This window comes from Apium graveolens, chromosome 5, assembly GCF_009905375.1.
Source record: "Apium graveolens cultivar Ventura chromosome 5, ASM990537v1, whole genome shotgun sequence".
Taxonomy (NCBI): Eukaryota; Viridiplantae; Streptophyta; class Magnoliopsida; order Apiales; family Apiaceae; genus Apium; species Apium graveolens.
In genome coordinates this window covers 60,921,132-60,993,220 of record NC_133651.1, presented here as the reverse complement: position 1 = coordinate 60,993,220, position 72,089 = coordinate 60,921,132, and the positions used below count along the sequence as shown (strand labels likewise).

Genomic DNA, 72,089 nt, shown 5'->3' with positions numbered 1-72,089 from the left:
TGTATAGACATTCTTCTTGAGTTGCTCTCCTTGTTTGAACTCTAGAAGATATATCACCAATGATGAGCTCAAATGGATGATCCTTTGTCCATTCCTTTGTTGAGGTAGATTAGCTCTAGATGAAGAGGCCTCATTGTTGTCTTGATGTGTGATTGAGTTTAGATTTTTAGAAACTCCCCCTGAGTTAATGGAACTTTGATTTGAGAAAGGGGAACTTTCTGAAAGTGATCTATTCTGACCTTCAGCTTCTTTTGATGACCCGACGGATGGTGAATTTTGAGTACCGACGGATGAAGCTAGTTGTCTCCCGACAGATAAAGCAGACGTCTCCCGACGGATGAAGCATTATGCAATTCGACAGATGTTGAATTTTATGCTTCATTGGTAGTGGATTTTTCTACATTATCCTTTGATATTGTTTCTTGATCACTTTCATCATCACTGTCATCACTAATCATCTCCACATTGTCAAATTTGAGGCTCTCATGGTAATCTCCATCTTGCAGTCCTTCAATCTTTTTATCATCAAACACAACATGTATTGATTTCACAACAATGTTGGTTCTTAGATTGTAGACTCTATATGCTTTACCAATAACATATCCAACAAAAATTCCTTCATCTACTTTAGCATCAAACTTCCCATTCTGATCAGTTTAATTTCTCAAGATATAACATTTGCAGCCAAAGACATGAAGAAAATTTAGAGTTGGCTTCTTGTTCTTGAACAATTGATAGGGAGTCATGCATTTTGCTTGATTAACCAGAGAAATATTCTGAGTGTAGCATGCAGTATTTACAGCTTCAGCCCAGAAATATGTTGGTAACTTAGACTCTTCAAGCATTGTCCTTGCAGCTTCAATAAGTGATCTGTTCTTCCTTTCTACTACTCCATTTTGTTGTGGAGTTCTTGTTGCTGAAAACTCATGCAAAATCCCATTTTCTTCACAAAATGCTCTCATGACAGAATTCTTGAACTCAGTTCCATTTTCACTCCTGATTCTTCTAACTTTGAAATCAGGATGATTATTGACTTGCCTTATGTGATTGATGATGATTTCACTAGCCTCATCTTTAGACTTTAGGAAATATGTCCAAGAGAATTTTGAGAAATCATCTACAATTACTAGGCAAAATATTTTCCTTGAGATGGACAACACATTGACTGGTCCAAACAAATCCATGTGTAGCAGTTGCAAAGGTTCTTCAATTGTTGAATCAAGCTTCTTTCTGAATGATGCTTTGATCTGCTTTCCTTTTTGGCAGGCATCACACAATCCATCCTTAGAAAACTCCACTTGAGGAATACCTCTAACCAGTTCTTTATTTACAAGTTCATTCATGGTCTTGAAGTTTAAATGGGATAGCTTCTTGTTCCATAACCAACTTTCATCCTGACTTGCTTTGCTGAGAAGACAAGTAATAGATTCTGCATTTGATGAGTTGATGTCAGCTAGGTACACATTTCCTTTTCTCACTCCAGTGAGAACCACTTTGTTGCTCCTTTTGTTTGTCACAACACGGGCTTCAGAGTTGAAGTTTACTGAATTGCCTTTATCACATAGCTGGCTGATACTCAACAAATTGTGCTTGAGACCATCCTCTAAGGCAACCTCCTCAATGATGACATTGTCTTTTGAAATCAAGCCATATCCCACAGTATAACCCTTGCTGTCATCTCCAAAAGTAATACTTGGGCCAGCTCTCTCCTTGAACTCTGTGAGCAGGGTAGAATCACCAGTCATGTGTCTTGAACAACCATTATCCAAGTACCATAGATTCTTTCTGTTTCCCTGCACACATCAAAATCAAATCAAGTTAATTTTGTTACCCAAGTTTCCTTGGGTCCTGCCTTGTTAGCTTTCTTTTTCTGTTTCTTAGGTTTGATCTCATTGGACTTGGGGATATCAGATTCATCCTTAGTCATTTGAGTTGGACCTTTGAAACCATTCATTACAGCAAAATTATCATGCATATTTTGATTAACAGGAAATGGCATGCTACTAGTAAACATATTATTCCAGTAAGGCATGCTAAATGGTATTTGTGGCATACTAAATGCAGCATAATAAGGATTAGGTGCAAATGGCATATTAGCAAATTGTGCATTCATATTCTGTGTAGACATAGCATTTATAGGCATAGAAGGCATGACATTTATGTTGGGAAAATGAGGTGGCACAAATATGGAAGTAGGCGTGGCAGTTTTGCAATTAACAGACAAATGATTTACACTACCACACTTGACAAAGATTTTTCTAGGAGCATATTTATCAGGTGTGTAGTTGTTATGCTTGTTAATTCCTACTTTACCATTTCTATTATTTTTCTTTTTAGCCTCTGTTTTAACCTCAATCTTTTCCAGTCTGTCACTCAATTGCTTGACAGTCATATGACCAACCATGACCGCAAACTTCATTCGAAAACCTCCAGTGCAACTGATGCAGCCAACAAAGAGAAGTCCAACCAGCAGCCGTCAGCTCCTAACTCGAATGCCTCTAGGAAAAAATCTGCACAAGGTCACAAAGAGGAAAAGCTCCCCCACGTCAAGTCTACAGGCCAACGGGCAACACCGTCCAATCATCCTTTTGATAATACATATTCTCTTCCAAACAATACTGCGGACAATCAGACGGAGTGAAATCTTTTTTGAACAAGATATTGAGGAATTGTCCATACGTAAAATTATAATTATTGATACGGGCCTTTTCCACATAAAAAGGGAATATTCCTTGGGCTACTCTTAGTTTTTTTAATGAATAGTATAGCATGAACAACCAGAAGCCTTTTTCTCCTTCTTCACTTGACTGGATTCTCCTGGAACAAAATTCTTGGAAACTGATCCATATTTCTTATTTAACTTGGCAAGTTTGGCTTTACTCACAGGTTTGCTCACAGTCGACAGATGATGATTTATATCAGTCGATGGATGACCCTTTTTGTTATCCGACCGATGACCCTCATCATCCGTCGAGTCTACATCTGTTAACAATCCTTCAACCAAATTGGATTCCAGCTTCTCCTTATTCTTCTTCCAAGCTGCATCACAAAAGGATTCAATACCTTGAACTTTGGTGATTTGAGCATGAACATCTCTAGATGTTTTCCATGCCTTAATCACCTCCTGTTCTCGTTCAAGCTGCTTCTTCAAGATCTCTTCTTTCTTCAAGGACTCAGTTAATTCATCCTTAGCAATTTTACACTCAATTCTCAATTTTTCAAATTCAATGAACTGAGACTCTAGCACATTATTCCTCTCACTTAAAAAGAAATTGTTTTCTTTGATTTTAGCATTTTCCTTAGTAAGAGACTTAAGTGTAACACGCAAATGATATAATTCTGTAGACATGTCATTAATTACATCATTACACTCAGCTCTAGATAAATGTGCAAGGTTAGTGGTGATTACCTGGTTACTTGAAGAACTTGTCTCTGTTTTATCAGACTTGGCCCTTAGGGCTAGATTGACATAGCTGACATCCTCATACTCATCCAGACCATCTGCTGCCCAGTCATTTTCTTGTGTAATGAAAGCCCTTTCCTTTTGTTTGAGCAACTCAAAGTATTTCTGTTTATAATCCACATGCTCAAACTTCTTTTTGCGGGAATCTGACTTTCTACACTCACTGGAAAAGTGCCCTGCTAAGCCACATTTGAAACATTTGAATTTTGATTTATCCACCATGTTTCTATTTGGCTTAGCTGCTCCAAAGTTCTTCTTGAACTTGAGCTTGGAAAATCTTCTGGAAAGAAATGCAAGATGTTCATTAATATCCTCCATATCATCTTGGCTCAAAGAATCTTCATTTTCTGCTACCAGCCCCTTGTCCTTGTTTTCACAGACCTTTGAAGTTGATTCAACAGCTTCCATCTTCATCTCCTTCTCTTTCTCTAACTCAGCAACTTGTGCAATGGATCCTTCTTTCTTCTTTCCTCTCTCCATCCTCTCATCTTGCTCTATTTCAAGCTCATAAGTTTTCAGGATGCCATACAGTCTCTCCAAAGTAAACTCCTTGTAATCTTGAGAGTTTCTCAATGAGACTGTCATAGGTTTCCATTCCTTTGGAAAAGATCTAAGGAACTTAAGATTGGAGTCTTTTGTCTGATAAACCCTTCCATGCAACTTCAGAGCATTTAGTAGTTTTTGAAATCTACTAAAAATGACAGTGAGAGACTCACTATCTTCACTATGAAAGTGCTCATATTGCTGAATTAGCAGTTGCATCTTATTTTCCCTGACTTGTTCAGTGCCATCAAAGATAATCTGTATTGTATCCCAAACTTCCTTGGCAGTTTTGCAATTGATGATGTTGTCAAACATGTCACCATCAACTCCATTGAACAGAATATTCATGGCCTTCTTATCCTTCCTGGCTTGTTCAATATCAGGATCTGACCATTCATGCCTTGGCTTGGGAACTGATGGCTCATTTCCAGTTGCAGCTCTCATTGGTACATGAGGGCCTCTCTCTATGCAATCTACATAAGCCTCATCTTGAGAAAGTAAGTGAAGATGCATTTTTACCTTCCAGTGATGGTAATTATCTTTGTCCAGAAAAGGAATCTTGACTCCTACATCCTTCTTGTTCATCTTGCTGTTTGTTGTGATCTTTAAACTCTTTATTCTTTAAGAACTTGCTCTGATACCAATTGTTAGTCCCTAACAATGCAACAAGAATTACAGAAGGGGGGTTGAATGGAATTCTTAAACATTTTAAAAAAATATATAAAATGTTCTATCTTAATAATATATAAGTGTTTGATTTGCAAAGTGCGGAATAAGAAGTTATTAAAATCAAAACACAAGTAATTAAAAACACAAGTCTTTAAAAACTTTCTGGTGGATTTGAATGTATCCACCAGAGATATATATTATATCAAGAGAACTTTATGTTGCAATATTAGCTCACAGCTGCTTACAAATATGAACAACTAAGTTTACAGAGAAATGCTAAGGATGCAGCTTACAATTATTTCTCTGAGATAATGTTCTTAGTCTTGTTCTTGTTGTTCTATTTGCTACTTCTTGGTTTATATATCACCAAGATTACAAAGTAATAAGACAAGATAATAAAACAAAACCTATCAAGTCTAATACTATGCTGCTTCATTACTTTATTCCAGCATCTTTGAATATCTTCATAATAACATGGAAATGGCAATGCTTCTTTATTCTATAAAACCTAGTTGAATAGGCTTCCACATTCCTTTTGCATACACTCGACGCATGTGACTGTGTTGTCACTGTCAACAGATGTTTGAATTGATTATCCGCCGGGTACATGATCATCCGTCGGGTTGCCTTGTTGATCATCCGTCGAGTGGCATTGTTGTTTATCCATCGGGTAGCTATCTGGCACTTGACTTCATTTTTTATGCAGAATTATAAGATATCATCTATGTACAATTAATCAACCTATTCTGCATATCTAATTAAAGTTAACATGACTTGAGTGCTACTACAGAATCTAAACAAGGTGTATGTAGAAATGTGCTACAGACTCATTATTACACAAGCTACTCACTCGATGGATAATAAATCATTATCCGTCAGGACTATATTGAGTCATCCGTCGGGACTATATTCCTTATCCATCGATTGCTACATTTTTCACTAAGTAAAATCTACTAAGGTGTTTGTTAATGAAATCATCAAGTTCACAACATATCCGCAACATCTTCCACTAGTGTTTTCCTGTCTATTTTGCATCCTGTAAAATCTGCATCTGAGTAACCTATTAGCTTAAAATCTGATTCTCTAGGATACCACAATCCTAGATCATCTGTACCCTTGAGGTACTTGAAAATTCTTTTCACAGCTATTAGATGAGGTTCTCTTGGATCAGCCTGAAATCTTGCACAAAGACAGGTAGCATACATGATATCAGGTCTACTTGCAGTTAAATAGAGTAAAGAGCCAATCATACCTCTGTAGTTAGTAATATCTACTGATGAACCAGTATTTGTATCTAACTTGGTTGTAGTGGCCATGAGAGTGGAAGTAGTTGAACTGTCTTGCATTCTAAATTTCTTCAGTAAATTTCTGGTATACTTGGATTGACAGATAAAAGTACCTTCTTCATTTTGCTTGACTTGAAGTCCCAGAAAATAACTAAGTTCTCCCATCATACTCATTTGGTATTTTGACTGCATTAGCTTTGCAAATCTTTCACAGAGCTTGGCATTTGTAGAACCAAATATGATATCATCAATATATATCTATACCAAAAGTAAGTCCTTTCCATGGTAGAGGTAGAACAAAGTTTTATCAGTTGTACCTCTGTGAAATCCACTTTCCGGAAGGAATTGAGCTAAAGTCTCATACCATGCTCTTGGAGCTTACTTAAGGCCATAAAGTGCTTTGTCTAATCTGTAGACATGATTTGGAAATTTTGGATCTTCAAATCCCGGAGGTTGTTCAACATATACCTCTTCTTCCAATTCTCCATAGAGAAAATCACTTTTCACATCCATTTGAAAGACTTTAAACTTTTTGTGAGAAGCATAAGCCAAAAAGATTCTTATAGCTTCCAATCTAGCAACTGGTGTAAATGTTTCATCATAATCAATACCCTCCTGTTGAGAGTAACCCTTAGCAACCAACCTTGCTTTGTTCCTTGTAATTATGCCATCACTGTCAGTTTTATTTCTGAACATCCACTTTGTGCCAACAACTGATCTGTTTTTTGGTCTTGGCATTAGGGTCCAGACTTTATTTCTTTCAAATTCATTTAACTCTTCCTGCATTGATTGCACCCAATCAGCATCTTAAAGAGTTTCTTCCACTTTCTTTAGTTCAGTCTAAGATATAAAAGAATGATAGGGATATTCATTTGATGTTGCAGTTCTATTTCTGACACCTGCTTCAGGATCTCCAATTATTAAGTCAGGTGTATATGATTTGGTCTACTTCCTTGCAGATGGAAGTTGATTTCTAGAACTGGATCCTCCCCCATGATCCATGCTATCTCCAGCAGTATTTTCTGATGCTCCCCCTGTAGTTATGCTCTCTGAAACTTCAGAATTTGAGTTGGTTCCTTCAGGATTTGAAGAATTAGAGTTTCCAAAATTATCAGAACTTGGCTCATCAGAACTTGAAGAGCCAGTGACAGGTTCTGATGCTTCTTGAGAGTCTTGAGTTGTGGTAGGATCTTCAGCTTGATCCCCCTGGACAGGTGCATGTTCCTTTGGAGTTGTTACCACAGTTTCAATGACATCAGAACTTAACCCGTCAGAACTTACAGGATCAGAGTTTAAATCTTCATTTTCAAATCTCAGCTGATCATGATCATTGAAATCTTCAAGTCCAGTAATCTTCTTATCATCAAAATATACATTGATAGATTTCATGACATCCCTTGTTCTTAAATTGTAGACTCTGAAGATTTTTGTGGAAAGTAGATATCTAACAAAAATTCCTTCATCAGCTTTTAGATCAAATTTTGACAGCTGTTTAGGATGAGTCTTAAAAATAAAACACTTACAACCAAATGCATGAAAGTATTTCAGATTTGGCTTCTTTTTCTTCACCATCTCATATGGTGTTTTTCCATGCTTGTTTATAAGTGTAGCATTCTGTGTAAAATAAGCAGTCTACACAGCTTCAACCCAAAAGTAGGTTGGTAGCTTTGCTTCTTCAAGCATAGTTCATGCAGCTTCAATGAGAGTCCTGTTCTTTATTTCTACAACTCCATTTTGCTGTGAAGTTCCAGGTGCAGAAAATTCATGTTTGATTCCATGCTCTTTGCAGAACTCTTTCATGATTGAATTCTTGAACTCAGTGCCATTATCACTTCTTATAATTTTAACAGAATCTTTGACCAACTTATCCAGCTGTCTAACATGATCAGTTAGAGTAGATGCAGTTTCATTCTTTTTATGCAAGGAAATACACCCAAATGTACCTTGTGAACTCATTCACTATAACCATAACATATTTTTTCTTTGCAATAGACATGACATTGACTGGACCAAATAGATCAACATGCAGTAGGTGATAAGGCTTAAGAATTGAGGATTCAGTTTTGCTCTTGAATGAAGATTTTCTTTGTTTTGCCTTTTGACATGAATCACAAAGGCCATCAGGAGAAAATACTGATTTTGGAAGTCCTCTCACAAGATCTTTCTTTACAAGCTCATTTATGTTGTTGAAATTTAAATGAGAGAGTCTTTTGTGCCAATTCCAGCTTTCTTTAATTGATGCTCTACTCAACAGACAGATTACAGAACCATCAGAACTTGTTAAAAGGTTGTCTTCATAAATGTTACCATGCCTGTAACCTTTCAGAACCACTTTGCCTATAGAATTGCTTATAACTTCACAGTGTTCTTCAAAGAAATCCACATGATAACCTCTGTCACAGATTTGACTCACACTTAGCAGATTGTATTTAAGTCCTGAGACAAGAGCTACTATTTCATTGATGACATTCCCAAGATTGATATTGTCATATCCCAGAGTTTTTCCCATGTTGTTATCTCCATAAGAAACTCCTGGGCCAGCTTTCTCCATAAAGTCTGATAGCAGGGCTTTATTTCCAGTCATATGTCCTGAACATCCACTGTCCAGGACTAGGATATTTTTCCTATTGCTCTGCAATCACAAAGACCACTAATGGTTAGTTTTAAGGACCCAGACTTGCTTGGATCCTTTGGCCTTTTTAAGTTTGTTAGTATTTGCAGCGGATTTAATTTCAGAGTTTATGCTAACATGTTGTTTATCAGAACTTAAATCAGACTTTGCATCAGACTTTACACTAGAATGAATAATACTAACTTTCTTTAAAGAAGGTTTTATTTGATAATAATCATAGTACAAACTATGATATTCCTTACAAGTATAAATGGAATGTCATAAACTACCACAATGAAAACAAGGATTTTGTGGCTTAAACCTAACAGACTGACTCTTAACTCCTGATCTAGGAGGTAAAGAGTTTATATCTTTATTTTTCTTGCAAAAAGAAGCAAGATGGTTAGAATTTCCACAGTTATAACATTTTTTTCTAGGAGCATTAAGAACACGCATATAATTATTGCTTTTATTCACACCTTCCTTTCCATTCCTATTTTTCCTAGTTTCCTTTACCTTGTTGACATTCCTAATCTCTTTCAGTTTATGCTTAAGCTGCTTCTTTGTCATTAAGCCTATGTTTACTTCAGCTGGTTTATCCTGTTCTAATTTGTCAGAAGTTGACTTTTCCTTAACTTCTGTCATAGACTCTTTCATCTTTTCAGAATCAGATTTTACAGTTTTTGCTACAAATTTACCAGGATTTACCTTTGGCTTAGCAGTCTGTTTAACAACAATTGGCTCAATTTGTTCAGTTCTTTTTTTCACTTTTATCATCTCCATAACCTAAGCCCTCTTTCCAGTTTCCACTACCTTAATAAATTCTGAGTTGTTCTTCAGAGTTAGTCCAAGTTCTGATAATCTCTCTTTCCTTTTCTAAGTCAGCTTCTAGAGATTCATTCATTTTTAACACTTCATCTCTAACATATAAAGCATTATCTTTTTCTTTCTTAGTTTGATGAAGAAAAACTAAGTCCTTTTCTAAATAATCATTTCTCTTTTTATAAGCAAGATTTTCAGATATTAATCTTTCGCATGTTAAAGTCTGATCTCTATAACTAATAAACATGGTTTTAAGATATAATCTCAACTTAGTAATATCATAAGTATGGAAGGCATAAGTTGTTTGAGGTACCTTTAATTCAGCAGTTTCAGGGCTGCTGTCAGCATTTGCCATCAGGGCATAGTTCACCTCATTTTCAGAATTTGAAGTGTCTGCCCAACTTTTCTTCTTTGTGACAAGTGCCTTGCCTTTGTCACTTTTTCCTTTCTTGCAGTCAGGAGATATGTGGCCTCTTTTACCACAGTTGTAGCATTTGACATTTGAGTTGTCTCCTCTTTCAGACTTTCCTCCCTTGCCTTCAAACTTTCTGAAACCTTTCTCATCAGAACTTCCACTTTTCCTGGAAAACTTCTTGCATTTTCTGAATTTCCTGTAGGCTATCTTTGTGATACCTTTTACCATAAGAGCACACAATTTCATCATCTCTTCGTCAGCGTCTATTTCAGGTAAACTTTCAGTTTCTGAATCATCATCATTAGAATATGATGACTCTGAATCAGACTTTATGATGAGAGCCTTTCCTTTGCCCCTTTTTGAGGCAGCCATTTTAGGAGATTCCTCCTCAGCCTTAAGAGCAATTGTTCTTGACTTTCTTCCATTCCTTTTGCTCCTTTGATCCATCTCAAGTTCATAAGTCTTGAGCATACCATAAATTTCATCAAGAGTAGTTTCAGTAAGGTCATAGTTATCTCTTATGGTAGTTGACTTCAAATCCCAATTTTCAAGAAGAGCTAAAAGGAATTTTAGATTTGAATCTTCAAGATCATATTCCTTGTCCATCAGTGACAGATCATTCAAGAGTTTGACAAACCTGCCATATAAGTCAGTTAAAGACTCATCAGCTTTTGAGTCAAAGTGCTCATACTCTTGAGTGAGTATAGTCCTCATGTTCTTCTTGATTGCATCAGTTCCCTGGCATCTTATCTCCAAAGCATCCCATATCTCTTTTACAGTCTTGCAATGAATTACCCTGTTTGACATGACATTATCAATGGCACTATGCAGCAAATGCCTTACCCTTGCATCCTTGGCAATAGATGAGATTTCTTCAGCTGTGTACTCACCTTTCTCCTTTGGTATGGTCTTTGCTGGTTGATCAGCAACTACAACAGAGAGCTTGGTAGGCTTATGTGGTCCTTTATTAATTCTGTCAAGGTATTCTGGATCTGTAGCTTCCAGAAACATAGCCATCTTCACTTTCCATATGGGATACTCAGAAGGTCTCAGTATGGGAACCCTAATAGTCTCATATCAACTGTGGGTTTGAGTCTTTTGAGTTTCTTCAGTTTTGGTGGGCTTGGTTGGAGTTTGTGCTTCTTCAGACATGATTGTTTGGATCTTTACTGTATGTGTGTTAAAATATAAGATCTTATACCACTTTTTAGGTCACACAACACTGTAGAAGGGGGTTGAATACAGTGTTTATACAATCAAATCTATTTAACACAAGTATGTAACAAAGATCAAGTATATTGAATAAACTCTGTTACAATAAGAAATGTTGTTCTCTCTCAGTGATGAACAAATATCACTAACAGCTTCTAGGTCACAATGTATAATCTTCTCGATAATGATAACACATATAGTGTAAACCCTAAGTCTATGTTTATATAGTACACAGTTACAAGATAACTTCTAATTGATATGGAATATAATTTTGTCTCCTAAAATATATCAATCAGATATCTTCTACAAGTCTTCCAGTCTTCTAACTCTTTCCATGTATATCTTCTTTTATTTAGTCTCGATCTTCTACTGTAAATCATCTTCCTTCCTTATATGAAAGTCTTCCCACACTTAAAATCTGATATGACCTTAAGTTCTGATATTAAGTTCTGACTTCTAGTAAGTCCTGATTTTAGTAAGTCCTGATATGTCCTGTTTGTTAAGATCTGAAAACTAAAAATGAATCATATTAGACATGACATCTCAAATATATCTAACAGCTGATATCCGCCTTCAGCAACTTTTTTACCTCTTCGTCAATTGCTTGTTGCCTTTTGGGGGCGAAGTTTCTTCATTTTTGCTTGATCGGCCTCTATTTTGGATCCACATCCAGGCTATGCATCGCAACTGATTCTTCAATTCCAGGCATGTATTCCGGTGTCCAAGCGAACACATCGGCATATTATTTTAGCAATTCGATGAGTTCCTTCTAAAAAGCTGTTTCTAGGCCTTTACCAATTTTGATCTTCCGGGTGGGGTTCCCGGGCTCGAGTTCTACCTCCATTGTTTGTTGGGCGGGCTCGACCTTTTTCTTCTCTTTGGTTTCTACAAACTTCTGGATCTGGGCATCAGCGTTGGTTACGCTGTATCCCGAATCTTCAATCATATTTACATCTAACTTGGGCCATTTACTGAGATGTTCACGATGTTTCATTCTGCTTTGTCCCATGGGGAGGGACATTATCTTCTTTCTGTTTTCTGGTTCTGTTCCTTCCATGATTAAATCCTGGCCATAGTATCTCCATGTCATGTCTCTGTCTCCCTTTAGCTCTCCTATACCTTTCGGGGTGGAGAATTTGACCTTTAAATGAATCGTCGACGGGATGGCCCGTAGCTTGGTAATTGTGGGCCTGCCAAGGATCATGTTGTATGATGACGCCGCACTTATCACGTAGAACTTTATGATATGAGAAACCTGCTGGGGTACGGTTCAAAAAGTTATGGGGAGATAAATAACTCCCCAGATTGGTATTATTATGTTCCCGAACCCGTATAGGGGGTCCTCGAGGCAGGGGTCCATGCGTAGGTGGCCGAGCTCCATCATGTTGAGTGTGTGCTCAAATACTATGTTAGCAGAAGAACCATTATCAACTAAAATTCTCTTTACCTCGTTATCTGCCACATCGAGATTCACCACTAATTCCTGGTTGTGATCCGGAATTGAGTCCTTCGAAATCCAAATAGGAGAAGTATATTGGCTCGTCCTCAAAAGGCTGGATCATCACCACATCATTGTCCATGTCTGGGCTCCGGGGTGGAGAGGCTGTTCCGCCAAAGACAACGTTGACCACATGCTTGCTGCTGTCCGGGGCCTTTTCTTTGTCGTTCAACTTTCTCTGAAGATACTGGTTCATGTTTTCTTTTTTTATTTGGTCCTCGATGAACATTTTCAAAGAGAAACAGTTCTTTGTTGTATGTCCATGATCTTCATGGTATCCACAATGCTTGTCCCGGGCCCTATTCTCCGGGGGTGTAAGTAAGGGTTTTGGGGGATAATAAAAGGGTTTACCTTTGACCTTGCGCAAGATGTCAGCCCAAGACCGGTTGAGGGGTGTCCGCTCTGGCTTAGGCTCCCTTTTAGCCCTTGGTTTCCTTATATTTTTTTGCGGCCCAGAATAGCTGTCCCGGGGTGGGGTTCCCTGGGATTGTTGGATGTAGTTTGACTATCTATCTAGTTTGAATCTTTTATCCTTTCTGTATGACGAGCGATGTTCCGGGGATTCGTCGTTGTCGTGGATTTTCCTATTCATTTTCATTGACTTAAGGAAATCATTTTCCTTTATGAACTTTGATGTCAAGGCATAGGCAGATGCTAGGCTCTGGGGTTCTCTGTAGATCAGATCTTTGACGTACCCTTCACAGGATACCGGATGCAGGTTCCTTCGAAAAATATTCACAGCCTTCTTTTCTTCCAGATTGGAGAGCGGGTTAACTGCTTCCCGAAATCTTTTAATGAATTCGGGAAGGGACTCTTTGCTCCTCTATTGGATTGTCTCCAAATGACACATTTGTAGTTCGTTCATTCGATTAGCCCGAAATCTTTTTAAGAATATTTCTCGGAAATCCTTCCAGGAATCCACACTCCGAGACGGAATTTGGCTGAACCATTTCTGAGCTCCACCCTTCAGTGTTGATGCGAAGAAGCGGCACATGTTGGAGATTTGTTCAAAGTAGTTCAGGTGCTCTTCGGGGTCGGCTAACCCATCAAAAGAATCAAAATTGAAGTGTTTGAGTTCGGATTTCCTGGGAGTAGATTCTAGCTTTCTGGAAAAAAGGGTGGTCGTTAATCCTATTTCCATATCGCCCTCGACTTTTATTTTGAGATCACGGAGAGCCCGGGCCATTTGTTCTTGTTTAGATTCCTTTTCAGGTTCAGAATCCTAAGAAACATGGATTCAGTGGGATTTCTTCTTCAACTCTGCTTTTTCATCTCGGATTCGCTTCTCAATAATTTTTTTTGCTTTGGCTTCTTCCTCTTTCCGGATCCTGTCCCGGAGAGTACCTCTTTTAATTTCATCTCGGCATCTTCTAGTGGCCTTTTCATGTTCTTCGCGATTCGGTCTAGAACTGATCCTCTTGACTCTTTAGAATGTTCTTCTTGATCCCTTGGGCGTGTCTCAGGCTCAAGATTATACTTTTCCTTGCACAGGTTCATCGCAACTTGTATCTGTTCCGGGGTCATATTTCCTCAGGGATTTACTGAAGTGTCGACATACTTGTGAGCAGTTTTCTCAATGGTTATTCTTTGATCTCCTAGTTGGAGAGGTTGAGATGGAGTCCGGGTTATGGGGAGCCCTTCTTCCACATCTTCCATTTCCCCGTCCCTGGGAGGAGCGGGGGGGGGGGGGGGGGGGGGGGGGGGGGGTAGGATCGAAGAGGAAACGAAAACCTTGTTCTTTCTTGTTATCATGGGTTCTTAGTGATATTCAAAATTACAACAAAAGAGGGCACAAAATCGAGTAACAATAAGTAAACTTTCGATCTAAACACGTGAAAATCACAGCTATAACCCTAAGAAGTGTTATAATACTGTGACTGGTGTGGCTAAACAAGATCTGTTAATTATATTCTTCAAGAGAGTACGTTTTGGGGAAAGTAGATCTGCGAAAACAAAGTAGTAATCTTGTTATCATGGGTTCTCAGTGATATTCAAAACTATAACAAAAGAGGGCACAAAATCGAGTAACAATAAGTAAACTTTCGATCTAAACACGTGAAAATCACAGCTATAACCCTAAGAAGTATTATAATACTGTGACTGGTGTGGCTAAACAAGATCTGTTAACTATATTCTTCAAGAGTACGTTTTGGGGAAAGTAGATCTGCGAAAACAAAGTAGTAATCTTACAGGAGTGAGGTATCCTGACCTCTTGGGCGAAGTAGAGGTACTGAAAATGAAAACCACCGGACGGAGGTTTGACCCCTCCTTCCTAGCGCAAATGATAATTCCAAATTACCCCGGGGTCTACTCCTTGTTCTATCCGGACTAAGCCTCCATTTAAGTAGAAATGACGATGGTTTGTGGTATAGTTGTAGGATGGGCACCTGCAAAACAGAACCGGAGGGGGGAGGGGGTGGTGTCCCCGCGACACCTCCGGCGTGAGAATGAGAAAGGGTATTGGAGAAGAAAGGACAAAATTGGAATTAAACGGATAGATGGTGGTGTGTGTATATGTTTGTAGATAGTAAGGATTCAGTAACCCCAAATACACCTTTTGATTGGCCTTTTATAGGCTTCCTATTAGTGTTTAGGGGTTTGTACCTTGGATCTGGACGTAGGTGAGTTTTTGATTAAGAGACGCGTGGACGACTGTGATCAGCCAACGTGTTCCCGGATCCGGACCGTTGGAAGGTTCCAGATCTGTGACACTTGGACGGTGGTGATGTTGCCACGTGTCCCGGAGTCCCTCAGTGTTCTTGCTAATTGGGCCCTAGGATCCTCTTATTGGGCCAGAACTAATACGGGCTATCACCCGTTAATGAAGAATTCGGTCCAAATCAAAATCTAAATTCAAAATATTTCGGATTTAATAATCAAATTTATATCAAAAGGTTCAGTATATCTGAATTTTCGGGTTTCAGATTGATTGACATCCCTAAATTAAAAAGAAATTATAACTAAAAAGATATTATGTTGACAAATGATTAATATAAATTTATGAATTTTCAAGAATAGCAGTGTGCATTTGCAAATTAACATAATGAATTTTCAAATTATGGTTTAAACTCCTTTCCAGTGTGCATTTGCATTGCATTAGATATCCCTTATATAGCGTTTGTACTATCCTGCGGTTCTGTCATTAAATTAAGATTATCACAACATGCTTTAGCAAAGGGACATCGAATCAAGACATGAAAAATTGTCTCCTGCTCAACATTACATACCGCGGGCACATGAAATTAACAGCCACTCTTCTTAATTTTAATTGATCCTTAGTAGTTAAACAATTTGTGAGCGCTCTCCACACAAACTGCTGAACTTTTTAGTATCTCATATCCCAAATTTTTGTTGTCGGAATTTTTGCGAGTCCATCATCTTTTGGCTGGAATTGAAGATCAATGGTTTCATTACCTAATGGCTATTGCAATATTCCAACCATCTTTCAAACTAAATGCAGTGATTTACACGAGAAGAATTGGAAAATTGCCCCGAACTCAAAATCTGATTACCCGACTCCACCAATGAAAAAAAATTACAAATTGCACTTTCGTCAACTTTGCTCGAGTACATTTGATTAGGATCGAAAAGTAGACATTACAAATTTTACTAACAGAATAGGATATTAGCTATCGGACACTATTTTATTATGTACATTATGTATACGTACGCAAAGGCAGTTTTCTATTCAAAGATCTCAGTATTATGTTTGGTAATCGTCTATTCGTCTGCAGTTTTCTTCGTCCCCGAACCTTTGCTAGGCTTTAGAAGTTGCTTCAACAGAGCCATTTTCGGAACATTCCAGTGCTCCACATGCCTGGAATATCATACAGTAGTGTATCAGAAAAACATATTTGTCCAATGCCACGATTCATGTACTACTATATGAATACCTACCTGTTCACTCTCCCAGATTGTGCATCAAAATAGTATTCAGTGAAACCAGTAGCTACAACAAATTGCAAGAACAAAATTAGTTGTCTGAAAACAATCATTAACTTGTTGCAGCAAAGATAAACGCGTAGTTCATTAAGTGGAAGAGTACCTGAAAGAATTGGTTTCCACGGAAATGACATGATGCAACTAAAACGCCAGTGTCCAATACCTTTGTCCTGTAACAGAAGTACTGATTTAGTATCTAGGGTGATAATCTAAGTAATATTGACCCAACTTTCATGCACTTGTAACTACAGGCTATGTAGCAAATGGATCAGAAACAAGAACAGCATCAGTGCACACTGCACAGCCATATAATTTTTTTTGCAATTAGTCCACGAATTCTAGAGGAAATTGTATTCAGTTTGAGTTGACCTCTAAATTCTCCCACTTTGTAAGCTTCATGTCTGATTTTTCAATCAGCAATCCAAAGTTAGTACAATTTCTTTTGAAACGACCTAAACCTTTGAAAGAACCTGCAGGATCAGCGAATTCACAGTTTTCTTCATAGGCTTCAACAGTTACCGCTCCTAAACATTAGGATGTCAATTCTGTTGGTTAGACCTCATAAAATTAAAATGCACAGTTGTGAATAACGAACGATATAATTCCCAGCCTCAAATATTGAATCACCAATCTCTTTCGAATGGCAATGAATTAGGAATTTTCTAAAATCCGAATAAAGAATTACAGCTTAAGTAATCTGAATTAGATTCGGCTTGTTCTGAAAAAATATCAGAGTAAACATCTTATGTAACGGGTGAGTTATAATTACTGTTTGTTTGCGGAAAGACAAGAATAGCAATAATATGAAATAAAAATGATCAGAACTTAGAAGTTTAACAAACATTCTCCGAAGTACATGCCATACATGCCATACTTTATACACTCACGCATACAGCAGGTCCGGCAAGTACCCCAAATATTCTTTCTAAAATTTTAAATTTGGATATAAGATTCAATATTGCCTAAAAATTATAATTTGTAAACTATGGATTCCTAACTATCCTTTTGAATGAGTGAAAAAGTAATGATTCTACTTGAATGAAAAAAAGACGTGTATGTATAATAATAGGCCTCGAACAATTACAAGAACCTGTAACAAAGTAGGACCTTTTGAAATCATCTTTGATCGTCTCCACAACCATGGCACGATCAACTGCACCGCCAGTTAATTCACGGCCATTACTAGGAACTTCAACATTTTTCGAGGGTGGCCGGAATACAGAAGCAGCGATACCAAGAAGCTCGGAGCTGTACCAGGCCACCTTGAGCAGTACATTATTTTCGGAATCTTGAGAATTTGTGGATGACAAAGATGATGAACTAGTACTAGTTTTATCGTTTGAATTTTCTCCGGTGCATCGAAACTTATAACTCTGTTGGAAATTATTTGGCCTAAAACAAAGCCTGCCAGGAATTCTGTGTCGAGTGATCTCGCGTTCTTGAAAATTTAAGGGAGTGTATGAGAGAATGGTACTAGCCATTTTTGGAAGGTGTTTTTTGTTACTATTGTCATGGTGTAAATATCTAGTGCAGTGGATGTGTATTAGCCACAAAATGTATATCCCTTCTAAGAGTGTTTATATGGAAGACAAAAGAACAAACAATATCTATTATAATTTATAACCAAAGGAAAAAAAAACTATTGCAGGGGAAAAGTAGCTTTATGCTTTAGAGCATTTCAGCAAATCTAATAAAAGCAAAATTTGTTACTCGCTCATGTGGTTGCAGATTTCAAAAATCGAATCATTCGGTTGAGGTACCGTGTTGGTGATTTATTAGGAGTCGGTCAAATCGGACAAATATTTTTAACCGATTTTTGAACTATTTATTGGCAATTTTTAAAAATTCTACAGATTTCTGTACCCATGCTTGCAAATTTAAATCTACTAAAGGAATACAATAAGTGTTCCATATTTGATAGTTTTTGTTTAGTCAAAGTAATATGACGGAGGAAATTTATAAGTTTAAAGGTACACAAAATATAAGATAAGGTGCAGATCATTGAATTTCTGTTCAAACTAATCGGCCAAGACGGCCAAGACGAAAGCATATAACAATAATATTACGATATTATTTCATGTGTGTCCAATATTAGTTGTCAAATTTTTATTGACTTTCTACTCATAAATAATAATGAACCCATGTATATACAAAAGTTCTACTATAATTATAAGAAGCCAAGCTAATAAAACTTAGTGTTCAGTGTATGCTTATAATAATATTTGGTGCTTCTAATTTATCAATAATTGAGTCCAGGTCCTTTTACATGATTTTTGTGTGTGTGCTTACTAAGTTGCACGGCTCCGTCCCTTATTTGGTATATTTATTCAAAAAATCTCATTTATGATACAGAACGCCTGTTTTTGTGGGAATCACTTATTGACCCCAGAACAAGTGGCGTTCTGGGTCATTTATTAAAAAAAAATTCTCTTTTCCCTGGAATGAACTTGTGTTAGTGTGTTTTTGAAGGAAATAAAATTAGGTGAATGCCTGTTTTTGGACTCCTATATTAAATAAATGGAAAATGTTTGTAGTTAAATTTTTTTTGTTGGGTTGTAGTGTAAACCTATTTTATGTGTGTATTTTTTAATTTAAATAAAAAATCGTATAAATAAGGCTTTTCTAGCTCCAAAAAGGGTGTCGTGCAATGTGAGTGTAAATTTTTTAGGTGAGGGCATGTTTTGGCACGGGCGTATGTAAATAACCATAGATTTTTTGGGTTCCAAATTTTTTTTGTTGTGTTGTAATGTAAACCTATATTTTGGGCTTTTTTTTTTAATTAAACACTAATATCACTAACACTTTTGTAGCTTCGAAAATGGTGACTTGAGCGGCGAGTGCGTAATTGTCAAGCGAGGGCATGTTTGTGTACGGGCAAATTTAAATAACCGAAAATTTGTTGGGTCCATTTTTCTATTGTTTGGAAGGTATGTAAAATATATTTGTAGTGTATATGTTATATTTTATATTTTAATTTGAAGCTCGAGAAAGGATGTCATGAGGGATAATGAATTAAAAAGTACGTTGTAATGGAAAGTGGGATAATGAAAATGATAAAGTAGGAAGTATATTGCAACTGAAAAAGGGATAATGAAAGAACTCTCAAATTCTTTAGTCATCCGCAAGATTAACTACGTAATGATCAAAATCTTGATCTTCATCATTTTCTTCCTCGTCCCCTTGAATGTGAGGGGAGGTATGCTTATGACCTCCCTCCCCATTTTTGTGGGTCGATGCGTGCCTACTCGACCGAGTTTGACGCGGTGGCCACGGGTCGGGGCCGTGAGTGCTATAACAAATGTTTTTAGCCATACCAGCATTATCGTGGCCTTGAGAAAAATCCCCAAGTTTGACAATATACTTAGCATATTTCTTATCCCACTGCTGTTCCTCTTCACGTATCTTTTCACTCCTACACCTTGCGACTACATCCTCGGCCTCCCTTTTCCTCATCTCAAGCTCGTCCTCCATGAAGTGGTAGTATCGACACATTTCTTTTAATTCATAATCATGTTCTTCATTTGAAATGTTACCAGCGTTAAAATTCTTATTAATGTTATCTTCGTACCGGATCGATGATTTCATAAAGTTGAAGTGCATTTTCTGGGTATATAGAAAAATCCTGATTTTCTGGTCATTCATTTTCATTCCGTATTCCTATAAGAAGTAACATGCATTAACATCAATTATTTAGAAGTGACTAGTCACTATTGTTGGATTTTAATCGCAGCGGAGGCATGGCAAAACACTTTTACACATACAAAATCCAAATAAAAGCATATAAATCGTGGTAAAAATGTATGGATCGAATACTAACCTTTAATATGCGATCCAAGAGCAACGATCGGAGATCCTTAGCAGCTGCTCCTCAAACGTGAAGCACTCCACCGGTATCCACCAAGAAAACGACGTTAAGGAGGAGAAGGAGGTGGAAAGAATTAGGTTTTATAAAATTTTGGGGTTGTGGTTCGGGTTAGAATAAAAATAGGGTTTATAATAGTATATTTATAGGCAAAATTTTCAGCTGAAATTTTCCCATAAATATTATTATTATTATCCCATTTATTATTCTCATTAATAATTAAAACACCTTTTAATTATTAATCCTTTTTCTAAACACTTTAGAAATAATTCTCTCTCTTGATTTAATTTCCAAAAAAATAAATCCTTAATTAATAATATTAAGAACTTTTCTTAATTAATTTATAATCAATTAAATCTCATTTAATCAATTATTGAATTTGCCAATTAATTATTTATTTCACAAATAAATAATTATTAGCCATTATTAATTAATTCCTCCACCATTAAATCATTCTCTTTTTATGGTGTGACCCTGTAGGTTCAATATTAAGCCGGTAGTAGAAATAAATAATAATAAAACTATTTTATCATTATTTATATAAATTCTCTAATTTATTAAATATGATTAATTAATTAATCACATTTATTCTACATCGTGAGAGATACTTCTCAGCATGTCGCGACTATCCGGATAATATGAATTCACTGCTTAGAATACCAAGAACCTATTCAGTGAATAGTTACCGTACAATAAACTCCTTCTACCCTACAATGTCCCGATTAAATACAAGGCATGGATCTCGTGTCAAGCCTATCTAATTTATTCACTTGCTTACCATTTACTATGCTTAGTTCTATGCAAATTAGAAACTCCTTTCTAATTTCATTCACTCTGGCCAGAGATTCCTGAACTAGCATAAGTAGATCAGCCTTGAATATTCGCTTCCTTCACTGGAAGGGGTAGATCCTTTATTGATCATACACTATCTTCGTGTACAAATTCCTATACCCAGTAGAGCCCTAATAATTGTCCCTGGAGACTAAGAACTAAACCAAAGCATAGTTCAGTGTACACAAGATGACTATGATGACCTCAAGTCTAAGGATACTTGTACAACTATCAATATGTGAACAACTGCTGACACGTGAGTGAACTCCATCAGTTGTTCAGCTGGGCGAGTCATGTTCAGTGAACTTATTCTATAATAAGCACCTACATACTAGCTATAGTGTCACCACACAAATGTCTATGAGAACAGACATCCTTCATAATGAAGCAAGCATAGTATGTACCAATCTTTGCGGATTATTAATTACCAGTTAGTAATCCTATGATCAGGAACTATTTAAGTTTAGAGTTATCCTCTTTTTGGTCTCACTATTATGATCTCATCATAATCCATAAAGCTTTACTCTAAACTATGGTATATCTTATTTAAACACTTAAATAGATAAAGCCCGTAATAAAAACAAAACAAGTCTTTTATTAATATCAATGAAATCAAAACAGATTACACAGGAAGTTATTCCTAAATCCTAATACATGATTGGACTTAGGACATATTCCTTTCAATCTTCCACTTGTACTAAAGCCAATCACTCTGGATATCTAATACCCATCTTGTCTTTATGACGATCAAAGTGACTTTCATAAAGTAGCTTAGTGAGTGGGTCTGCTATGTTGTTATGTGTGTCAACTCTAATTCAATACAATACAAGAAATGTTACCTCGCTCCCACTAACCCTTTTGTAGACACATGGTTCATCTACGTTTTTCATAAAATCAAACTCTTTGATTGTCTCATCAAAACGAATGTTCCATCTTTCCAGAAGCTTGCTTTAAACCACATATGGTTCGCAGCAGCTTACACACTAGCTTTTCATTTCCCTTGGAAAGAAAACCATCTGGCCATTTGCCAGATTTCATAATCGTAGTAAGCAGCATTCGCAAGCAAAATCCGAACTGATTTTAACAGGGCTACAGGTAAAAGGTTTCATCAAAGTCAATCCATTGCCTTTGTTTGAATCCTTTTGCCATAAGCCTGGCCTTATAGGTCTCCACCTGGCCATCTACTCTAATCATTCTTTTGTATACCGTATACATAGATTCCATTCCGGATTTCATGGCACTATGCCATTTCTCTGAGTCAACACTACTCATAGCCTCATTATAGGTCACAGGGTCGTTATCATCAATGATCGGCAACTCATTGTCATTCTTAATGACAAGGCCATATTACCTCTCAGGTTGGCGAGACACTCTCCCTGTTCTATGAATGGGCTATTCCACAAAAGGTTGTTCAGTCAGAACAGGTGTTTCCACTTGATCCGTAGTAGTTTGTGCTTCTTGAAATTCATCAAGTTCAAATTTTGCTCCCACTGTTTCCTTCAAGGATAAACTTCTTTTCCAAGAAGGTAGCATGTCTGGAGACAAACACCCGATGATCGGTGTAAAAGTAATACCCTAAAGTCTCTTTAGGATATCCCACAAAACTACATTTTACGGATTGATATTCCAGCTTATCTGGGTCAACTTACTTGACATAAGCTGGACATCCCCAAATCTTAACGTGTTTAAGACTCGGTTTCCTTTCTTTCCATATCTCATACGGAGTTTGAGGAACAGATTTGGAAAGCACCTTATTTAGTAAATATGCTGAGGTTTCCAATGCATAAGCCCATAGGAATACTGGAAGATTTGCATAGCTCATCATGGACCGAACTATGTCTAACAAAGTTCGATTTCTCCTTTCAGATACCAATCTGGAGGAGTCCACTGGGAGACTATACCATTTACTTTGAGATAATCCAGAAACTCTCCATTCAAGTATTCACCACCTCGATCTAATCGAAGAATTATAATACTATGTTTGGATTGTTTCTCCACTTCATACTTATACTCTTTGAACTTTTCAAAGGCTTCAGACTTGTGTTTCATCAAACACATATCCGAATCTAGATCTATTATCCATGAAAGTAATGAAGTATGAAAATCCACCCATGGCTTGCTTAGACATTGGTCCACATACATCTGTGTGTACCATTCCTAGCAAATTTGCAGCCCTCTCTCCATGTCCACTAAATGGAGACTGCAATGCCACTAATAGGTCAGATTTTCATCATCTCGTTTCTTTTATTAGTTTGTTCAATCTGAAGTAAATTATGTCACATATATATAGACCATTATTTAAAGTACCACGTCCATAAAGAATATTATCTCTAAGAATAGAACATTTATTATTCTCAATAATAAATGAAAAATCCAGCCAAGTCTAACATGGGAATAATATTCCTCACAATCGAGGGAACAAAATAACAATTATTTAAAACAATAGTCTTGCCCGTAGGCATATGAAAATGAAATGATTCTATATCTACAGCAGCAACTCTTGCTCCATTTCCCATCAATAGAATCACCTACTCTTCCTCAAGAGTCCTACTTCTCCTTAGTCCCTGCAATAAATTGCAGATATGAGAACCACAGGCGGTATCTAATACCCAAGTAGAAATTTGATTTAATGACATATTCACTTCTATCATGAACATACCTGAATCAGAAGCGGTAGTCTCACTACCCTTCTTCTTCTTCAATTCTGCAAGGTAAACCTTGCAGTTCCTCTTCCAGTGCCCCACCTTGTTACAGTGAAAGCAAACAACTTTGCTCTTGGGGTCTTCAGCTTTTGGTGGAACCGGCGTTTTCTCACCTACTTTCTTCTTCTTGGAAGGGTTCCTCTTCCTTTTCTTAGGATTGGAACCTTCACCAATTAGAAGAACAGAACTCTTCTTAGGGGAAAAATTCGATTCCGCAGTCTTCAACATGTTGTGGAGTTCAGGCAGGCTGACATCCAACTTATTCATGTGAAAGTTCACAACAAACTGCGAGAACAAACTCGGAAGCGATTGCAAGACCAAGTCTTGGCTCAGCTCCCCATCCATGGCAAAACCAAGTTGTCCAAGACGTTCAACCAAATTGATCATCTTAAGTACATGGTCATTCACAGATGATCCCTCAGACATCCTACAACCGAACAGCTCCTTCGATATCTCATATCGAGCTGTCCTCCCTGCCACATCATACAACTCTTGTAGATGCATGAGGATAGTGTGAGCATCCATATGCTCATGTTGCTTCTGTAGCTCAATGTTCATGGAAGCTAGCATGATGCATTGAGCAACATTTGCATCATCTATCCACTTACGATATACAACATGTTCATCATTATGCGCATCGCTAGTAGGTTCAGTAGGCTTAGGTGAGTCAATCACGTATTCCAGCTTCTCAATCCTGAGAACAATTCTCAAGTTTCGAAGCCAGTCAGCATAATTAGGACCAGTCAACTTGTGAGCATCCAGTATGCTCCTGAGTGATAGTGCAGAAGACATAATGTATATTGTAAATCTGTAAATGATAAACACATAACAGCACTTAGCAAATATTCGATTTCATTTTAAAACACTATATGAATCGGGTCTTTATTCATAAGTGGCTCCCACTAGTTTATCTAATTTATTCAACCCCCTACGTGAAAAATTAAGCATTAATAATGCTAGTGGGAATAGGGATCCTACATTCCATTACACAACCCCGGTTGTGGCACGAAACGCCATGTAATTTTCAATAGGCAGACAACTCTTGTCAATTACATCTAATGTTATTCCCTAATCAAACTTTAGCCTCTTGAATAATTGAGTCACGGCTGTGGCACGACAAACTCAATATTCTAAGTCAAGTCTAACCCAACATTCCGTACAATTGAATCAGTCCCCAAAGGCCCACGGCTGTGGCACGTAACGACCTTTAGATTCTTATTCAATGTACACATCTCTATGTAATAGACAAGTATTTCTTATTTCGAAATCAAAACCCTCGGCTGTGGCACGAAACGACAATGATTTAAAAATAAGAACTACTTTCTATCATGTTGGAAGGTTATGACCGATACAAGCCCGTTGTGTCATTGGCCAATTACTACTTGATATTATTTAATTTTAGAGGGATTATATTACGTTACAATCATAATCATATTATAAAGAAATTCTTCCTTTTAAATTAAATATTTCAAATCAATAATCAATAATCATATGATTCCCAGATCGGGTGGAGCATTGTCAAGAGGCGTCACTTAATAACCCTTTCTTACAGATAGAAATCTGTTGTTGACAGAATCATCCTTTCTCTCATATCGAAAATTCATATTCAATTACGAGTTTCATAAACACAAGAATCTCATGATTGTATTCATAATCTTATTATTAAGGTTATGAAACAATTTCACTATACTAGGTTGTCTAACAAACGCCTTATGTTCATTTAAGTTCACCTAAATCTATCATCGCATGATAAACTAAGCATATATCACATATATAAACATGAATAAACATCAAGGTAGGCATGTTACATCATCTAGCATATAGGTCTAAGCATTATACATCTCTATGTATCACATTAAGCATTTAAAAGCAATTCAAACGACCAAAAACAGCTTTAAAACACTTCTGTTAGCTATAAACAGTATGAAACAATTTCATAAAATATCATATAATATACCATTAGAAGCGTCTCGAAAAGACGAATCCAACGACACCAAAATCGCCCAATTTCGAGCTGGCACGCGCCCCCACGCACCGAAAGAAGATTCCCTACGCGCGGCCACGCGCACACGCGCCTAACAGCGCGTGTCTGATTTTCTTCCACGCGCCTCACGCGCTCCACGCGCCCTAACCCCTATGCTGACGTTAGCATGACGTCATCTGATGACGTCAGCATGACGTCAGCACGTCGTCACCAGCGCGTGTCTTCCACGCGCCGTGCGTGGCACGCCAGCGCGTGAGCCCCACGCGCGCGTGGTCGACGCGCGGTCCTCCGTCCGGTTTTCAGTCAATCGCCGTTTTTTTTTCTTGGTTGCCGCGCAGCCGTACCTTACAACCTCTGCCGTGTCTGTCTTTTTTTCCGTGCAGTCCCAGACAGCATAATCACAGCAGATATATATATATATATACATACTTACAATTAATATATATATATTCATGATTATTTAATTACGAATTTAATTGTAAGAACTTCAAAAATTCATAATAAAAAATCTATACATCATAAAATTATGAAAAAAATACCCAGACGATCTACAACACTTGTAGAACCCAGATCAACATTCAAAATTATTCTGAGAAACGATTTCTCATCAGACAAAATTAATCCATAATATAACTTGTAAAAATCATAATTAATTCATACAAGCACATAAAATTCTGAAATTTTTACCACAGATCTATATGCATACAACCTAAGCTCTGATACCAATGTTGGATTTTAATCACAGCGGAGGCATGGCAAAACACTTTTACACATACAAAATCCAAATAAAAGCATATAAATCGTGGTAAAAACGTATGGATCGAATACTAACCTTTAATATGCGATCCAAGAGCAACGATCGGAGATCCTTAGCAGCTGCTCCTCAAATGTGAAGCACTTCACCGGTATCCACCAAGAAAACGACGTTAAGGAGGAGAAGGAGGTGGAGAGAATTATGTTTTATAAAATTTTGGGGTTGTGGTTGATAAGTGGCATTTTATACCACTTAGAACGTCTTAAAATGGCTTAAATTGGTGTCTTGAAATCAAGTATTTTGTGTATTTGATGCGTTTTTCTAGTGTTTATGCATTTCAGGGTATTAATTGCATTTCGGAGGAGGAATCATCAAGAATAAGCCTTGGCATGTGTTCACCATTGCGAGAGGAAAAGAACGGGCAGATTACGGCGAAGAAACGGAGCAAACCTGGATTTTTTCCAGTAGGGTCCTGCGCGCCCGCGCAGCAATGCTGAGCGGCCGCGCAGCAGCCTTGCGCGCCCGCGCAGAAATGCTGAGCGGCCGCGCAGGGTCGGGGAAAAGGATAAATTATTTTAGACTTCTACTTCTGTTTGGCTTCCAACTTCTATGTAATCTGAGTTTTATGGGACTATTATATAAGTAGATTTGAGACGTTTTCACAGAGAGAATGAAGGAGATTATGTTTTAGATTGTGTTTTGCGCAAGAAGCGAAGGAGATAAGGAAGAAGACCGATTTAGCACACCGCAACGAAGAGGAAGCATATATTCTTGTGATTCTTGTTTCGTTGTAACGTTGGATGCTAGTTTTCTTGCTTTGACTTATTTACTCTTGTGACGTACTCTGTTTTAATATAATTAGTTTAGTTATTATTTTCTTGTGTTGTTTATCATGATTTCATATGAACCCATGATGGCGATAAGTTCTATTATGGGCTAATCGTGATCATGGGGTTGCAACGGATTTATTATGGAATTCTTTAGTTAATTGTTTAATACTTTAGTGTGTGATGATTGCATGATATCTAGTATTGGTTGTGCATATTCGTCTTATGTGCGTCGCGAACATATAAGATAGGGTGTTAATCTCTTGTGAAGCGACGGTGGATCTTGAGATTTAGAACTTGCCATGCTAGCATAGGTTCATGTACGTTGTGCATGATTAGTGGGTAACTCTAACAGTTTTATTTGCCCTATGTAATCAAAAGGAATAACTTGTGCTTAAATCGTTATGTTGTCAATTTCTGTAGACATATAGGAACTCAACATAATTGATGACTATTCAACTTCTATCTTAATTGTGGATGTTTGGTAGAATGGTATTAGTACAATGAAAGTTGGCTTTTATCAGTTCCGTGTTATTCGATTAATATCATCACTGTCACATGCTAAAGGTAATAACAATGGCTATAGAAGGAAGTAATAATGAAGTTGTGATCTCATGAGTGTTTTATTATTGATAAATTGAAGTGTTAGTTAAGTGGTTAATTAAGTAGTTAATTATAATTAATATTTAATCAACAATTTTAAGTGTTATCTTAACAATGAGAAGTAATCATACATTGGTGAGTGAGTTTAATTAGACAATAACTTAGTCTGAGTCTCTGAGGGAACGAACTAGAAAGTATTCTATATTACTTGCGAACGCGTATACTTGCGTGAATATTAGTGCATGTTTTCGCCCTAACAAGTTTTTGGCGCCGCTGCCGGGGACTCGGCGTATTTGTTTAGTTTATGTACTTACCATCATTGGTCATTAGGACTCAGTGATTAGGACGTAGTAGTTAATTACTCTTTTCGGTTGTGTTTCAGGTACTTTAGCAAGCATTTATGCAAACTCGTTCTCGTGCTCGCAAGAGGACCATATATACAGCTGAGGAGAAAGACGAAGTTCTTGATACTCCAGAGAAGTTAGATTTTGAGGATTCGGATTCAGAAACTGAGCAGAAAGAATCAGTAAATATGGGAGATCGTATTGTTCAAGCTGATCCAGCTCTTATGGATTTTTCTCGGCCTAAAATTGATGACATTCAGTCAAGCATCCTTCATCCGGCTATTCAAGCTAACACCTTTGAAATCAAGCCGGGCACTATTCAGATGGTGCAGAATTCTGTTTCTTTTGGAGGAGCGGCAACTGAAGACCCCAACATGCACATAAGGAATTTTGTCGAGATCTGCAGCACTTTTAAGTATAATGGCGTGACTGATGAGGCTATCAAGTTGAGGCTTTTCCCATTCTCACTGAGGGATAAGGCTAAAGACTGGTTACATTCTGAACCAGCTGGGTCCATCACTACGTGGCAAGATCTTGCGCAAAAGTTTCTGGTGAAGTTTTATCCAATGGCAAAGACTGCTGCTATGAGGAGTGCTCTTACTCAGTTTGCGCAGCAACCTACAGAATCTATGTGCGAGGCTTGGGAACGCTACAAGGAAATGTTGAGAAAATGTCCACATCATGGAATGCCGGATTGGATGGTAATCACTGGTTTTTATAATGGTTTGGGGGCCCAATCTCGGCCCATGCTCGATGCAGCAGCTGGAGGAGCCTTATGGGCTAAAAGCTATACTGAGGCGTATAATCTTATAGAGACAATGGCTGCAAACGAGCATCAAAACCCAACTCAGAGGATGACGTCAGGCAAGGCCGCAGGTATTCTGGAAGTTGATGCAGCCACCGCTATTGCAGCCCAGCTCCAAGCGCTATCAATGAAGGTTGATTCTCTGGCTACGTATGGAGTTAATCAAATAGCTATGGTTTGTGAGCTTTGTGCAGGTTCTCATGCTACGGATCAGTGTTCTCTTGTCAACGAATCTGTTCAGTATGTGAATAATTATCAGCGACAACAGCAGCCTGTGCCAGCGACCTATCATCCTAACAACAGAAATTATCCAAATTTCAGCTGGGGAAATAATCAGAATGCTATTCAGCCACCATATCAGCAAGGAGTGAGTAAACAGTTTAACCCACCTGGATTCCAGCAACCACAGCAGTATGCTACAAGGCAATCATATCCTCAACAGGGAAGTGCAGCTGCACCTACTAGTGCTGATTTTGAGGAACTTAAGCTGTTGTGCAAGAGTCAGGCGGTTTCTATCAAGACCTTGGAAAATCAAATCGGTCAATTAGCCAATGCAGTGCTCAATCGTCAACCTGGCACTCTTCCCAGTGACACGGAAGTACCAGGCAGGAAGGAAGCTAAAGAGCAAGTCAAGGCTATTACCTTAAGGTCTGGAAAAGTAGCTGATGCTGAAAAGGCAAAAGAAGTCGAAGCTGAAGTTAGAGATGAAGAATCTAAGCAAAAGGAGAAAGTGGCGGAACCAAAGAAGACTACTGTTAAACACACTCTGCCTGAGGCTAATACAGGGGAGAAACAACTCTATCCTCCACCACCTTTTCCTAAGAGATTGCAGCAACAAAAGCTGGATAGACAGTTCGGGAAGTTTCTGGAGGTGTTCAAGAAACTTCACATCAATATACCTTTCGCTGAGGCTCTGGAACAAATGCCTAGTTATGCGAAGTTTATGAAGACTATTCTTTCAAGGAAGGTGAAACTGGATGACCTTGAAACCGTTGCTCTCACGGAAGAATGCAGCGCTGTTCTGCAGCAAAAGTTACCACCAAAACTGAAAGATCCAGGAAGCTTCACCATTCCTTGCACCATTGGCAGTCTAACTTTTGACAAGTGCCTTTGTGATTTGGGAGCAAGCATTAATCTGATGCCCTTGTCGATCTTTAAAAAGCTGGATCTGCCTGATCCAAAACCCACATACATGTCGCTACAATTGGCGGACCGTTCCATTACTTACCCAAGGGGCATAGTTGAGGATGTGCTCGTCAAGGTGGATAAGCTCTTCTTTTCTGCAGATTTTGTTATTCTGGATTTTGAGGAAGATAAGAAGATTCCCATAATCTTGGGGAGGCCTTTCTTGGCTACTGGCCGTACCTTGATAGATGTGCAAAAAGGGGAACTTACTATGCGGGTCCAAGATCAGGATGTGACCTTCAACGTATTCAAGGCAATGAAATTCCCTACAGAAGATGAGGAGTGTTTAAAAGTGGATGTGATTGATTCCGCAGTTACTTCGGAACTCGATCACATGCTAATGTCTGATGCATTGGAAAAGGCCTTAGTGGGGGATTTTGACAGCGATGATGAAGATAGCAACGAGCAATTACAATATCTGAACGCTTCTCCATGGAAGCGAAAGCTCGAAATACCATTTGAATCTCTTGGTACTTCTGACCTTAAGAATGCTGAAGGGAAGCTCAAACCATCAATAGAGGAAGCACCTACCTTGGAGCTCAACCCATTACCTGAACACTTGAGGTATGCTTTTTTAGGTGATTCATCTACGTTACCTGTTATTATTTCAGCTGACCTTTCAGGTAGTGAGGAAGACAAGCTCTTAAGGATTTTAAGAGAATTCAAATCGGCTATAGGATGGACCATAGCAGACATCAAGGGGATAAGTCCTTCATATTGTATGCATAAAATTCTGTTAGAGGAAGGTAGTAAGCCAACTGTGGAACAGCAGCGAAGACTGAACCCGATCATGAAGGAGGTGGTGAAGAAAGAAATTCTGAAATGGCTAGATGCAGGCATCATTTATCCTATTTCTGGCAGCTCGTGGGTGAGCCCCATGCAATGTGTACCTAAGAAAGGAGGTATCACTGTGGTTGCAAATGAAAAGAATGAGCTCATCCCTACTCGAACAGTTACAGGATGGAGAGTATGCATGGATTATAGAAAATTGAACAAAGCCACAAGGAAGGATCACTTCCCTCTCCCATTCATTGATCAAATGCTTGACAGATTGGCAGGACATGAGTATTTTTGTCTTCTGGATGGTTATTCCGGGTATAATCAGATTTGTATTGCACCAGAGGATCAGGAAAAGACTACCTTCACTTGTCCATTTGGCACATTTGCTTTTCGTAGAGTTTCGTTTGGGTTATGTGGCGCCCCGGCCACCTTTCAGAGATGTATGATGGCTATATTCTCTGACATGATTGGAAATAACGTCGAAGTGTTCATGGATGACTTCTCCGTCATTGGACACTCATATGATGAATGTTTGAATAATCTGCGCGCCGTACTCAAAAGATGCGTGGAAACTAATTTGGTGCTTAATTGGGAGAAATGTCATTTTATGGTGCGTGAAGGCATTATCCTTGGGCATAAGGTCTCTAGCAAAGGTCTGGAGGTGGACAAGGCCAAGGTAGGATTCATTGAAAATCTTCCCCCACCTAATTCGGTGAAAGGAATCCGTAGTTTTCTCGGTCATGCGGGTTTTTATCGGCGATTCATCAAGGACTTTTCAAAGATATCTAAGCCGTTGTGCAATTTACTTGAGAAAGATGTGCCTTTTAAATTTGATGATGAATGTTTGGCAGCATTCAAGACTCTCAAGGAGAGTTTGATCACGGCACCAGTTATTACAGCACCAGATTGGACAGAACCGTTTGAGATGATGTGTGATGCGAGTGACTATGCGGTAGGTGCAGTTCTGGGACAGCGCAAGAAAAATCTCTTCCATGTGGTCTACTATGCGAGTAAGACTTTAAATGGGGCCCAATTAAACTACACCACTACTGAGAAGGAGCTTTTGGCTATAGTCTTTGGCTTTGATAAATTTCAATCTTATCTGCTTGGTACGAAAGTAACAGTATTCACTGATCATGCAGCTATTCGCTATCTGGTTTCTAAGAAGGATTCGAAGCCGAGACTCATTCGTTGGGTGCTTTTACTTCAGGAATTTGAGTTAGAGATCAAAGATAGAAAAGGTACCGAGAATCAAGTAGCTGACCATCTCTCTAGGTTGGAGAATCCCGATTCTACTTCACAAGATAGGACGTTAATTAATGAATCTTTTCCGGATGAGCAGTTGTTTGCAATTCAGGAGGAAGAACCATGGTTTGCAGATATTGTAAACTATCTTGTCAGCAATATAATGCCGCTTAATTTGACATCCGCTCAAAAGAAGAAGTTTCTGCATGAGGTGAAGTGGTATATGTGGGATGAACCATATTTGTTTAGATAGGGAGCTGATCAGATCATCAGGAGATGTATCCCGTTCTGTGAGACGGAGGGGATATTACGAGACTGCCATTCCACGGTTTATGGTGGACACTATGAGGTGAGAAGACGGCAGCTCGTATTCTGCAAGCAGGTTTTTTCTGGCCTACTTTGTTCAAGGATGCTCATCAGTTTGTTTTAAGGTGTGATCGTTGCCAAAGAGTGGGAAATTTGTCAAGGAAGGATGAGATGCCATTAAATGTGATGCTTGAAGTCGAGGTCTTTGATGTGTGGGGAATCGATTTCATGGGGCCTTTTATCGCGTCTTGCAATAATCAGTACATCTTGCTGGCAGTCGATTATGTCTCAAAATGGGTCGAAGTTAAAGCTTTACCGACAAATGATGCAAAGGTAGTACTAAATTTTCTTCATAAGCAAATTTTCACAAGGTTTGGAACGCCTCGGGTAATCATAAGTGATGAAGGATCGCATTTTTGACTTATTTACTCTTGTGACGTACTCTGTTTTAATATAATTAGTTTAGTTATTATTTTCTTGTGTTGTTTATCATGATTTCATATGAACCCATGATGGCGATAAGTTCTATTATGGGCTAATCGTGATCATGGGGTTGCAACGGATTTATTATGGAATTCTTTAGTTAATTGTTTAATACTTTAGTGTGTGATTATTGCATGATATCTAGTATTGGTTGTGCGTATTCGTCTTATGTGCGTCGCGAACATATAAGATAGGGTGTTAATCTCTTGTGAAGCGACGGTGGATCTTGAGATTTAGAACTTGCCATGCTAGCATAGGTTCATGTACGTTGTGCATGATTAGTGGGTAACTCTAACAGTTTTATTTGCCCTATGTAATCAAAAGGAATAACTTGTGCTTAAATCGTTATGTTGTCAATTTCTGTAGACATATAGGAACTCAACATAATTGATGACTATTCAACTTCTATCTTAATTGTGGATGTTTGGTAGAATGGTATTAGTACAATGAAAGTTGGCTTTTATCAGTTCCGTGTTATTCGATTAATATCATCATTGTCACATGCTAAAGGTAATAACAATGGCTATAAAAGGAAGTAATAATGAAGTTGTGATCTCATGAGTGTTTTATTATTGATAAATTGAAGTGTTAGTTAAGTGGTTAATTAAGTAGTTAATTATAATTAATATTTAATCAACAATTTTAAGTGTTATCTTAACATTGAGAAGTAATCATACATTGGTGAGTGAGTTTAATTAGACAATAACTTAGTCTGAGTCTCTGAGGGAACGAACTAGAAAGTATTCTATATTACTTGCGAACGCGTATACTTGCGTGAATATTAGTGCATGTTTTCGCCCTAACAGTGGTTCGGGTTAGAATAAAAATAGGGTTATAATAGTATATTTATAGGCAAAATTTTCAGCTGAAATTTTCCCATAAATATTATTATTATTATCCCATTTATTATTCTCATTAATAATTAAAACACCTTTTAATTATTAATCCTTTTTCTAAACACTTTAGAAATAATTCTCTCTCTTGATTTAATTTCTAAAAAATTAAATCCTTAATTAATAATATTAAGAACTTTTCTTAATTAATTTATAATCAATTAAATCTCATTTAATAAATTATTAAATTTGCCAATTAATTATTTATTTCACAAATAAATAATTATTAGCCATTATTAATTAATTCCTCCACCATTAAATCATTCTATTTTTATGGTGTGACCCTGTAGGTTCAATATTAAGCCGGTAGTAGTAATAAATAATAATAAAACTATTTTATCATTATTTATATAAATTCTCTAATTTATTAAATATGATTAATTAATTAATCACATTTATTCTACATCGTGAGGGATACTTCTCAGCATATCGCGACTATCCGGATAATATGAATTCACTGCTTAGAATACCAAGAACCTATTCAGTGAATAGTTACCGTACAATAAACTCCTTCTACCCTACAATGTCCCGATTAAATACAAGGCATGGATCTCGTGTCAAGCCTATCTAATTTAATCACTTGCTTACCATTTACTATGCTTAGTTCTATGCAAATTAGAAACTCCTTTCTAATTTCATTCACTCTGGCTAGAGATTCCTGAACTTGCATAAGTGGATCAGCCTTGAACATTCGCTTCCTTCACTGGAAGGGGTAGATCCTTTATTGATCATACACTATCTTCGTGTACAAATTTCTATACCCAGTAGAGCCCTAATAATTGTCCCTAGAGACTAAGAACTAAACCTAAACATAGTTCAGTGTACACAAGATGACTATGATGACCTCAAGTCTAAGGATACTTGTACAACTATCACTATGTGAACAATTGCTGACACGTGAGTGAACTCCATCAGTTGTTCAGTTGGGCGAGTCATGTTCAGTGAACTTATTCTATAATAAGCACCTACATACTAGCTATAGTGTCACCACACAAATGTCTATGAGAACAGACATCCTTCATAATGAAGCAAGCATAGTATGTACCGATCTTTGCGGATTATTAATTACCAGTTAGTAATCCTATGATCAGGAACTATTTAAGTTTAGAGTTATCTTCTTTTAGGTCTCACTATTATGATCTCATCATAATCCATAAAAGCTTTACTCTAAACTATGGTATATCTTATTTAAACACTTAAATAGATAGAGCCCGTAATAAAAATAAAACAAGTCTTTTATTAATATCAATGAAATCAAAACAGATTACACAGGAAGTTATTCCTAAATCCTAATACATGATTGGACTTAGGACATATTCCTTTCAACTATACGAAATACACTACAGCACGTGAATGATGAATTATTAGCAATTTGAAAGTGTCATGAATAGTCTAATGCTTGGCTGCATTACTTTCATCAATGACTTTTACTGTAGCAAGAAGATAAGGTATGGTGGATAGCCTGCAAAAAACCAATGAAACAGTATTTGACATGACATAAAGTTATGCAACACTGCATCTCATTATTGGGAAGCATAAAGAGCTGTATCTTTGCAACTACTTTTATGTTATAAATAGACTGTGTTATACCCCTCGTGATATTTAAATTCCACGATATAGTAACAACAACATAATGAGTTATACCCCTGGTGATATTAACCGAGCAATTGGTAGGAAATGGTTTTGTGATGACAATTTTAGGTACTCAATGGATCCGAATGAACGTTACGCAGGAAGTTCAATAATCACGATGCAGAGGGAATGGAAATGGTGTGTTGGATGTCTCAACAGTTGTATGGGCCAATGTGTCCAGGAAGGAGTGCGAATACCAAAACAACGTGCCATACACATGTAGCGAGACACGCCTCATGAGCTGGAATTAGCATTGTTTCGTGCTAGAGAGGATGAGAATCGAATGAGGATGCGCTTAAACCGTAAAGACCTACGAAGAAGAAGTAAGGAGTATGTTGAAGACGGCGACCTCCACACTGCAATGATGTATCATCATTTCGCTATAGGTCCTGATTATTTTTCTGATTATTTTTTGTCTAACGATGAGTAAGGCAATTACTTATGCCAAGTCAATTCGGTGTAAGACATAATTATTAATCACATACTCAAATAAAATTAAACAAAAAAAAACATAGACAACATAATACAACATTTGCTTTTGTTGTAAATTTCAAGAATCTTATTTTCTCTTTCATATCTTCCAAATGGGACAAAAATAGTAGATTTATCTTTAACAAAAATCCTATCGGAAATTTCCATTGGATAGAATCAATAATGCATTCCTATCCGAATTCACAAAATGTTTAGCTATCTCTAGCCTACAGCTTCTATTCCTATTTATATGTGTCCTCCTACATTGCATGTATTCAAAACATACTGCAATTCTAAGTTCCTAAATCTTTAGCAAAATAATATTGTTCATACTTGTAGAACACTCCTCTATCGAATAAGGTATGTCATCATTACAAGTATGTTTGTTTACATGTACAGTCTTTACTTTGGTTTCCTAACTGTTAATGTTCTCTTCAACGCAGGGAAATGGAAGGCCACGTGAACGTCAATTTTTTTTGGGGTGGAGTAGTTATTCGAGATGGTAGTAATATCAACTACTCTATCGATCCAAAAAAATGATGTTTATTAGGTTTGGTACCACTTACGATGAGCTTAAAAGTGTCGTGTATAATTTAATGAACATTAGTTCGTATCAATGGAATTTAAAATTTAGTTTGAAGTATTCATATCTTGGTCAGTACAACCTAGTTAAAGGTTTTTATCAAATGGATATTTTATGTGATGATGATGTTACACGCATGTTAAATGTTCCTGCCATGTTGCTAAACGTTCAAGGAGATGTTTCTTTGTTCATCAAAACAGAAGAAATTATTGTTGATGACCTGTACTCATTCCAACATAATTTCGGGTCACAACCAACATCAACAACATACGGTGGTGATGTACAACCACTGTGGTCAAATATACTTTTTGATCAAGGTGTAGGGTATGGAGGGAGGAGTACTCAACATGGTGGAGGGTCTGGTAGGGGGCTAGTGAACATGGTGGACGGTATGAAGGGGTTAGTAGTCAATATGTTGGAGGGTATGGAGGGGGAGTATGCAATATGATGGAGGTTATGGAGGGGGGAGTAGTCAATATGGTGCAGGGTATGGAGGGGGGAGTAGTCAATATGGTGAGGGGCATAGAGGGGGGACTATTGAACATGGTGGAGGTTATGGAGGGTGGAGTAGTCAATATGGTGGAGGGTCTGGAGGGGGGACTACTGAACATGGTAGAGGGTATGGAGGGGAAAGCATTCAATACCGTGGCGGGTTTCAAGGGGGCTAGTTATGAAAGTGATGTGGTGGGAAGAGGTTCAGGTCAGTGGTTAGCCCTGCTGGCAGATGAAGTTGTAGCCAATTCATCAAGTGAGGAGAACTTTCACCTTCACGATGATGACGACGAGGAATATTCTGCCACCGAAGATGGTGAAGGACATTCAGAGAGAAATGAAGAAATTTCCAATACATTTCCGGTAGTTGGAGAAGAACATCATGTTCTAAGGGTTCCATGGTTTCGCACAGAGCAATACACTCCACCAATCATAGATAACCCTAATGATATATATGCTGATGAAGACCTCGACAAGGGGGAACTGGGTGAGGGAATGTGTTATCGTGACAAAGCAACGCTCTTGGGAGCAGTGAGGCGTGCACATATTAACACTGATCGTACATATAAAACTACAAGGAGTAACAAAGAACAGCTCATTGTACAGTGCCGGGCTGAGGGGTGTAACTGGAGGATGAGGGCTGCTTTCATGCATGATTCCGGGTACTGGGGGATTAATGTTAATAGAGAGGAATACAAATGCATGGTCGATCAGCCGTTATAAGATCACAAGAAGTTATCTGCAATGATGATTGCGCAGATTGTAAAACCACTTGTAAGTAAATCTTTAGCAAATTCCACTTATTAAGGCCGAATTTTTTTTGACATTTACTGTTTTATGTGAAACAGGTAATAGATACACCAGAAATTCCCATTAAAACCATTCTCCCGCTGATCAACAACGAGCACAACCATATAGTGGGGTACAAGAAAGCGTGGAGAGGGAAGTAAATAGCAATTGAGGAAGTGTATGGAGTTGGGCTACAACATACCAAGCTCTACCCATCTTCCTGGCAGCCATTATGAAGACAAATCCTGGAACCATTGCTGAGATCGATGCTGTCCCTCATGCTAAGGAACGAGGCACGTCCGTCTGCAAGTGAATTTTTTGGTCTTTAAAGGCAATGATGGACATGTGGCAACATGCACGTCCTGTGATTTCAATAGATGGGACATTCTTGAAAGGAAGATATAGGGGCAAGCTGCTTATTGCTATGGGTGTTGATTCGAACAACCACCCGTTCCCTCTCTGTATGGCTTGGTTGATGAGGAGACGTACGAGAACTGGTCTTGGTTTTTGCAGCGTCTTCGAAGACATGTCTGTCGGCAACGGACCGACATCTGCATCATTTATGACCGTGCAGCCATCATTATCTCCCCCTACGAGACCCTCAGAACGGTTTTGCTGAGCCACTCGACATCCATAGGTTCTGTCTCCTCCATGTAAGAAGTAACTTTTGCAGTCATCACCCAGGTGGTGAACTAAAAAAATTAATGTGGAAAGCTGGAAGAACCACACAAGTCTCAAAGCACGACGTATATATGTCAAGGATTGGTGAAATTTCCCCCACCGCCCTACAATATCTTGCTACAATACCCGTGGAGAGGTGGACACTTTCCCACGATAGTGGTGTTCGCTACGGTCAAACAACCACAAATATGCTTGAGGGCTTCAACGACAACATAATGAGGGCTCATTTTCTTCCAGTAACGGCAATGATGGAGTACCTCTTCTACAAGGCGGTCACAATTGTAGAAAAACATCGAAACATAGTGGATGACGGTCTACAAGAGGGGCAACAGTTATGTGCACGTTCCGCCGCTATGTTAGCAAAAATTCGGAGGAAGGCAACAGGACATACGGTTATTACTTTCCATCATCTCCGCGGGATTATGAAAATACTAACACATCAGTACACAACTGCTAAGGGAACGGTTAAGGGAGGTAAAACCCAGGTTGTCAACCTCAATGACCGTACGTGCACCTGTGGAAAATGGGCGACCCATCATATGTTGTGCTCCCATGCAATGGCAGGTTGTATAACACATGAATTGAGTTGGGAGCATGTAATCGAAAATTTCCATAAGAACCAAACAATGCAGGACTTGTACAGGCCAATAATTTATCCGTTGGAACCAACTCAATACTGGAACTACGACTTACCCGTACCTTGGCAGGGGTATGGAAAGTTAGTGCCGGAAGAGTCCTTGAAAAAGCTAAAGAAAAAGCACGGGGATAAGGGACAATCGATGCGGATCCGAACGGAGATTAATGGTCCGCGGTCTGGAAAGAAATGTAGTGTATGTAACCAAGAAAGTCACACCAAGCGTAGTAAGAAATGCTCAGGGCGCCCACACTGAAACACGTGATCTTGTTGTCAAACATGTATACTACTGCTATTATAAGCAGTCTACTTGTAATATGGTTCCGTTTCCTTGTTTTCCATTTTATTATTTACTTGTTCTATCATAATATTTTGGTTTCCAATGCTCATTGCACATTCATTTTGTGTATACATTTAACAATTAACGTTATGACACCCTTTCTCGAATAAATAAAATTTTATATTTAATCATACAGACTCAAAATTTTTTTACATACCTACCAAACAATAGAAAAATGGACCTAAAAAAATTTTCGGTTATTTAAATATGCCTGTGCACAAATTTGCCCCCCTGACAATTACGCACTCGCCGCTCAAGACACCATCTTCCAAGCTACAAAAGTGTTGGTCATATAAATTTTTAATTCAAAATTAATTTTTTCCCAAAATATAGATTTATATTACAATACAACAAAAAAATTTGGAACCCAAAAAATCTACGGTTATTTACATACGCACGTGCCAAAACATGCCCTCACCAAAAAATTTTGCACTCACATTGCACGACACCCTTTTTGGAGTTAGAAAAGTCTTATTTATACGGTTTTTTATTTAAATTAAAAAATACACACATAAAATAAGTTTACATTACAACCCAACAAAAAAAAATTAACTACAAACATTTTCCATTTATTTAATATAGGAGTCCAAAAACAGCCCTTCACCTAATTTTATTTCCTTCAAAAACACACTAACACAAGTTCATTCCGGGGAAAAGAGATTTTTTTTTTAATAAAATGACCCCAGAACGCCACTTGTTTCAGGGGTCAATGAGTAATTCCCACAAATACAGGCGTTCTGTACCATAAATGAAATTTTTTGAACAAATATACCAAATAAATGACTTTTCCATTAAAACATACCGAAAAAGGGACATAGCCAAGTTGCAGGCCCTGCCATTTCACTTATTTAGCCGTTTGGCGTTGGAAACAATATTTTGTTTCAGATTTGTATGTCCAAATGGTCTGAATTGCTGATGCAGGCTCTTATGTCATTTCATCAACTTATCTAAATCTCTAGTCTCAACCTCAGTTGATGTATAAATCTTGATTGATGCTAATCATTCGTACATACATGGAGTGATCAACTTGTATACTTCCAAGTCCACAGCTTAATTTATAGGTCACTGTAGTCAATAACCCACAAACATTTTGTTACAGAACTAAACAATTGAATTTTTTACATCTTCTTTGTGCAGTACTACTATTGAATTCACTATCAAACTTCAGTCGTGTACTAATGGGTTCACAGTCACAGCAGCTTCACTTTGTTATGATCCCCTTGATGAGTCCAGGCCACCTTCTTCCAATGATAGACATGGCCAAACTGCTGGCCCAACGCCGCGTCAATGTAACCATCGTCACCACGCCTTGCAATTCAGTCCGTTTTGGTGCACCTATTAATCGGGCCATTGAATCCGGGCTCCCCATTCGCCTTCTTCAAGTCCGATTCCCGTTTGTGGAAGCTGGTTTGCCCGCAGGATGTGAAAGCTGTGATGAACTGCCCTCTTCTAGTTATATGGTAAATTTTTTCTCTGCAACAAGTATGTTACAAGAGCCTGTTGAAAAACTTCTTGCAGAGGTAAGGCCAATTCCAAGCTGCATACTGTCCGATAAGCATGCGTTCTGGACGGCAAAAACTGCAGAGAAGTTTCAGATTCCGTGGATAATGTTTGATGGAATGAGTTGTTTCACACAGTTATGCACAGAGATGCTGGCAACTTCAAAGGTGCATGAAAGCGTTTCTGACTCGGAGCCCTTTCTTGTTCCCGGTTTACCTGATCCTATTGAATTTACCAAACCCCAGTTGCCTGGTTTATTCAATCCTGGTTCTGCTCCCAATTCTGTGAACGTTATTCGCAAACAGATAAGAGAAACTGAAGCAGGAGCATACGGTGTTGTGATTAACAGCTTTGAGGAGTTGGAAAAAAGTTATGTTGAAGAGTTTAAAAAGTTAAAACGAGATAAGGTTTGGTGTGTTGGCCCTTTATCTTTATGCAACAAAGATAACTTAGATAAAGCTCAAAGAGGAAATAATGTTACCAACGATCAACACAAGTGCTTGAATTGGCTTGATATTCAGAAACCTGGCTCTGTTATTTATGCATGTCTTGGAAGCCTGAGTAGTCTTGCAGTTACACGTGGGCAGCTGATAGAGCTTGCTTTAGGCTTGGAGGCATCGGAACATCCATTCGTATGGGCAGTAAGGGCCGGAAGTAAACAAGAAGAGATAGAGAAATGGATAGTAGAAGAAGGATTTGAGGAAAGAATAAAAGGAAGAGGCCTGTTGATCCGTGGTTGGGCGCCACAAGTTCTAATTTTGTCACACTCTGCAATTGGAGGATTCTTGACCCATTGTGGTTGGAATTCGACGATTGAAGGAATTTGTGCTGGAGTTCCACTGATCACATGGCCATTGTTCGCGGAGCAGTTCTTTAACGAGAAGTTAGTAGTTCAAGTAGTAGAGACTGGTTTGAGTGTTGGGAGTAAGATGGTTTTGCAATTAGGTGAGGAAGAGAAGGCTGGAGTGAATGTGAAGAGAGATGATGTTGAAAGGGCTATAAAGTGCATTATGTACAAGGGAGAAGAATGGGGAAATAGAAGAAGAAGGGCAAGGGAGTTTGCAGAGAAGGCAGCTAAGGCTGTTGAAGAAGGAGGCTCTTCTCATTCCAATATAACACTGCTAATTGAGGACATTATGAAACAAACAAATAATCATATAATTAGAGAGCTAAGGCCCACTCCAGGTAATTAATTTATGTAATCTTGATATATCATCTGAAATTACGAGATTAATCATTCAGTACATTAACAAAGGGTACTTGCAAGACCAAGGTCATACTGTCATTATCTACGGCAAACATAAAGGTGGCACACTAGCTTTGACAACAGCAAACAACAACTGGTGTCTGGTGCAACATGTACTCATCTTATCTTATAATAGAACTGGCAGTTTTCTCTGAATAATTATCTTACAACTGTTTCACTTAAAAGCAGATGATAAAGAGGAATCTATTCATGAAATTTTCGTAAAGACCATCAGCTAATATTTATGGCTTGTTTTAGTGCACCGGGTCTTGAATATAATAGCCCATATTTTATTTGGTATATTATTTGGTGTAATAATTTAATAAATATTTGATTAATAAATTATAAAATTCAAAATTATAGATAATGTTTTAAAATATTGAATTTGTAAGCTATCTTTTATTTATTTAAAATTTGAATATGAGTCAAACCACTAAGTACCTGATAAAAGAAAAATAAATATGAGAGTTTAAAAAGCTAAAGGAAAATGTGGAGAAAATTGTGGAGAATTTTAGCAATTTATTATATTAACAAAGTCACCCTATCAGTGCTTTGACACAAAACTTGACAGCTAACGCAAAGGAAAAATAATACTAATATTATATAACTTACAAGCGAGAGAGAAGAGTTGATGCAAGAAATAAAACTTTGAAAAAATAACTGCAGTGTGACCGTTAAATATTGAATTATTAAAGAATAAAGATTAAGAGGAGGAGAAACAGATTTTTGGGTTATTAAAGATTAAGAGGAGGACAAAGAGAATTCTAAGAAAGTGAGGTTAAGGCATGCCCAAACTTTTAGAGAAGTATATATCTTAATCACTACATAATTTAAGATGACAATTGTCATTTTATTTTTCAGGTTTATAATTATTTGTATATATTTTTACATACTTATATCAGCAGGTAAGTATTATCAAATTATTACATTATTTGTTTCTATGTTTATATATTGTGTTAGGTTACTGTTCAATACATATTTAATTGAGTTAATTGATTAATTAATTGTTATTTGTATTGGATAGAAGGTGTTTAATTACTGGTGGTCTAATTAGCCATGTTCCATAGGGCTGAACAAAACCCGATCAATCCAAAACACCGACCCAACCCACCCCTCTTTTGGGCCGACCAACCCGAACCGTTCGAAACCGAAGTATTATTGGGTTCATTTTTTTTTAAATCCAAATAGTTTAGGTTGAGTCAAGGTTTAACAAATTTAAACCCTTACCCAACCCAACCCTTTATATAATTGAGTTACATTTTCATTATATGTTTAGTACATTACATATTGAGTTAAGTCCAAATCTATTACATGTTAACTAATCTCTAACACATATTTTAGCCTAGTACATCCTAATATGATAGTATAAGTTTAAATGTTTGACCGACGAATTATAAATTATAAACTAGTAAAAATCTAACTTGTTTTAATCTTCATTTATACATAAATAAAAATATTTGTTAAAAATAATTGCACTGTATACTTTATTTATTCAGATGTCTTATCATCGGAACCTAGATTATAAAATTTCTCATTTTAAATTTTAAATTAATGACTTGTGTGAAGTTTACACTATGAACTATTGTAATATTTGACATTTGCTGAATTAGTAGTCAAACTTTGGATTATGATTTTCAATTTAATATTGAAAGTTTATTCAATTGAGTGTTGACATAAAATGATAAGGGTATAGCTCAGCCCAACCCAATCCGAAATATATGAATAATAGGGTTGGGTTAAAAATATTTTTCAGGTTAATGGGTTAAAATTTTTATAAACCAAACTAATTGGGTTGGGTTATTTTTTCCTTCGAACCCGGCCAACCCGACCCCTGTTTACACCTAATGTTCCATACTGTTTTATTTTTAATTTTTATGTCATCAAGTTGGTTTAAGAAATTATATGATTATCAGGTTTTTACATTTTGTTAATTGAATGATATGATATATTTTAATTTTGCTAGTGTTTGACTAGTTTTGATAATTATTATTTACTAGTTATATGTGTGTATTGTTCACAATAATTATCATGTTATGTTATGCTAGTTTGTTAATATGCTAGTTTGTTAATATGTAAAAATTTACAAAAATAAAATCTATTTTTCACAAAACTTAATTGATTGAGGTTTACTAAAATTGACAAAGTATGTATTAGTGAGACTAATTATACAAATAATATTATTTTACTTGAAATATGTAGTTAAAGTTTTTTATTGTTTAAGTTAAATAATTAATAATTGGTTATTTATTTATTTAAAATTATAAATTATCTACATTTGTATTCATATTATGTTATTATATTTTTCTCATGCATAACATATTTGTTACTCTAGTCTCATTATTTTTTTTATAGTCAATGTGTTATTAATTATAGTATCTAATGCTTGGCAATAAAAATTCAAATTTTGTAATTAATAGTGTATTTAGTGTGACGGCTTCAACCCGGGGGTCAGGAGTTGACGTCATCCATAATAACCATAAGACAAACAATTCAATGATAGAATATAACTACGACCCCTTTACCAAGATCTTTTTAAGGTTTAAGTATAATTTAGGTTACAACTAATTACAACACCAACTTACACATGCCATTCTGACACTACTAACTTAATACAACAACTCAATAGACCATCTTTGGTCTAAAACGACTACCTCAGAGGAGCCTGACACGAAAGGAACTGGAACTCTGCCCCGACTACCACGGAAGAATCTCCTAGGCATCTGCAATAAGTATATAAAATATTCTGCAAGGGTGAACAATCAATTGCTCAGCAGTACCACTATATGAATAACAAGTAAAAACGATTTAAAGTAAAGCAGTTATAGGAACATAATTCATAATTCGTTAGAAAACAAGTAAGACATGTATAAACTGGATATCAAAACTAGCATGCTCTGCAAAACAAAATCAACAGTCGTGTGCTGTGCATAAATACCAGAGTTCAATTTTAGCATGCTATTTTCGTTTTCAAACCTTCTGTTCCATTACAGGAACCATAAAACCATTTGTCCTGTTACGGGGGACCCAAAACCAGTTGTTCCCACTACGCCATAGATTGCATGCTGCAACCCTTCATCCCGGGGTTGCAAAGAAAAGCGTAATAGTAGCCCTATAAACAAATATCTATCGCAACCCCTATTTTTTCATGTTGCGCTATAGTTAAAATGTGTTACCAAAATGATATATATATATATATGATTTTCTTTTTAATTTAACTAATTAATAATTATTTATATAGAAATAAAATAATAATTGATATATATATTTTATTTATTATTAGAAGTTAATAATATTAGTGTAGTGATTTACGATATTATATTGATTTATATATAATTTATTATTTTCATGGTTAAGAATTTGTTATTAAAGTCATTTATTATATTTTAATAAAAAATATAAATGTATGATACTTTGAAATCAAATAAAATAATATTAGATTCGTACAGTAATATATATATAATATTACTAAAATACCAAAAGTAATAATTGGTTTATGCAAAAAATGAATATATATTATGTAACTACTATTTTTAAGTTTCAAAAATTTGACAAGTTATTAATGAAGTAATTAAAAAAATATTTATGAAATAAATTATTTTTCATAATTATAATTAAAAAAATCATGTGTAATAAAGGCAAAATTATTAATTTTAATAAAACAATGTTGCGATGTCTAAAAGTCTGAGCGACAAAATTGCCGCCTGGCTCAAATTCATGGATTAAACAAACTCAAATCTCACGCATACTCTCACATCTCAGATTCACTCACTTAGAAAAGGTCCTTCTCTCTGTCTGAGTTGAAGATTTGAGATTTTCATGAGAAGATTTGGCTTCAAATTTGGGGATTTCAACACGGCTATTAGGGTTCCGATTGGAGATTTTAGTTTGGGATTTCTCGAATTGGAGTTGAAGTTCTACAAATTTTGGGGACCGAGTTGAATTAGGACTTTCTAATTCACCGTATCAACTCATTAAGTATGTTTATGCTCAGGTTTGATGTTTTAATTTGTGTCTATTTTCAACCCTTTGAATAATTTTCAAGTTTTGAGTTTAGATATAGTGTAAATCTAAGAAGATATTCTCAGAGTTCCTGCATGAACAACTGTTTATCTGATTAACTGAGACAAGCTTGTTCAACCTATCTCCACTCCAGGAGAATTCCAGGTAACTAGAATGTTTTAAAGATATATATGATCGTCAAGCTTGTACATAAGACCATTTTTGATGTATTAATTTTTTGTGATATGTCGACCATTTTTTGGAATTGGAGCGAAGAATCCAAAATCCTTCCTCTAGGCTTTCAGATGTGAGATTTTGGAAGCCGCATACAAGGTGATGATTCAAAACATTCAAAATAAGTATTGATTATTATTAATTCTTGGTTTTAATGGTGTTAACTTTGGAAGCCACATATTCTGTTTTTGTGTTTGATTAGTATTCTGTTCTATTTTCTATACGTGTAATCTTTTTTTTTAATATAACATTTATTCAGGAGAAGAAGGGCACCAAACAATAGATTATAATGGACTAGATATCACATCACTGCATGGAATAGACTATTCCAAAAAATTGTTAATGCAGGAGTAATGAAGTTATAGTTACCTTGTTGGTTTACACACTTATTTTGTACAACAATTGTATATAGTTCATTTGTTCTTATACCTTTAAATATTTTTATTTTTCTTCCTCACTTTCCTGGTTAAGAAATGACAAATCTTGATGTTGTTACAGTGGCTCTTTTAGTTAGTAGTTTCTATCTTGTTGTCAATGTTAATGCCTTTAGAGCTTCTAGATGGACAAAATCTCATGCTTCTTTTTACGGAGGTAGCGATGCCTCTGGAACTATACTCTCTTTTCTCGTGTGTCTTGAATATAAGTTAGGGATCAAGGAATGAATTATGATTTTCTTGAACACAGGTGGTGCATGTCGATATGGAAACTTGCACTCCGCTGGATATGGAACCCATACTGCTGCTCTAAGTATTGCACTTGCATTTTCATATAATATTAATGATCAGGAGGTATAATTCTTGAATAACTTATTTCATGCGTTGAAGTTCAGTGACATGCTAATCTTTAATAACATCCGTATAGAGAAGATGTTTTTTCCTCTCTTTTGAGGAGTCATGATGCTTTGGTAGGTTCATCATCTGTTATTGTACTCTTTTTATTAATTAAACGTGTACATAGTCACTCTTGGTTTTATTAATGATTGATGCAACACTTCTGGGAATCTAGTGAACACTGATGACTGGTTACAAAATTGTGTTCATGATAATTGTTATTGTATGCAGCCTCGTGCTGATCACAATGTTAATTGGCAACATTAAGGTAATCACTGGTCACGATGTTATCATGCGTTTTAATATGATTTGTAGATGTTATTGCCAGATTTTATAGCTATGCAGCAATCACTCTCTCTCTTTCTTCTAGTTTATTTTGTACAAGTAAGTTTGAAGTGCACGTATAATATGTTTGCTCCAATATACTCACAATTTATATTTTTGGGATGAAAGTTTGATTTATCAATTCCCGTTTTCAGGATGTGGAGGTGTTTGATTTCAAATTATGTATGTAACTACGAAGGCATGGATAGCATTGTCTAAATGGGGATCATACTTGAGATGTCAATTATGGCTTCAAATTTACTTGTTTATGATCATTTTAATAATTTCATTTTCTTCTTTAAAGCTGAGTGAACATGGAAATGATTTTTTCCTTTTAATGTATAAACTCTGATATAATGTACAAGCCTGCTAAACAATGGTATGTGTATAATTATGTAGAACTTATCACAGGCCATGAATACTAGTGGGAGGTCAACGGCTCCAGATCCTGAGTTATATTCCAATATAGAATCCTGAAATGCTCGAAGACCTTCATCATCAAGTGTTGCAGGGGGCTTACCTCCCTTGGGAAGGTGCTTGACCCCTGTATAAATATTTTTACTTTGGTTTACGTTATCTTTTTTTTTTAAATAGTGATTAACATGTGGGCATGTTTTTGAAGGCCGGTTCCTATTTCTCAGTAATCAGGTATGTAGTAAAGGTTTTAATTACAAATTTGTTACTCTGACTTAGTTGCTTGTAACTTTCATTTAATATGATATTCATCTGCTAGATAGAATAGGGGGATTGTTTATTTCTTGTTACAGGAATGATGATTATAACTGAAGATATAACAACGATGAACATCTAGACGAGGTTGGTTAGGCATCATCTGCGTTGGAAAACCTGCGATTGGATAGAAAAGCTCACAATTTGACCACTTCTTGGAGGTTTGTAATTTAAAGTCAAGAGTGTTTTTTTAATCCCCCTTTTCATTATCCAGTAATGCTTGAAAGAAAAAATAGTTGAAAATCAGAAATTAGCAAATCTAGCAGCTTTGGCAAATGCAAAATGTCTTGGATGCACTTAACTTAATATATATGACTTGATAAAGAAATTTTTAACAATAAACAAATAGTAGAAGAACGTGCCTATTTGCACCTGTTATTTTAAGAATGGCCTTAATATGGAGTATTCTACTAAGAGTAACTCAATGCTGATATATTATACAAAAATGCATGGTATTATATTTCTGGTCTCGGTATAGAGAAAAGGGGCAAAAAATCAGAAAGGTGGGAGGGTGTAAAGTTATTTCTTTTCTGTGGATTTTGATTGAAAGTATATAAAAAAATTGAACTACAATGATACATCATACATTCTACTAGCATGATTTCATTCTTGTTAGTTCTAGTGTTTCACCAATTGAGTCTTATTTCATATGTACATATCTCCTCCCTGCCTTATAATAACAATAAGTTAGTAACCTCTGTAATATAGTACAGTGTCTATCAGATTAAAGATCTAGGATTGAACAACAAAATGTTTACATGTTATGGTACTCACGTACAGCGCACAGGGTGGTTCTACCTACCTGGTCCATCTCCTGTTGAATGATCCCTGGCTGAAGAGTGTATTTCACGAGTGTATAGCGATGGTCTTCTTATATTTGCTTCACAGTTCGTAGTTATATGAAATCGGGGTTGATTTAATTTTTTTCATTCCAGGCAGATATGATGCAGTGGGTTGTCGATCAACTGCCTGATCAATTTTTGTTAAATACTGCTGGTTGGAAACATGTCATTCCTCAGCTGTACAAGAAATTTCCGAATGATGACATGAAGTTGAATATTTCAATATCTTCACCACCAACCATTAACATTGAACGGCAGAACATTGACATTTCAGTTGACTTAGTTATGACAGTTTATGTTGTCGATTCTACTTTGATCAACATAATAGATTTTGGAAAGTTCCCCCGGTGTCTTTTTTCTCCTGGTTTGCATTTTCTAATTGATAAGAACTATTTTTCTAGTCCTTTAAACATTGACTTGGAAACCTTTTGTGTGTTGTAGTGTCTGCTATGGTACCTTGGGCGATACAAGATGCGTATGAAGACCCTTAATTCTTTTTTATGTAGTAGATTACTAGTCTTGTACTGATGTTTATGGTTGGTGGACTGATGTTTATGGTTTGTGGATTGTGGATTGTGTTGGTTTTAAGACCATGGTCTTATTTATGGGCATGCTAATTTACAAACAGTTCCTAGCATTTTTTTTTGTAAAAGCGTTGCAATAGGTCTTTATAGTGTTGCTAATAATCACTAAAAATGTTTCTAAAAACACTAAAAAGTGTTGCAAAAAACACTAAAACGTTGCAAGAAGGTTGTATCGATACCCCACATGTGGGCCCGTTATGGGGCCCACAAATATTGTACTGATAGACCAAATCCTACTGTAACAATTTTCTAGACCTATTGCAACCCCATTGATGTTGCAATAGCACGTTTCTATAACGGATAACCAAGGGTTGCAACAGGGGGTCACCGGGGTTGCAAAAAACTCTATTGCAACGCCTAAAATTGCAACCCCGAAAAAGCATCGCCATAGCCTTTTTTTGGCCTTTAGTAACGCTTTTTTGGCCTTTAGTTACAATTTCTTGGGTTTGTAGTATCCAATCTATCGCGTAGTGTCTGTTACTGGAACCTCAATCACTTGTTCCGTTACTGGAACCACAAAATCATATGTCCCGTTACGGGGACCACAAAACTATTCATTCCGTTACGGGAACCATTAAACGAAAATTAGATATAAAAGTGGATGAATTCTAGGGACAACTGATCAGTCTATCCCACCACAATTTTTGTTCCGGAACTCAGAGACTAGCTAGGTCTCTGTTATGCTGGACTAAGCGGCCTACCAACGCGCGCATCCGACTTAGCCTCTTACGCAACCACTTGTTGGGCCGTTACCTAATAACGGGCCTCTTACGCCGCTGACCATCCAATATCTGATTCATTTTTATCCAGTTTTCAAAATCAATTACACCTATCTCTTTTTAAACAATTACAGTACGCATTCAAAAATCCTTTTCAATTTAATCGCAATCTAGAGATAGGTATTTCAGAAGTTACTTTTTCCGCAAAACATCCGTTAGTAAAACATATTTAAATACAGGGAATACGTAACTTAAAATGTTCTGTTCCAGTACATAATTTAAATCAACAACTATTCATATAGTTCAGGGGTACTTGCCTTGCAGAGCTTTACAACTAATACCGATTGACCTTGGACTGACTTGGACACTCGACTTTACCGCCTTACTAACAGACTATCCTGGATCCGACTTCTACGCTCAGGTCCTTCGGTTGGAACCTCGCTATACTTTTCGATTGATCACTAGGTTATCTTTAGTCCGATATCACTTCTAGAGTCCTTCAACTAGAACCTACAGAGTCGAAATACCCTTCGTTAGGCGTTTAGGTATGCTTGACATGTCTTCAATATCAATCCTACCCAAACGATAATAATCCCGACTCGTACTTATATATATTATTACAATACATGCATCAATTTAGGGTTCACATTCTCAAAATCGATTCAGTGTTCGCTTCCAGAAAATACGTATACTAGTTATTTTACGAAATTAGGGTTATTGGTTTTGGCAAAACAATTTACCACTACATACAATCAGGTTCTGCACAAAATATATATATATATATATACTTATTTATACTTGCTCGACATTCCGATAATTACAGGGTATGTCCCGCATTTTCGAATTTAAATTTCCAAAAATTCGGGCAGCACCTCCTCTGTTTATCGGCCTACCCGTCGAATAACTCGACGTCTCAAACTAAATCCACAACAACAACAAACCACAATCAAACCAATTCGCCATCCCAACACCAGCACAACTCTAATAATAATATCCTACTTCCGCTTCAAAATAAATTTTATAACATATTTTATTTTATAATATTAGGACTCATAACAAATCATCATAGTCCACCGTGCGCTCGTAAAAGAATTCATCGCGCACGGCGGCAAAACTTATTGGTGCCCGAAAATATACGGGTGTTCGAATAAATTTCACCGATTAAAATTATCGCTCGCTTAAATAATAATTTAACATCACGAATTTTAGTCAATAATTCCCTGCAGAAAAGAAAAGGGAATTAAAATTAAATTTTATAATAACCGAGTCCATTGCACGCACGCACAGAGCCCAAACAGAAGCCCAACACAAAAATCCAACAGCCAGGCCCAACTTAACAGGCCCAACTGCAACAGAACCAGCCCAACCAACCATAGAAGGAAGAACAGAGCACAACACGGTGCCACGCGGCCGTCGCTGCAACACACACCCACAACACACACTAACACACACTAACACACACAACACACACTAATACACACAACATACACTAACATACACACACACAATCACACACTAACACACATATACATAATTGCACACACATATACATATATATATATATACATATATTGAACACGACCACGCCACCGCCACCAGGCCGGAACCGGCGGCAACGGTGGCAAAAACAAGAAAGGAAAACGGCAAACAGAACAGGGAAACAAGCAAAAGCAATTACCAGGGATAGGAAGCAATAGGGCGAGAAGAAAATCAAGAGAAAGATGAGAAATCGAGAGGCTCGATTGAGAGGAAGAGAGAGCAGGAGAGAACCGAGAGAGAAAAAGGGGGTGGGGGGAGTGTTGGGCTTTATTTATTTTTTTTATAACAAAATAAATGAATGAATAAATGTGTAGCTGCCACGTTTTGAAGAATAAGGACACGTGGCCTCATTTCCGGGCTCGGTTCCGAACTGATTTAACGAAATAACAAACAAAACTGTGGATAACGGTTTATCAGAAAAATATGAAACTAATTTTAAAAATCATAAAATAATTAATTATATAAGACATAAAATTTTCGTAATTTTTGAATCATTTTTGAAATTTATAAAAATACCCCACATTAATCCACACAGAAAATCATTTAAGAATAAATAATTAACAGAATATTGATTTATAAATTTTATAAAATCCCAAAAATAATCATTATAGTTATAAAATCATAAAAATAATTTTAGAGATAATCCAAATATTTATAGAAAATAAAACTGTAATAAAATCACTTTTAAGAGCGAAACAAAATCATACAACCCACTAGTTGACCACACAATTCAGTCCCATATACTAGAAATCACATATACTTAATAACAAAGCAATAACCCGCTGACAGAACCCATGTACATATTTTATTTATTTACTCATTCGATAATTACACATTTAGATAACAAAATATACGAGTCGTTATATCCTTTCCCCCTCAAAAAGATTCTGTCCTCAGAATCTGATCTAATTAAATAAATAAGGATATTTGTCAAGCATATCTGACTCTAACTCCCAAGTGGACTCTTCCACTCGAGGATTTATTCAAAACATACTCATTATGGATATATACTCATTCCTAAGGACTCACTCTTAACGATCCAGGACTAGGATCGATCATATAAATTTGGACAAGAGCCCAATGGTTCTCACTCAATAACTTGGTTTGAGTCAGATGCATATCACCTTAATATTGACATGGAGAACATATTATATATACTGTTGTAACGGTAACATCAACTCATGAGCAACTCTATCTATATTTATCAATACATTGAATGGTTCACTAATTTTGGACTCAACTTGTCCCTTCTATTTAAACTTAATGAATTTCTTTCAAGGTGAAACTTTTGGTCAATATTAATGACCCTACTTCGATATCCACACTTTTCGATGCAAATCCGCTTCATTTCTTTGTATATCCCGAGCTACTTCAACTCTTTTCCAAATCAACATCACTACAAACTCAGTGTGCTGAATTTAACTCAGAACCTAACAACATCTCTATTCCCACTTCCTCTCACTAGTGTGGGGATCCACACTTATGTCCATACCAGGCTTTGCAAAGTAGTATCCCCTACTAGCCTGATAACTATTAACATAGAAAAGTTCAAACAATGGTAGGTGATTACTTCAGTTTCCTTTAAGATCCAAAATAGATACTCTCAACATATCCTATATCGTTTGAATCATCTTTTCACTTTGGACCTTCGTCTACGGATGATAAATGGTACTCACTTTTAACTTAATTCCCAAACATTCGAACACTTTTTAATCACTTCCATCAATTAAAGATGAAAAGTAATCTCATATATTCACTTCTTATCACATTTAGGTATTTGAACTTCACCTTTCACTCTCTCCGATTCCTTTATTAACTCCTCAGTGGTCTTAGTTACGTTCAATCCTTTCTTTCTGCACAGGGCATCTGTTACCATATCGGCTTTGCTTAGGTAGTTGTTAATGGATTAATTAGAATCTTTTGTTAACCTCAGCCAAAACTTCGTACTTGAAAACTCAACGTATAGTTGCTTCTCTTATAACCTTCGGAGGAAAATCCTTGGGCATTCCACACAGACTTTCTCATTCTTTAAATAGCTGAGGATGTTATCAATAAATAAAATTGCTTATCCAAGTACTCCTCATACACCATGTTTTTTTAAAAAATCCTTAGAGATGACTCATATACTTGTTACTCCACATGATATCACCAAACTTGCAATGCTCATAACCTGTTCACATCGCAATATTTGACATGTCCATAGGCTGGATCTTGAGTAAATTCCTGAGAAGTTACACATTTCTCAAACTAAGTTACATAAGTAATCAATTCCTGATAGAAGTTATTTATTCTTATTCGTCGCTTTGATAAACTTCCGATAATCGGTACACAATCTCGTAATTACATCCTTTTTTTTCCAACAACATCCTTAGCTTATTTCTCCCTTTTCTCGCATGATTGAAAGAACTTCTTATACTGCCTCTGCACCTAGAAACTTACCTTACTATTGGCTTATGTACACTTACAATTTGCTTCTTCTAAAAACACTCCTTGCCATACTATAGGACAACCAACCCGATCCTAAAATCACATCAAACTCTTCTAGATCAAGGGGTGCCAGATTAACTGAAACTACATCCAATTTCTAAACGCTCTCTCTCTTGGTCCTTTTGAAAGTTCTGCCTTCAGCTGTGCTGGATATTGGCCATTGGGATGAAGTTTCTTGAATAACTGTTCTACAACTCCTTGCAATATGCCCAACCTCTCCACTATTGTGACACATAACTCCTGGATTTTCTGGATTACATTCCGATGCATAATGACCCTTATGTCCACACTTGAAACATTGCACATCTATTTTGCATGAACCAATGTGTCTTCTGTCACAGGACTTGCAATCCACTGCTGACTTGACTGGCTGGGTTGGAGTGGAAGTAATTGAAGTAGCACTAGACCTAGCCTGAGAGAAACTCCGTCTCCGGAATCTCTTACTCCTGCTTCGGACAAACTGATTCTGCAATTCTTGACTAGATTCTTCTTGATCTGCCTTGTTTATAACACTACCAGACTTCCTTTTCTTATCATTCTCTTCCCTAACAGCCAACTTCTAGTCACCTTCTATTACCAGGGCGACCTGAACCATAGAGAAGTATGTCTTGAGTTGCAATGCCACCACTCCTCTGCGAATTTCAGGCTTTAACCCTTGTTGGAATCTCCTTACTTTATGAATCTCCGTACTTACATACTCAGGAACTAATCAGGCCAATTCTGTAAATTTGTCCTCATACTCCAACACACTTCTTTTACCTTGTTTCAGTTCTAGAAACTCAATCTCTATTTGACTCCGCACACAATCTGGGAAATACTTTTCCAAAAACAACTTAGTAAACCTAGCTCATGGAACAGGGCCTTCTCCTTCTAACGCTCTGGTTCACTCCTACCAGAAATTCGCTTCATCCTTTAAGAAGTAAGTTACATAATCAGTCTTAAGGTTTTCACTTACTTGGACAAGATTGAAAGTTTTCTCCATCTCTTTGAACCATGCTCCAGCAGCTACTGGATTAGGTTCACCTTTAAACTCAGGAGGGTTACATTCTGAAAGGATTTGAAACTAGCACCTTGGTTCACTCCTTGCTGTTGCTGCTGCAACAGTAGTTGCTGCTGCCGAACCTGTTGGATTAGCTGCAACTATTATTGCTGCTGCTGGCACAACAAGTCTAGAATTTCATTTATAGCTGGACCCTCCGCAAAACTACTACTATTCTCTTTAGACTGGGTAGCTTTCTTGGGTGGCATCTTCTTGAGATATATATATATATATAAATGAGTTTATTCAAAACATAACAAAAATATTTGACAAAAGGTATCACCGTTTTAACGGTGCACCTGAATCAGGAAAATGCTGCCCAATCACAGTACCCATGTCTTTAATATCGGGGTCCATTTACAAAAGAAATCTAGATTAGCAGCACTAGCAACAATAGCAGCAATGACAGTAGCAGAATCAACAACAGTACAGAAAAACTGGAATATAAAGAAACTAATGACCATAACATGGCTCCTTAACACAACAACAAATGACTAACATCCCGTTATTGCTCTATTGCCACATCAACACTAATCTGATATACTACGAGACTTGGCTGGCTATATCAACCACCGATTACATAGATCAAACTGGTAAATCAGGCCGGCTTAAGGAACGCGAGACTCTTCTAGGCACCATAGTCTAAATTCCAACCAACCATTCTTCTATGGATGATTTCTTATCACCCACAAGTGATTCATCAACCACTAAATTGCTTTTCCCGAGGCTATAACTCCATCATTAGGTCCTGAGCTCTTGCGGTTACCATTAATTTAAATAATATTCTGATATAGGAATTTCATTTTTTTTCTAGACAGTCAACTTTCATTTACTCCCAATAATCAAACTATCTAACCGCAGAGGTCACTGAAGGAATTTATTATCATGGAAAACCAATTTAAATTTCAAAATCAAGGAAATCGAATGAGAAGGAATAGTGAAGAAGATGTAAATATGACTGAGGGCAACCATACAAGTACATAAGATGTACAGTCTTAGTACCGCACAGTTCACAACACATACTTCGGTGGCGTCCCACCAGACCCTTTTGTCACATAGATAAATGGTCAATTCATATGCATTGTTTGCCCTAATCAACCGATAGGATCTCTAAGAAAAGAAACGATATTTAAACCAGAAAGTTCACAAATAGGGAGGGAGAAAATCTGAAATATAATGGGATCAACAGAATCCTAAGTTCCTTACTCCGAATTTAACTTCCTTGCGGGTAAATAAGCAACTTACTGGGAAACAGACATTCATTCTGGAAAACAAAATATGTCTCAAGAAATGAGTATAAGATTTAAGATATAACAACAATACTAATCCCCGTACTTCACTGAACCTGGCTGTCATAGCAGCCACCGACTATTATCATATTGGTCGGACTCACCGAATCCACGCATTCGGTCCAACAACACCCCTTAACATCGAAAATGCTATATCTAGGAATAATATGGGTGGTTCTATAGCTGACACACCAAGGATCCGCGCAGAAGCTAAATTCTCTTAATTAGACTCGCATTCTCGAGAGGAAAACTAGAACTCTATCGAATATTACTAATAATACATATACGAAAGAGACGTACTCTAAACTGGGGCAGTTCCAGTCAATTCCCAATAGACGTCAGGGTTACGCCCTCGAAACCCTTGACTCAACTCATAGACTCGCTCCTCTGCTTGAGTTGCTGACTCACATCTATACATGAACCTTCTTGCACTCTTATGACTCTACTCTTAACCTAAATCAGGGACTCAAACTTGTAGCTCTGATACCAACTGTGACGGCCTCAACCCCGGGGTCAGGAGTTAACGTCATCGATAATAACCATAAGACAAACAATTCAATGATAGAATATAAGTATGACCCCTTTACCAAGATCTTTTCCAGGTTTAAGTATAATTTAGGTTACAACTAATTACAACACCAACTTACACAGGCCTTTCTGACACTACTAACTTAATACAGCAACTCAATAGACCATCTTTGGTCCAACACAACTACCTCAGAGGAGCCTGACATGAAAGAAACTGGAACTCTGCCCCGACTACCACGGAAGAATCTCCTAGGCATCTGTAATAAGTATATAAAACATTCTGCAAGGGTGAGCAATCAATTGCTCAACAGTACCACTATATGAATAACAAGTAAAAATGATTTAAAGTAAAGCATGTATAGGAACAGAATTCATAATTCGTTAGAAAACAAGTAAAACATGTATAAACTGGATATCAAAACTAGCATGCTCTATAAAACAAAATCAACAGTCGTGTGCTGTGCATAAATACCAGAGTTTAATTTTAGCATGCTATTTTCATTTTCAAACCTTCCGTTCCATTACAGGAACCATAAAACCATTTGTGCCGTTACGGGGACCCAAAACCATTTGTTCCGTTACTTGAACCTCAATCACTTATTCCGTTACTGGGACCACAAAATCATATGTCCCGTTATGGGGACCACAAAACTATTCGTTCCGTTACGGGAACCATTAAGCCAAAATTAGATATACAAGTGGTTGAATTCTAGGGACAGCTGATCAGTCTATCCCACCATAATTTTTGTTCCAGAACTCAGAGACTAGCTAGGTCTCTGTTATGTTGGACTAAGCGGCCTACCAATGCGCGCATCCGAGTTAGCTTCTTACGCAACCACTTGCTGGGCCGTTACCTAATAACGGGCCTCTTACGTCACTGACCATCCAATATCTGATTCATTTTTATCCAGTTTTCAAAATCAATTACAAAATATCTCTCTTTAAACAATTACAGCACACATTCAAAAATCCTTTTCAATTTAATCACAATCTAGAGATAGGTATTTTCAGTAGTTACTTTTTCCCCAAAACATCCGTTAGTAAAACATATTTAAATACGGGGAATACGTAACTTAAAACGTTCTATTCCAGTACATAATTTAAATCAACAACTAATCATATATACAAAACTGTAAAAGATTAGTTCTGGGGTACTTGCCTTGTAGAGCTTTACAACTAATACCGATTGACCTTGGACTGACTTGGACACTCGGCTTTACCGCCTTACTAACTGACTATCCTGGATCCGACTTCTATGCTCAGGTCCTTCACTTGGAACCTCGTTATTCTTGTCGACTGATCACTAGGTTATCTTTAGTCCGATATCACTTCTAGAGTCCTTCAACTAGAACCTACAGAGTCGAAATACCCTACGTTAGGCGTCTAGGTATGCTTGATATATCCTCAATTCCAATCCTACCCAAACGATAACAATCCTGACTCGTACTTATATGCATTATTACAATACACACATCAATTTAGGGTTCACATTCTCAAAATCGGTTCGGTGTTCGCTTCCAGAAAATACGTATACTAGTTATATTACGAAATTAGGGTTATTGGTTTTGGAAAAATAATTTACCACTACATACAATCAGGTTCCGCACAAAATATATGTATATACTTATTTATACTTGCTCGACGTTCCGATAATTACAGGGTATGTCCCGCATTTTCGAATTTAAATTTCCAAAAATTCGGGCAGCACCTCCTCTGTTTATCGGCCTACCCGTCGAACAACTCGACGTCTGAAACCAAATCCACAACAACAACAAATCACAATCAAACCAATTCGCCATCCCAACACCAGCACAACTCTAATAATAATATCCTACTTCCGCTTCAAATAAATTTTATAACAGATTTTATTTTAAAATATTAGGTCTCAGAACAAATCATCACAGTCCACCGTGCGCTTGTAAAAGAATTCATCGTGCACGGCGGTAAAACTTATTGGTGCCTGAAAATATACGGGTGTGAGAATAAATTTCACCGACTAAAATTATCACTCGCTTAAATAATAATTTAACATCACGAATTTTAGTCAATAATTCCCTGCAGAAAAGAAAAGGGAATTAAAACTAAATTTTGTAATAATCGAGTCCACTGCATGCACGCACAGGGCCCAAACAGAAGCCCAACACAAAAATCCAACAGCCAGGCCCAACTTAACAGGCCCAACTACAACAGAACCAGCCCAACCAACCACAGAAGGAAGAACAGAGCACAACACGGCGCCACACGGCCACACGTGGCCGTCGCCGCAACACACACCCACAACACACACTAACACACACAACACACACTAACGCACTCACAATCACACACTAAAACACACATATGCATATAATCGCACAAACATATACATATATATGTATACATATATTGAACACGACCACGCCACCGCCACCACGCCGGCACCGGCTAAAACAGCGGCAAAAACAAGAAAGGAAAACGGCAGACAGAACAGGGAAATAAGCAAAAGCAATTACCAGGGACAGGAAGGAATAGGGCGAGAAGAAAATCAAGAGAAAGAAGAGAAATCGAGAGGTTCGATTGAGAGGAAGAGAGAGCAGGAGAGAACCGAGAGAGAAAAAGGGGGTGGGGGGTGTTGGGCTTTATCTTTTTTATAACAAAAGAAATGAATGAATAAATGTGTAGCTGCCATGTTTTGAAGAATGAGGACACGTGGCCTCGTTTCCGGGCTCAGTTCCGAACTGATTTAACGAAATAACGAACAAAACTGCGGATAACGATTTATTAGAAAAATGCGAAACTAATTTTAAAAATCATAAAATAATTAATTATATAAGACATAAAAGTTTCGTAATTTTTGAATCATTTTTGAAATTTATAAAAATACCCCACATTAATCCACACAGAAAATTATTTAAGAATAAATAATTAACATAATATTTATTTGTAAATTTTATAAAATCCCAAAAATAATCATTATAGTTATAAAATCATAAAAATAATTTTAGAGAGAATTCAAATATTTATAGAAAAAAAACTGTAATAAAATCACTTTTAAGAGCGAAACAAAATCGTACAACCCACTAGTTGACCACACAATTCAGTCCCATACATTAGTAATCACATATACATAATAACAAAGTAATAACCCACTGACAGAATCCATACACATATTTTATTTACTAGGGACTTTTTGCCCGTGTCGCTCCAAATTTCTTCAATTTTGAATTTTTTTCACGAAGTTTGTAATTTTTATAACATAAACGGTTATCTTCTACTTTTATTTAATTTATTTGTTATAGTTATTTAGGTTCTGTTTATTTTGAAATATAAAATTGATATTATAGTTTAACATTAAATCTCAGTATTTTGATTAAGTTTTCTTTCTCTCACATTTTAACCAATTAAAAGTCTCTTAACTCATATTTTAACATTTCTCTTTTACGTTTTTAATAGTCAATATTTTAATAATTTGTACAACAAAACTGAGTAAATATATTTTTTAATTAAATACTTTTTTAAAAAATCCAGTAAATATTACATAACATAAATAGTACACCATGAGGATTCTTTAAAGTATGAGAATATTTTTATCAATCTTGTTCCTGCTTAAACTTTGCATTAGATTGGTACACAGTATATGAATAGATTTGGAATATAGAAAAACGTGGTTGATTTTTATTACTGTCTAAACATTACTAATCAGATATTTCAATTTTGTATAGCATTATACAATGGTGTCTACTTCAATAATGAAAGTTGACAGTGGATTATATATGTATATTGAGATAAAAAAATCTATTAAAGTTAATTGTCCATCTACATATTAAAAAGTTTGTTTACACATAGACTTAATAGTATACTGATATTAACCATGAAGACTAACTTGTAAAAGTGACACAGCTTGATATAACAAAGCAACATGACCTCAGTTATATCTCCAGAAATGAGACAAAAATTAAATAGTTCAAATTACTTGTTACAGTTATGTTCTGGAATTCGGATTCACTTAGCTGGAGATTAACGTTACCAAACAGTTTGCAATAACTATCATTCTGAGGAGCTTATTCCTCATAATAAGAAATTAGTCACATACATGAAACTATTATAAATGTAGGTGGGTATAGTATTGATATTTTAAATTTTAAGTGCGAGGAATATCTTCAATTAATTGAGGCAGAATTAGGATTCTATAATCTGCTACATAGAAAATTATAGTTAAAAGGAAAAATGAGTTTATTATAACCATGTGAAATATAACAACTTTTAGCTCAATATAACACATCAACATGACTTCAAATATGAGACAAAAATTAAATAGTTCAAATTACCTATTAGAGTTATGTTCTGGATATCTGATTCACTTAGCTGGAGATTAATGTTTCCAGAAATTTTACGCCTTGAGTAGAGAACATCATCTGCCATTGCTTTCCAATGTTGTTGCCATAGTTTCAAAGGATCTGCCACCTGATTATTAGATAATATGAATACAAACAATTGTCTCAGCTGAAAGGGCATAGCATGATTGGAATTCTCGGTCATGGCGACATCCCATTGTTTGTCATCCTTTAATAGGCCAAGAGCATCACATGCCTCTTTGTATGTATTATACACAATGTCATTAACAGTTCTGAGGTCTTTGAAAGATGTTGCTCCTTTAATGTGCATTAAAATCATACGCAGGTAAAATTTTTCTCCAGAAGATGCCTGAACATCAGATAAATGCCCAAAAACTGTACCACGTTCATGAATCTTCCACCTGTTTGGATCCTGTTTCCAAGTAAAATTCTGAGGAAACTGATGATATGTAAATTTTCTTGCCTCTGCTATGTTTTTATTTGCCTGAAACCATCCTTCCAATTTGCTAAATATCTTTTTAGCCTTCTCCGCAACATCTTGAAGATTTTCATGTTGCTTAAAAGACACACTCTTTTCGCCTTCCAAATGCACTGGCAAACGCTCAACAGTAGGAAAACGATGATGTATGTCAAATCCTAAAAGACGCTAGGCAGCTTCTGAAGTACATATGTAAGATGAAGTGCTTGCTTCATTTCCTTGCTGTTTTTTCCTGAGAATCATGGTAGCTGTATCGTGACCTTTCAAGCAGTATTTAAATAAATACTTCAAAGATCGCGAACTGTTACAAACCTCCAAATTAATAAGACAGTGGAAATGGACTAATAAATCCCTATTATAAGGAACCACGTATTGGTTATCAAGTTCCACTCCTTTCTTTGCCACAGTCAATCCTGTGCGTCGTCTACGATATACAGGAAAGCCACAATCGTCAAAAAATGTGTGAGCATTGCACCTGGATAAGGAAAAAAAGGATGCTTATTATATTGCTACATTTATGTTGTTAAATCTTGGTATAAAAAAACACAGGTATACCAATGCAAATGTCAAATATGAAAAAATCAACACCTTTTAGGAAAATGGCGACCACAATTCCCATTAACCATGCAAGGAGAGTAGGAGTAATCTTTTCTACATGGCCCATGAATCATGTGACTGTTGACAACATTAAAACCAATAGGATCATGATTTTTATCCGGTACTTTAGCCGAGATTAACTGATTAATGTCATCAACATTTTGTGGGCGATCTCTCGGGTGCAACCATATTAACATGTGACAGTGAGGAAGACCGCGCTTTTGGAATTCAATTACATGCATTACTACAAAAGAAAGATACAGTGATATATTTATTTATGACTTTAAAAGGTATAAACAATATGTAATAAACTAATATTTTATAACTGTAAGGAAGAAACTAAATCATAAGAGTGCATTACTACCTCCTATGCATTTCCCAAAATAATTCTTATTTTTGATAAGGTCCAGCAACTGGTCAAGTTTTAACTTGAAAACTCTTGCTGTCACATCAGGTTTGTCAACAACATCTACTCCAGGGAAAAAATTCATCATAATCTTAATCTCAGGCCATTGTGTATTACACGTCATTGTCAAAAATAGGGATGGATGACTGATGGTACGACAAATAGCTAATGAATCTTTAAAGTATTGTTTAATATATCTTTGCGAACCAGTGTGAGTTGCAGGAAGGATGACATTTTTGCCTTTTGTTGATGGATTTGTATAACCTTTTGATACTGAATCACAAATAGATTTATAAAGATCGGACCTTATTATATTCTGATGAGCTCGAATCCAGTCCAGTCTATATTGCTCAACTGCTGCAAAGGCATCTACCACAAATTGTTGCCATAAACGACGGCCAAGATGAAGATTCATGTCTGTTATAGTAAATATAAAGTTAGCACTAAAGATATAATTCTGAGCACAACCCTAATATATTATGCATCAGAAGATAGTGGTTAAAAGTACCTTCTTCTAGGCGTATCATTAACTTATAAGCATAATATTCTCGCATTGTGACAGTAGTTCTGTGCTGAGTCTCATCTGGATGTAGATCACTTACATTCTCATCCGACACTTTAGGCTTCTTGTTGTGAAGGGGAATATCTAGATGAAAACCATCATCACCATAAGGAAAAAACAACGGATATTGAAGCTGCATAAAGTGCTTGCAGGTTGAAAGAGATGTGTCCTAAGTCCAATCATGTATGATGATTTAGGAATAACTTTTATGTAATCTGTTTTAATTTCATTGATATTAATAAAAGACTTGTTTTGGTTTTATTGCGGGCTTTATCTATTTAAGTGTTTAAATAAGATATACCATAGTTTAGAGTAAAGCTTTTTATGGATTATGATGAGATCATAATAATGAGACCTAAAAGATGATAACTCTAAACTTAAATATTTCCTGGTCGTAGTATTACTAACTGGTAATTAGTAATCCGCAAAGATCGGTACATACTATGCTTGCTTCATTATGAAGGATGTCTGTTCTCATAGACATTTGTGTGGTGACACTATAGCTAGTATGTGGGTGCTTATTATAGAATAAGTTCACTAAACATGACTCACACAGCTGAACAACTGATGGAGTTCACTCACGTGTCAGCAGTTGTTCACATAGTGATAGTTGTACAAGTATCCTTAGACTTGAGGTCATCATAGTCATCTTATGTACACTGAACTATGCTTTGGTTTAGTTCTTAGTCTTCAGGGACAATTATAAGGGCTCTACTGGGTATAGGAATTTATACACGAAGATAGTGTATGATCAATAAAGGATCTACCCCTTCCAGTGAAGGAAGAGAATGTACAATGTTGATCCACTTATGCTAGTTCAGGAATCTCTGGCCAGAGTGAATGAAATTAGAAAGGAGTTTCTAATTTACATTAAATAGAACTAAGCATAGTGAATAGGAAAGCAAATGATTAAATAAGATAGGCTTGACACAAGTTCCATGCCTTGTATTTAATCGTGACATTGCAGGGTAGAAGGAATTGATTGTACGGTAACTACTCACTGAATAGGTTCTTGGTATTCTAAGCAGTGAATTCGTATTATCCGGATAGTCGCGATATGCTAAGAAGTATCCCTCACGATGTAGAATAAATTTGATTAATTTATTAATTAATCATATTTAAGGAATTAGAGAATTTATATAAATAATGATAAAATAGTTTTATTATTATTTATTTCTACTACCGGCTTAATATTGAACCTACAGGGTCACGCCATAAAAGAGAATGATTTAATTGTGGAGGAATTAATTAATAATGGCTGGTAATTATTTATTTGTGAAATAAATAATTAATTAGTAGATTTAATAATTGATTAAATGAGATTTAATTAATTATAAATTAATAAGAAAAGTTATTAATATTATTAATTAAGAATTTAATTTTGGAAATTAAATCAAGTGAGAGAATTATTTTTCTAAAGTATTTAGAAAAAGGATTAATGATTAAAAGGTGTTTTAATTATTAGTAAATTGGTTAATAAGAATAATCAATTAAAGGGTTAATAATAATATTTGATGGAAAATTTTCAGCTGAAAATTTTGCCTATAAATATACTATTATAAACCCTATTTGCCTCAACCCAAATAATTAACCCTAATTCTAAAGTAGAACAAGAGGGAGACAACTAATTCTCTCAACCTCTTCCTCCTCCATCACATTGTACTCTTGGTGGATACCGGTGGAGTGCTTCACACTTGAGGAGCAGCTGCTAGGAATTTCCGTTCATCGTTCTTGGTTCGCTATTAAAGACCTCCATCTTTCTATTAACGTAAAGCTTCTTAAGGTAAACGTACTGAACTACGAATTAAATATTATTTTTCGCATGGATCCTGCAGAGGGTTTCGGTTATTTTAAGATTTAAATTTACGTTTTCGTTGCGTTTATGTGCTAAAAACCCTTCAATGGCATCAGAGCTACTTGTGAAAAGTTTTTAATTCGTTTATGTGTTTAACTGTTTTCGATATATGAGCACGTGATTCGCCATGATTTGATATTGATATAATATGCTTATATATGTATGGTTTTGAATATATGATATTAATGTGAGTTGTATAATCATAAGATGATTATGTAATCTGTATATATACTGATATATACATGATTTATGTTTGTTCTAATTATGAGAATCATATTAGATACGGATTCTGAATTGGCTGCTGTAGATTTGCTGAAATATGGGTCTGGTGTCCAATTTACGCAAACGAATACCCTATTCCATAGGTAAACAAGCGTCTGAACAAAACTGATAGCTAAAGCTATCAACGAACCGTCTGTAAGGCGTTTGACGTTGTTTACTGCCCGTAAATAGTGATTCTTGTTTTTCTGATTTGATTCTGATTTTTCTGATTTTTGTCATATTTTTTTTATGATTAGATCATGGATAATATGATATGTTAAGATCAGATTATGTGTTTTAACATGCTTTTATGAGTTGTATGAGCATGGTGGATGGTTATGGCCTTTCGACCTTAGTGTAATAGTTTTGGTTTTGGTTTTAAATACCACTTGCATGTCGTCAATCTTTGTAATCATAAATCTCGAATGTAACTCGAGTTATTCTTGTAAGTTCATTAGAATAGTTTTACTTTCAATCATGTAATATAATTGAAGACTCAAGAAGGCTATCCAATGGAGGTGATACAAAGAAGAAGATGATGCATACAAGAAGTCTAAACAAAGAAGAAGACTTATATAATAAGTAGTTGTATTTATTTCCATCACCATATTAGATTGACCTTGATCTTTATCATGAGCTTGATAAAGATCACATAGGATGGGGCCATAACCAAACACATTTACTTTATTACACTTTACATTTACTTGTTTATTTAATTTTATATATGAGATATATGCCTATCTTTACCATGCGATGATAGATTTAGGTGAACTTAAATCAATATAAGGCGTGCTCTAGAAAATCTAGAATATGAATCATTTCTTGCCTTAACAATAATATTATGAATACAATCATGAGATTCTTGTGTTTATGAAACACGTAATTAAATATGAATTTTCAATATTGAGAGAAATGATGATTCTGTCAAAAGCAGATTTCTATCTGTAAGAAAGGGGTATTAAGTGACGCCTCTTGACAATGCTCCCCCCGATCTGGGAATCATCTGATTATCGATTATTGATTTGAAATATTTAATTTAAAAGGAAGCCGGGTCTTCTTCCTCGAGTCTTGTCACAACGACCAATCCTGAAAGACCACTCTTTCGAAGTAAATTCGTTTTCATTGCTTTCAAAACATTTATTTAAAATAATAATGAGAATATTGAAAACCGGAATTGTTTACTTCGCCAACTCTTCTTTCATCCCGAACAAGAAGTGGTTCTTATTTTTAAATCATTGTCGTTTCGTGCTACAGCCAAGGGCTTTGATTTCGAAATAAGAAATACTTGTCTATTACATAGAGATGTGTACATTGAATTAGAATCTAAAGGTCGTTACGTGCTACAGCCATAGGCCGTTGGAGACTGATTCAATTGTACGAAATGTTGGGTTAGACTTGACTTAGAATATTGAGTTTGTCGTGCTACAGCCGTGACTCAATTATTCAAGAGGCTAAATTTTTATTAGGGAATAACATAAGATGTAATTGACAAGAGTTGTCTGCCTATTGAACATCACATGACGTTTCGTGCTACAGCCGAGGTTGTGTGATGGAATGTAGGATCCCTATTCCCACTAGCATTATGAATTCTTAATTTTCACTTAGGGGTTGTATAAATTAGATAAACTAGTGGGAGCCACTTATGAATAAAGACCCGATTCATATAGTGTTTTGAAATGAAATTGAATATTTGCTAAGTATTGTTATGTGTTCATCATTTACAGATTTACTATATTCGTTATGTCTTCTGCACTATCACTCCGGAGTATACTAGATGCTCACAAGTTGACTGGTCCTAATTTTGCTGACTGGCTTCGAAACTTGAGAATTGTTCTCATGGTTGAGAAGCTGGAATATGTGCTTGACTCACCTAAGCCTACTGAACATGCTAGCGATGCACATAATGATGAACATGTTGTGTATCATAAGTGGATAAATGATGCAAATATTTCTCAATGCATCATGCTAGCTTCCATAAACATTGAGCTACATAAGCAACATGAGCATATGGATACTCACACTATCCTTATGCATCTACAAGAGTTGTATGATATGGCAGGGAGGACAGCTTGATATGAGATATTGAAGGAACTGTTTGGTTGTAGGATGTCTGAGGGATCATCTGTGAATGACCATGTACTTAAGATGATCAATTTGATTGAACATCTTGGACAATGTGGTTTTGCCATGGATGGGGAGCTGAGCCAAGACTTGGTCTTGCAATCACTTCCGAGTTCATTCTCGCAGTTTGTTGTGAACTTTCACATGAATAATCTGGATGTCAGCCTGCCTGAACTCCACAACATGTTGAAGACTGCGGAATTGAATTTTCCCCCAAAGAAGAGTTCTGTTCTTCTAATTGCTGAAGGTTCCAATCCTAAGAAAAGGAAGAAGAACCCTTCCAAGAAGAAGAAAGTAGGTGAGAAAAAGCTGGTTCCACCAAAAGCTGAAGACCCCAAGAGCAAAGCTGTTTGCTTTCACTGTAACAAGGTGGGGCACTGGAAGAGGAACTACAAGGTTTACCTTGCAGAATTGAAGAAGAAGGGTAGTGAGACTACCGCTTCTGATTCAGGTATGTTCATGATCGAAGTTAATATGTCACTAAGTCAAATTTCTACTTGGGTATTAGATACCGCCTGTGGTTCTCATATTTGCAATTCGTTGCAGGGATTAAGGAGAAGTAAGACTCTTGAAGAAGATGAGGTGATTCTACGGAGGGGAAATGGAGCAAGAGTTGCTGCTGAAGCTGTAGGATCATTTCATTTACATATGCCTACGGGCAAGACTATTGTTCTAAATAATTGTTATTTTGTTCCCTCGATTGTGAGGAATATTATTTCTATTCCATGTTAGACTTGGCTGGATTTTTGTTTGTTATTCAGAATAATAAATGTTCAATTCTTAGAGATAAAGTTCTTTATGGAAGTGGTATTTTAAACAATGGTCTGTATGTATGTAACGAAAAGCATAATTTACTACAAATTGAACATACTAATAAAAGAAAAAGGGATGATGAAAATCTCACTTTCTTGTGGCACTATGGACTTAGTCATATAAGTAAAAATAGACTGCGGACATTGCATAAGGAAGGGTTACTTGACCCCTTTGATTTTGAATCATATCCTACATGCGAGTCTTGTCTATTGGGTAAAATGACCAAATCTCCATTTAGTGGACATGGAGAGAGGGCTGCAGATTTGCTAGGATTGGTACACACAGATGTATGTGGACCAATGTCTACACAAGCCATGGGTGGATTTTCATATTTCATTGCTTTCATAGATGATCGATCTAGATTCAGATATGTGTATTTGATGAAACACAAGTCTGAAGCCTTTGAAAAGTTCAAAGAATATAAGTATGAAGTGGAGAAAAAACCAAACATAGTATTATAACTCTTCAATCAGATCGAGGTGGTGAATACTTGAATGGAGAGTTTCTAGCTTATCTCAAAGAAAATGGTATAGTCTCCCAGTGGACTCCTCCATATACTCCACAGTTGAATGGGGTATCTGAAAGGAGAAATTGAACTTTGTTAGACATGGTTCGGTCCATGACGAGCTATGCGAATCTTCCAGTATTCCTGTGGGGTTATGCATTGGAAACCTCAGCATATTTACTGAATAAAGTGCCTTCCAAATCTGTTCCTCAAACTCCATATGAGATATGGAAAGAAAGGAAACCGAGTCTTAAACACATTAGGATTTGGGGATGTCCAGCTTATGTCAAGAAAGTTGACCTAGATAAGCTGAAATCTCGATCCATAAAATGTAATTTTGTGGGATATCCTAAAGAGACTTTAGGGTATTACTTTTACACCGATCATCGAGTGTTTGTCTCCAGATATGCTACCTTCTTGGAAAAGCAGTTTATCCTTGAAGGAAACAGTGGGAGAAAAATTGAACTTGATGAAGTTTAAGAAGCACAAACTACTACGGATCAAGTGGAAACACCTGTTCAGACTGAACAACCTTCTGTGGAACAACCCATTTATAGGTCAGAGAGAGTGTCTCGCCAACCTGAGAGGTATTATGGCCTTGTCATTGAGAATGACAATGAGTTGTCAATCATTGATGATGACGACCCTGTGACCTATAATGAGGCTATGAGTAGTGTTGACTCAGAGAAATGGCATAGTGCCATGAAATCCGAAATGGAATCTATGTATACCAACCAAGTATAAACTCTAGTTGAGGCGCCTGAAGGTGTTAAGCCTATTGGGTGCAAGTGGGTATACAAAAGAAAGATTGGAGCAGATGGGCAGGTGGAGACCTATAAGGCCAGGCTCGTGGTAAAAGGATTCAGACAAAGGCAAGGGATTGACTTTTATGAAACTTTTTTGCCTGTAACCCTGTTAAAATCAATTCGGATTTTGCTTGTGATTGCTGCTTACTATGACTATGAGATCTGGCAAATGGACGTGAAAACGGCCTTCCTCAATGAGAAAATTAAAGAGGAAGTGTATATGACACAACCAAAGGGTTTTCTTTCCAAGGGAAATGAACACCTAGTGTGTAAGCTGATGCGAACCATATATGGTTTAAAGCAAGCTTCTCGTAGATGGAACATCCGTTTTGATGAGACAATCAAAGAGTTTGGTTTTATCAAAAACATAGATGAACCATGTGTCTACAAAAAGGTTAGTGGGAGCGCGGTAACATTTCTTGTATTGTATTAAAAGAGGAGACGTCAAGAGAGTTGACACACATAACAACGTAGCAGACCCACTCACAAAGCCACTTTCTCAAAGTCACTTTGATCGTCATAAAGATAAGATGGGTATTAGATACCAGAGTGATTGGCTTTAGTACAAGTGGGAGATTGAAAGAGATGTGTCCTAAGTCCAATCATGTATGATGATTTAGGAATAAGTTTTATGTAATCTGTTTTGATTTCATTGATATTAATGAAAGACTTGTTTTGGTTTTATTGCGGGATTTATCTATTTAAGTGTTTAAATAAGTTATACCATAGTTTAGAGTAAAGCTTTTTATGGATTATGATGAGATCATAATAATGAGACCTAAAAGATGATAACTCTAAACTTATATATTTCCTGGTCGTAGGATTACTAACTGGTAATTAGTAATCCGCAAAGATCGGTACATACTATGCTTGCTTCATTATGAAGGATGTCTGTGCTCATAGACATTTGTGTGGTGACACTATAGCTAGTATGTAGGTGCTTATTATAGAATAAGTTCACTAAACATGACTCACACAGCTGAACAACTGATGGAGTTCACTCACGTGTCAGCAGTTGTTCAAATAGTGATAGTTGTACAAGTATCCTTAGACTTGAGGTCATCATAGTCATCTTGTGTACACTGAACTATGCTTTGGTTTAGTTCTTAGTCTTCAGGGACAATTATAAGGGCTCTACCGGGTATAGGAATTTGTACACGAAGATAGTTATGATTAATAAAGGATCTACCCCTTCCAGTGAAGGAAGAGAATGTTCAATGTTGATCCACTTATGCTAGTACAGGAATCTCTGGCCAGAGTGAATGAAATTAGAAAGGAGTTTCTAATTTACATTAAATAGAACTAAGCATAGTGAATGGGAAAGCAAATGATTAAATAAGATAGGCTTGACACAAGTTCCATGCCTTGTATTTAATCGTGACATTGCAGGGTAGAAGGAATTGATTGTACGGTAACTACTCACTGAATAGGTTCTTGGTATTCTAAGCAATAAATTTGTATTATCCGGATAGTCCCGATATGCTGAGAAGTATCCCTCACGATGTAGAATAAATAAGATTATTTTATTAATTAATCATATTTAATGAATTAGAGAATTTATATAAATAATGATAAAATAGTTTTATTATTATGTATTTCTATTACCGGCTTAATATTGAACCTACAGGGTCACACCATAAAAGAGAATAATTTAATGGTGGAGGAATTAATTAATAATGGCTGGTAATTATTTATTTATGAAATAAATAATTAATTAGCATATTTAATAATTGATTAAATGAGATTTAATTAATTATAAATTAATAAGAAAAGTT

At 36.5% G+C, this 72,089-nt stretch overlaps 4 protein-coding genes, 1 long non-coding RNA gene and 1 other non-coding gene across 11 annotated transcripts; 3 read left to right on the top strand and 3 right to left on the bottom strand.

Annotated features, from left to right (window-relative positions):
- Window positions 1-15,997: 15,997 nt before the first annotated feature.
- On the bottom strand, window positions 15,998-18,041 carry LOC141724077 (uncharacterized). The gene is made up of 5 exons (XM_074526064.1): window positions 17,552-18,041; window positions 16,831-16,985; window positions 16,565-16,631; window positions 16,417-16,468; window positions 15,998-16,336 (listed from the first exon to the last, which is right to left on the bottom strand). Exons 1-5 carry the CDS (start codon window positions 17,940-17,942, stop codon window positions 16,240-16,242), a joined length of 762 nt encoding a protein of 253 aa, XP_074382165.1. The 5' UTR covers window positions 17,943-18,041; the 3' UTR covers window positions 15,998-16,239.
- A 10,908-nt stretch (window positions 18,042-28,949) lies between these two features.
- On the bottom strand, window positions 28,950-29,056 carry LOC141662522 (small nucleolar RNA R71). The gene has a single exon (XR_012550634.1). It is a non-coding gene; the product is annotated as a small nucleolar RNA R71 (small nucleolar RNA).
- A 9,313-nt stretch (window positions 29,057-38,369) lies between these two features.
- LOC141660113 (uncharacterized) lies at window positions 38,370-39,603 on the top strand. The gene is made up of 2 exons (XM_074467076.1): window positions 38,370-38,641; window positions 38,706-39,603. Exons 1-2 carry the CDS (start codon window positions 38,370-38,372, stop codon window positions 39,601-39,603), a joined length of 1,170 nt encoding a protein of 389 aa, XP_074323177.1.
- Window positions 39,604-40,574: 971 nt separating this feature from the next.
- LOC141724076 (UDP-glycosyltransferase 73C6-like) lies at window positions 40,575-42,708 on the top strand. Its single transcript, XM_074526063.1, has one exon. The coding sequence runs from the start codon at window positions 40,866-40,868 to the stop codon at window positions 42,378-42,380; it is 1,515 nt and encodes a 504-aa protein (XP_074382164.1). The 5' UTR covers window positions 40,575-40,865; the 3' UTR covers window positions 42,381-42,708.
- Window positions 42,709-46,114: 3,406 nt separating this feature from the next.
- Window positions 46,115-49,993, top strand: LOC141661525 (uncharacterized). 6 transcript variants are annotated; one of them, XR_012549997.1, is made up of 5 exons: window positions 46,115-46,424; window positions 46,519-46,597; window positions 46,709-46,765; window positions 47,351-48,710; window positions 49,485-49,993. It is a non-coding gene; the product is annotated as an uncharacterized LOC141661525 (long non-coding RNA). The 6 variants fall into 6 exon arrangements; XR_012549993.1 differs by having other exon boundaries at window positions 46,519-46,765; XR_012549994.1 differs by having other exon boundaries at window positions 46,115-46,597.
- Window positions 49,994-61,836: 11,843 nt separating this feature from the next.
- Window positions 61,837-64,092, bottom strand: LOC141660112 (uncharacterized). The gene is made up of 5 exons (XM_074467075.1): window positions 63,900-64,092; window positions 63,350-63,808; window positions 62,977-63,229; window positions 62,691-62,863; window positions 61,837-62,546 (listed from the first exon to the last, which is right to left on the bottom strand). The coding sequence occupies exons 1-5, from the start codon at window positions 64,090-64,092 to the stop codon at window positions 61,837-61,839; spliced, it is 1,788 nt and encodes a 595-aa protein (XP_074323176.1).
- Between the last annotated feature and the right edge of the window lie 7,997 nt (window positions 64,093-72,089).

What these genes read in the sequence shown, in the direction of transcription:
- LOC141724077 (XM_074526064.1), bottom strand. Translation starts at nt 17,942, where the DNA reads ATGGCTAGTACCATTCTCTCATACACTCCCTTAAATTTTCAAGAACGC. An exon ending in AAGGTCCTACTTTGTTACAG is followed by an intron (nt 16,986 to 17,551) that starts GTTCTTGTAATT and finishes CCTAATGTTTAG; the next exon opens with GAGCGGTAACTGTTGAAGCC. An exon ending in CAATCTGGGAGAGTGAACAG is followed by an intron (nt 16,337 to 16,416) that starts GTAGGTATTCAT and finishes ATGATATTCCAG; the next exon opens with GCATGTGGAGCACTGGAATG.
- LOC141660113 (XM_074467076.1), top strand. Translation starts at nt 38,370, where the DNA reads ATGGACATGTGGCAACATGCACGTCCTGTGATTTCAATAGATGGGACA. An exon ending in CCTACGAGACCCTCAGAACG is followed by an intron (nt 38,642 to 38,705) that starts GTTTTGCTGAGC and finishes TAACTTTTGCAG; the next exon opens with TCATCACCCAGGTGGTGAAC.
- LOC141724076 (XM_074526063.1), top strand. Translation starts at nt 40,866, where the DNA reads ATGGGTTCACAGTCACAGCAGCTTCACTTTGTTATGATCCCCTTGATG.
- LOC141660112 (XM_074467075.1), bottom strand. Translation starts at nt 64,092, where the DNA reads ATGCAGCTTCAATATCCGTTGTTTTTTCCTTATGGTGATGATGGTTTT. An exon ending in AATGATACGCCTAGAAGAAG is followed by an intron (nt 63,809 to 63,899) that starts GTACTTTTAACC and finishes TTACTATAACAG; the next exon opens with ACATGAATCTTCATCTTGGC. An exon ending in TAATTTGGAGGTTTGTAACA is followed by an intron (nt 62,547 to 62,690) that starts GTTCGCGATCTT and finishes AGCGTCTTTTAG; the next exon opens with GATTTGACATACATCATCGT.